Raw genomic sequence first — 72,089 nt, 5'->3', positions numbered from 1 at the left:
AAATCTCCGAAGCCTTCTAAGGGTCAGGCATGCAATACTGGTTGAAGTAAGCAGGACATGGAAGCATATGTACACATCGGGGAGGGGAGAGTTGGGTGAAGGAATCAGGAAGCATTCAACCTCAGCCACCATTGTTGTACCTCAGTCCTGGCTTGTGTACTCTCATCTTGGGAGGAAGAATTAATTTTGGGATCGTAGCCCATCTGGAAGAAAACATTTCCATGTACCTTAAAGTTTAGACCAGTATGCTGGGGTTGCAGGAAAAGGTGTTGGTGAAGTTAGCCTGGAAAACATGTGATCTACCCTTAGTGAGGACGAGTGGGTGGGGGTTTTCTGCAAAGGATAAGGACTAAATTGTGAGCTCTTGACTCCCTCAGCTTGCCAGTCTTGATGGAGATGCTACAGTGAGTGTTAAAGCCTGGGACTTAAGGATGGTGCTGAAACCAGTGATCAGTATGGCTTGTTTCAGCATCATTAATATATGATCTTGTGACTTCTCACGCCCCATTTACTGATTCATCGATTCAACAAAAACTTTAGGCATCTTTCTATGCTAAGTTCTGTATTCCATGTTGGGGACACAAAAACTCAAAGGAAAAGTGGTTGTTTCTGTTTGAGAACTTGGGGGAACAAAAAGAAAAAGATGAACAGACAGCTTAAATGAAAGAGGCAAGATTTGAAGCTCCAAAATGTGCCTAGCATTATCAAGTTGGCCAGAGACAAGAGAAGGAAAGCCCTGGTTTAGTCACAGAGAACATTGGAAGCAAAAGCAAGGAGGCAGGAAACAGGGATGCATGATGGTGGCAGATACAAGCAGTGAAGGAAGCTGGAGAGAAGGGAGCATTGTGAGCGGAAGGGGTAGAAGAGACGTGAGAAGACTAGGAGGTATGGAGAGGACCAGGCTGTTCCCAAGACTCAGTGTGGGATGTTCGACCTTGTCCTGCTGGCAGGATGATACCTTGAGGTCTTGAAGTGTTTCTGATCAAAAAGAAAATATAAGTAGCAGGGTTTGTGTGTTTTGTAAAATATAATACTATTTTATTTTACACATGTGGAATCTGAGGCTCAGAACTATGGCAATGTGCCAATAGTAATATGTTTAGCAAGCAGAAATGGCACTTGAACGCAAGATGTAAACCCTGGCAGTCTGAATGCAAACTCAGGGCTTTCTCGATGATGAGACAAAACCTTTACAAAATGCCCAGCAGCACCCTGCTTTGAAGGGCCCACAGAAGCATCTGAAAACCATATAAATCAAAAAGGGAAACAAAATCCATATGGAGAGTTTTTAAATGTTGAGTTTGGATGACATGAATGCAATTATGCCCAATTTTCCACCTTCATCGTGCTAACATGAGCAGATCCAGGAGCCTCTCGCTTTGGCCCATCTGAGCACTTTCAGTGAAGAGCATCTGTGCCCTCCAGACCTAGCCAGGGCCTAAGCTTGAAGTACCACGATACCACACCAAAGGTCACGCATGAGCTATTGCCACCACCGTTAGAGCCAGGAACAAGTCTGTTGTCAGAGATTTTCCCACCCAACTGAGCAAATCCAACTCTTTTAGGTCAGCCTATGAAAGTATATGGTCATCCGAAACAGGTGAGGAAGAATATGATCTTCCTACTACATATCACCTACATATGTCAAGTGTTGTTTATGTTCTCCTATTAGTGATAAAAAGGGCAAGACATCTTCACTGGGGAGCTGTTCATCAATGTTCTCTTGGGCTTATCAAAAAGAAACTTACTCCCAAGTTTCTACTTCTCTCTATTCTCCAGTCTATTTAAATGTCAGTCTCATAGTGATCTACTCTGAGATGTCACCTGCTTTCTTGAAATCAGTCAATTATATTATTATATTAGTTTTCTCCCTTGCTGGGCTCAGGTTTTCTACTTATGGCCTAGTCTTTTAAGAGAAAAAGAACGGATGACCAGTGTTCCCAGAGTTTTGTCTGTGTCCTCTGGTTATGGAGATAGAACCAAGTGTTCCCCAGTTTTCCAGCCTTCAGATCATCCTCCCTTTAACACCCAGTTACTATCGTTGAGTCCCTGGCAGTTCTAGCCCCAGGTAGTGACACTATCGTTGAGTCCCTGGCAGTTCTAGCCCCAGGTAGTGACACTATCGTTGAGTCCCTGGCAGTTCTATCCCCAGGTAGTGACTAGTGGGAGTTCTACCAGGTAAATTCAACATTCATGGAGGTGATCTGGCTCTGACTCTCTAATTCTCCTTTCTTATTGGTCCACGCTTGTCCTCTTACCCCACATCCCTTTGGCTCTCCCTTTTCCATCTCATTCCCAGCATGATTACACACTCCTCCTTTTAGTCCGCCCAGAACAGCAAACCTCAGGCTGAAATTCTGACAAAGCCTTTTTAAAATTTAGGGATGGGATAAGAAAAAGTGGGTATCCATGGATATTGTTCCCACTGGGCATAGTTCTGTCTGCCAAGGCTTTCTCCTGGACTTCTCTCCCCTTAGCCTCATGCCTGTCATCACATTGTCTGATATTTTATGCATGTATTTTGGTGGTGGTGCTCGGGCAATCTTATATTCAATAGATGGAAATATGTTTGACCATCACCCCCTCTCCTCAGAATACAGGCCTCCAAACCTCTTCTGTACCCAACAAGGAAGATATCCCACGTCCCCTGGTCTATGTTCTTCAGCCTGTCTCAAGATCATCTTATAGTTGGTGCCACTGAGATATCACTCTGCTCTAGTGATGACAGCTGTGTATATATTATTAAGTGCACATTGTGTCTCATTTTCTAGACCATCTCTATTCCACAGAATTTCTAGAAAACCAAAAGACTCATTAGAATGAATACTTCCAAACAGACCCGGAGATGAATACAGAAACACACCCAAAGGAGTCTCTCCGTTACATCTCGTTCCTGAGGCATTACTTCATTTACAACTTGTTTCTGGGAATAACCGTTCTACATTCTTTGGGGTTTACCTCTTCAACCCATCTCTTAGCCTGATTCATCAAATTATCCGTGGTGTAGATGAGAAAAATTACATTCAGTTGATAGGTTTATAATAATATAATTATCTTGCACATAGCAATATTTAGTGTGTTCGTCTGCCAAGGATATTCCATTAATTATAGTATAAGTATTTTCAGGATTTTCACACAAAGGACCTGCTTAACAATTTTAGTGGATTCTTTCATAAGTTACCCAGAAATATAAAGTAGTTCAAAAGATATCGGGACATTGTTAATCACCGGCACTGTAACAGGTCAGACACAAAGATAAATAAGGCGTTACCTCAGCCTTCTGCACTAGTAAGGAGGTAAATGTGGAGAACACGATATGCATGAAGTAAACAAAGTTCAGTGGAAGTTCATAGGAAGAAAATATGAACATACTTAGGGAATGAATAAAGCGTAACACTAGAGGTAATGTGTTGACCGGGTGTGAAGAGTGGACAGGATTTGGATGGGTAGAGCTGAAAGACAAAAGTCAACAGTGGAAGTAAGCGAGGTTGAGAAAAAGGCATTTGGCAGGTGAGGAAAACAAAGGAAGCAACATTTATTAATGTCTAAGGACTGGGATTTTGGTCCAGGCGTTGATGGACATATCACCAAATTGACTGTTACAAATTTGAGAGACATTCCATCTATTCTTTAAGTAAATATATACCAATTCTCAGGACAGCCTTTTCCAGAAGGAAGAGAGCCAATTTCTTTCATTGTCAAAAACATACCCTTTCAAGCGGCAGTAGCCTCATTCGAAACTAAACTGAGAAAGTAAATGCTGTGTTCACTCCAAATAAATAATGTGTTCTGTGTCATAGTGCCTGGAATTGCCACTCTGAAAATAATGAGATATTTTACAAACATGTGCCTACAATGTAATAAAAACAGACCAACAGTCATCCGAGTGTTAGCTCAAACTCTCCAGATCTGGCTGAAATGAGTATCGAATGACCTCATTAGTTTCCTCGAGGTGGAAAGTAGCACAGACAGATGTCCTGGCCATGTGACTGGGGCAAAGACGAATAGCAGGATGCAGCTGTGTAGACAGCTGTCTCACCGATTAAAAAATAGATCTATCCATTCCCCGAGGTACCTTTAAAGACTCTGGGATTATCACAATTTATACACCAGCCCAAATATGTCTTCCACATAATAATATAACTTAGTCCCTCCCTGGCACTATAATATTTAAAGCTCGCTGCAAATATAGTTTCAATTTTACAGACTTTAACGGCGATAAGTAGGAATTTCCAGCTATGTAGAGATACAAATGTAGCATTACCCCCAATTAATTAATTAAATCTCTGAACATTTAGGACGTGTGATCCATGATTTCATGACTTCAGTCGAGGATATACAGCCACAGAGACCAAGAAATCACTCATCCTAGGCCATGCATTCTGTGTCATGGAGAGGATTAGACAGGTTCAAATTCTGGATATATCTACTGTGACCCCACAGTCCCAGTCCTAAATATTAACCCAAGAGGAAAAAAAAAAGCAGCAATAAACAAAAACAAAACAGCTCAGTTATCCATCATAGGAAAAGAGATAAACTATTAGACATTCATGCAATAGAATTCTAGTCATCAGTGAAAATGAACAACTTACTGTTTCCACCAGCTTTCCGATGAGATCGCCGACGCTGAGGTATGAAACACTTACCTGGTTCACTAAGGTAGATTTGCATTGCCAGCCCAGGACACATCCTTTGATCTGTTCATCACATTCCAGGTGGGAACTCGGAGCCCAAGAATGACCATGGAAACTGTGCTCTGTGGTGTCCTCTGAAAACATTTTGTTGATGTTTTGTTTTGGTAAATGTAATCTTTTCCCCATACGTTTACTGACCTGTAAATAGGCAATTTTAAAAATCATGTATTGAATAATTTAACTATTTTACTAATCTGAATAAATTGTAAATGGTTTAGGATTCTCTATGTATATAATCAATCATCTGGAAGTAATAACAATTTGGTTGATCCTTTCTTAAAATCAAAAAACAAACAAACAAACAAAATCCGAACACTTATAGAGTCTATGCTTGAAAGATTTTCATACAAAATAATTGAAATAAAAGAAAACAGACAAGAATTGACATTTCTAAAACAAAACAAAAACATCTGGTTATGAAGCAGACACTCATAAATGGCAACTCAAAAGGTGAATCAACAAGTTGTTTGGCCTTGAAATAAAGTAATGATAACACCTTAATAACCAAATAATATTTAAGTATAACAAGAAATAGAAAAAAATATTTTCAATGAATAAACTCAGCAAGCATAAAGAAATATTAATGTGAATGGAAGAATGAGAAATAAAAAAGCCAGCCATGCTATGTAACTATGTAAGTATCGTGCAGTGGTAAATAACCACTGCTTTAAACTGGAAAAATCTGGACTCTCTTGAAGTTTTGGCACTAACTAGTCTACGACGTTATGGAGGTTATTTCCCAAGGATACTGACCATATCATACCTTGATCTTTCCCTACTCAAAATTTCAATTTATTGATAAATATTCAGAGGTTATTTTAGTTGAACTTAAAGGAGTTTCTTATATGATTCCTATAGCTAAATTGACTATAATTCCTGTGACTAGAAAAACACCAAAAAAAACCAAAATATGCCCGATGCTAATACTGTCTTTTCAAAATCCCTTTTCCATCATGACCTTACTTTACCCTGATCATGACTCTGTACATGAGTATGATGGGAATTAGCAGATAATGTAAGTGAAACTCAAAGTTGAGGAGTGATTTTTCAAAGGCTCTTGCAATGTATTAAAAAGGAGCATAAATAGTACTTAAGTCTTATTAAATAAAGCCTAAGGGTTTTAGTTCACATTTCTTCCACAATGGTGCTCATTTGAAGAGCAATTAATGGTGAACTTGGTATTATGAGATGGTGTCAATGGCTGAAAAGATAGATAATATGATGGGAAAAACAAAATACAAAACAAAGGTTTGCATTTGAAGAGCTTCCAATTTGTGAGCGTTCTGGGAATGGGAGAGCAGTAACAAGCAGAAAATCGCAGGGATGGTATGTGGAAGTTTCGTTGTCCTCGGCTCTTGTGACGTGTGAAGAACAAAAGTAGGTCACGGGCTCTGGATAAGAACAAATGCACGTGGGTACAGTGCTTACAAATATTGAGCTGGTGACGTGCTGTGGCTTCAAGGAGGAATCTGGCTTGCAGCATGGTAAGAGAGAACTGGCATACACTATACAATATCTGTACATATGGCCAGGAGGCAGTGAAAGGCTATTGAATAGAAAACTCCAGATGTTAAGGTTATCCCAGCTCCTGGATGCAGAGACAAGGAAGGTGTGCTGCCAGATCAGGACCAAGATGCCAGGTGCTGAGGATGGCCCAGTGTGAAGTTGGTGGAGTCATCTGACTGCAAAGGAGGTAGCTCCTGCTGACACATCAGAGGCGATATGTGGGTCCTGGAATAAACCTTCTTGCATAGCCTGAGTTCATGCTTCACAGTACTCCCAGTGACCCTCAAATGTGGGCCTAACATTGGGGAATCTCAGCGGTATCAACAAACAGTGTCTATATGACAAACATGAGGCCAAATACATAGAATCCATTCTGTATTATTCACTTCTCTACTTCCAGTGCTAGATATATTTCCTCATTCATGTCCATATTTCCAGCAGAGGACAGTCAATTTTCTTCCTCACTTAATATTTTCTCCTAGAATATCAACTCATTTAATGAAGCCTGTGATAAACTGAGTAATGGCCCTCAAAGATATCCGACAAAGGTACCGTAATCCCCTGAACCTATGATGTTACATATGCAGCAGAAGTGACTGTGTAGATGTGAGTAAATTAAGAATCCTGAGATGGGTAGATTATCCTGGATTATCCAGGTGGGCATGAATGCAAATACAAATATTCTTATGAGGAAGACGGAGATTTGGCACTGAAGAAGAGCAATGGAACAACTGAAGCAAAATACCATGCTTCTGACTTTAAAGATGGGGAAAGAAGTTATGAGCAAAGTAGAAACAGGAATGCGACTCTGGGAGCTGGAAAAGGCAAAGGAACCCATCTCCTTAGGGCCTTCAGAGGGAGCACTGCTCTGCTGACGCACTGATTTTGGACTAGTCTGCCTAATTGGGGACTTCTGACCTCCATACTATAATAAATACATGTGTGCTGTTGTAAGCACCAAGTTTACGGTCATTTGTTCCAACAGCAAATACAAAAATAATACAAAGTCAAAACAATTAGGAAAGTAGTTCTGGTAGGGATAAAAAATCTACAACTAACATCACAGAAACTAAACAGATTATACTCTCGATGCTTGACTCTCTGTGGGTCACCCACAAACTTTCACCTCCTTTAGGCTCGGTTCACCTCTTATTCATGTCAGTCACTTCATTTGTAATGGTCCCTCCATTCTGCATATCTACATTCTACATGTGTTTCAAGATTCACTGCCTCAGCTCTCCTCCTCCAATAAGAATACTGCAAGTCTTGCACCCTCCATCCTTGAGGGCAGACATTGCACTGTGCTTTTAGTTGTTTCCCTCAGAACTCTCCTTCAGATGCTGCATGTGGGGGTGTTAAATAATATTTGTTGAGTCACTCAATAATTGCTTTATTAACTGTTATGATAAGCATTGAACCAAACTAACCATGACATGACTAAAATAAATAATTGTTCCTTTATTTGCAGTAAGGGATAAGCCTTGTTTAACCAGCTTAGGAGCAGACAAATATAATAATTAGTGCAAAAAGGAAGGCAGGCATACAGACTCACATAGCCTCTAAATTCTAAGATGTGGAATTAGAGAACATTTTGAGGAATGGTGCTCAGTGGGTAATTTTTAAGGGGTGCTGATTCCAAAGACTAGATGCTAGAATCACAGTGAAATAACAGTGATGATTGGTGACAGACGGCCATTCTGCGTAGCTCCCCTAGTCAAACCAGTTATGTTTGGAGAGTAAATTATGCGTGAACAGTAATCTAAATCAACACAAGATTAGAAAAAAAAATTTAACATGAAGAATATAAGAACAATCTCAGTTTTAAAGAGAGCAATTCTCTTAGAATCAGAAGAAATCATTAGTATGAAATGTGACAAAATACAACTTACACAATAAGCAAACCAAGTTATATTTCTATTCAATTTCAATTTGTCATGACTATGTATGACCACTGTCAGCAGACAAAAATCCAATCTTTAGTTTGATTCCAAGCATATGCTTTTCCATTTTTGTTCAGTGTAGTAGTTTTGAACAAGCCCTACTTTGGCAAACTTTCTCTAATATGTAAATTACTAAAATTTTATACAATTATGCAAAACCTAAATAAAGGAACCCTTTCAATGTTATTTAGCCTAAACAGAAATTAGTCAGCCTTGATGATTTAAGAATTGTTCTCACTGAGGAATCTTTGAAATATGGAAGTTCTATTTCCATTGAGGGAAATTTCTTTTAGAAAGAACCCACATCTGGAGAGATGAGAAAAGACAAATAGACAGTTTCATGTGAGGGAATCCTTTTCCAGCAAGTGTGACACTGCTGCTTTGAAGAACTTCCTTATCCGCTGGATGTCAATTCAAGTCTGGAGAATAAAGGTGAGAAAACTCAAAACTTCATGAGATTTTTGCTAATCAATCACTGACCTCCTCTTACCTCCCTTTAATGCTGCTTTCTTTGCATTGCCTTCTGATTTCTTCCATTCTGACCTCTTACCTTGCCTAGTGTTTTGAATATGTAGTTTCTAGTTGATGGCAAGCTCAAAATCTCTCCCTTTGTTTTGTTTCTCCTCTCCTTGTCATAGCATGTATTTTCTCCCATCTCATTTAATATCTCCTTTTGACAATTCATTTTAACTCTAAACTATAAACATGTTAAGGGATCACATTTTACAAACTATTAATCAGATTGCAAACCATGTAATTTCTAATTTAATTTCTGTGTTGAAGCTCATCATCTCTTTCATGTCCAAGCCCATCTTAACTAAAGTTACCTCAGGCCCTTACAATTTACATCTTGTTTTACTTGGGTAATTATTTGACCTTTGAGATTTTTCTCATACACTTAAGACTTTTCTACCTCCTCTTTCTTCGAAGGGTAGGGTGATCCCTTGACAAGGGGATAAGGGGATATAGTTCAGGGTTAAGGGAGAGTTGTACTATCCCAGCCTTTCCTTCAGGTTCTTGCAGTGCTCACTGTTGGTGCCATTTGGGTGACTTTATCCATATTACCCTAAACTGATATCAGTGAGCTATGACTGTCCACTTGGTCTTTTGGGTGGATATTGGCTATTGCTGAAGTCAATGGCCATTTCTTACTTCCCAAATTAGTGCCTCAACTATAATCAGCTACATTAGCCATGTACAGACTAATTATTAAATATGGAAGTATGCATCCTTCTCTGGTTATGCCTGAAAGTTAAAAATCAAACAGGTAATGTGGTATCTTAAAATGTTTATAGTTAAGAGTTAAAATGATTTGTCAAAAGGAGATATTACACGATTCTTAAATCTTTCCAAACTGTCCACATTTTCTACTGCTCACACACCCTCACACTTACCTCTGACTTCCTGCATACCACTTTTCTCTCTCCTGGTACCACCTTCCACTGGACAAGAAAGATCTTCCTTACCCTGTGTGAAACAAACTCCACTTATTTATAATATATTGTTGTCCTTCATACATTGGCTACAATAAGGTCCAATTCTCCAAATTTTATTTATTTTTTTCCCTCTGTGTATTTGTTACTGCTCTGATCTCTTTATCATTTCCTTCATCTGTTAACTTTGGGCTCAGTGTATCCTTCTTTATCTACTTCCTTGAGGCAGAGTCAGGTTGTTTATTTGAGACCTTTCTTGTTTCTTAATGTACTCATTTATTGCTATGAACTTTCCATCTTAGAACTGCACTGCTGCAGCATATAAGTTTTCACATGTTAGGTTTCCATTTTTGTTTGTCTCAAGATACATTTTTATTTCATCTTTAATTTCTTCTTTGATCTATTTGTTGGTTCAGGAGAATGTTAATTTCCATGTATTTATGAGTTTGTGGTTCTCCTCCTGTTTTTAATTTCTAGTTTCATATCATTGTGGTCAGAGCAGATATTTGGTATGATTTCAATCTTCTTGAATTTGTTAAGACTTGTTTGCAGCCTAACATATGACCTATTCTAGAAAATGTTCAATGTGCACTTGAGAAGAATGTGTATTGTGCTGTTATTGGATAGAATGTTCTGTATATGTCTGTCAGGATAATTTGTTCTATATTGCTGTTCATGTCTTCTGCTTCCTTATTGATTCTCTCTCTAGGTGATGTATCCATTGTCAAGAGTGGGGTATTAAAGTCTCCAACAATTATTGTATTACTGTTCATTTCTAATTTTTAGCTCTGTTTGCTTTTGCTCTATATATGTAGGTGTGCTGATATTGAGTGTAAAAAATGCTTACAATTGTTTTATGTTCTTTATGGACTGACAAATTAATCATTATACAGAGGGTTCCAAAAAATGTATACACATTTTAAGAAATTAAAAATGTATTAAAATTGCAATACTTAATATATACTGATAACAAAAGATGAACATGAGTCATGTGTATACATGTTTTTGGCACCCCCGGTATAATGACTTTCTCTCTTTTCACCATTTTTAATTTAAAGTCCATTTTATATGAAATAAGTATAGCTATCCCTGTTCTTTTCTTCTGGTTATGATTTGCTTAAAATATTTTTTTTCTATTCCTTCACTCTCAGTCTGTGTAATTCTAATGCTAAAATGAGTCTTTTATAGGCAACATAACATTAGATCTTTTTTTTTTTTTTACTTTTTTTAAGTTTTTTTAAATACATTTAGTCATTCTATATCTTTTGACTGGAGAATAGAATCCCTTTATATTTAAAGTAATTATAAATAGGTAAGGACTTACTATTCCCATTTTGTTAATTATTTTCTGGTTGTTTTGTAGCCCAAATAGTTATTCTTGATCTTTACAGGCCAAGTCTTGGATTTCCAAGTAAAAACAGCCTGCCTTCAAGACTATTATTTTATTAGGAAGGAAATCTAAGATGTCCTGTTTGACATTCAAATGTGATCAATGATATCTTTTACCTAGTGAGATCTGTTTTCCCTTTCTCCATGGTACAAAGGCTAATGGAAGTGCTAACAGGAAAAATTCCAATTCAATAATAGAGTTGAAAATGTTCTCCATCTACATAAGCTTACACTGATGTTTAGCCCTTACATGAACACTACCTCTGTATGTAAGAGAACGCATGCTGTGGTATCTATTTTATTCTTAAAATTTTCATTATCTTTCCTAAGGAGAATGGTCACTAGAGGTTTCTTTGTTTTCTGAGTGAGTGTTCTGCATTAAAAAAAAAAATGTTGAGGTGAACTTATTGGTGATTAAGTGTTGTAAAGGGAGGAGAAAAAAAATAGGCAAATAAAGGTTTGTACCTTGAGAGAGGGGTTAACTGGTAAGAAGAGATAAGCTAATGGGGATTCATCAGGGACTGTGCTGAGCGGCATAATATACAAAATGTTCTTCCATGTCACCAACCAACTGATCAATATAATGTATTTATTTCACTAATGCTTCTGATGAAAGTAAATTCTAGCAATTGAATGTGAAGAGTCTATTAAATTGCTGAGTGCCATTGATGCTTGGGCCAAGACACAATCTACTAATACCTCAGTTACAAATATATATACATATATTACAAATATATATATATATATATATATATGTATATATATTTGTATATGTACAAATATATATACATATATATGTATATATATTTGAGAATCTATGAATACCACATTATACTTCTTTTATATCTAATTACATTTATACATTTATACCAGGAATGTGGATATATTAGACATTTTTTTAAGTGCTTAGTGAAATAAATCAATCATACTAGTTTATTTTAAAGGGTTTTTAAACTATGAATACTTTGATATGCATACTTTTACAACGTTCATCCATATAAGAGAAGAGCTGTGTGAATGTAAAAATAAGTGTAATATCTCTATACAGTTTGATTGTTCATAGTAGGGAAGGATCAGTGTGAAAAGAAAAAATGTATCCTTAAAACGACAATGCTTTCATTTCTATTACAGAAATTGAGGAAATTTAGTTATAGAAGACACCACACACCTAGTAAGAAGATCCTTGACCTATACCTGATTTATCTTTTCTCCTAGTACCTTCAGAAGCCATTTCTTCTAAATCCCTATGGTCAATGACAGATTCTCTCTGAATTCCTAGCAAATGGTTGGCCTAACAGAGTATAAAATATCTCTTTTTGGTTGAAAAAGTCTTTAACCACCTAAAAGCACAATTTTCCAATTACCTGTTCAGAAATGACATGCAGGAATAGTCCAACTAAAAGTGAAACCTTGACTCTTTCACTGATATGAAATTGATTGCTTCCTTTGTCCTAGTGATATTTTTCTTTAAAAGAAAAAGAAAGAAGAATAAGGCAAACCAATTTAAGTTCTGAATTGACAGCCTAAAGACTAGAGTGCCAACAGACATTTATTTTCAAAAAGATAATATAAAGTAGATATAAAGATAACGCTAACTTTCCTATAATAAAAATTAAAATGCCTGAAGCATTAATTAAATGGGTAAGCTATAGCTGGGTATTCCTAATTCCCAATGCTGGACCAAATAACCTTGTCCAGAAAGGTATGAACCCTGAATGTCAACTAAAGTGATGTTCTCAAGACACAAGGAGTCACCTTGTGAAAGAAAAATGGCATTTTTCTTTGTGGCTAAAAAGGACAGAACTAAGAGTACTGGGTAGAAGTCACAGGCAATAGAACAAGGGAAGTAGCTGGCTGGGATCTGGGTGGATTGGTCCTTCTCTGTCATCTGATCTCCCATGGTCTGGTGTTCAGAAGAGCACAGTGGATAGGCCCACCCATGGCCTCATTTGTCTTTTACATGAATTAGGTAACGAGTGTGACAAGACAATGATGTGAGGTGACCACAGAACAAACAGAATGAATGAGAAAGTGAAGAAGGCCCTTCCTATCTACATCCTTAGTTCTTCCTCTTCCTCCAAGAGCTCAGAGTATGTGTGGCATTAAAGGTGCAAATGGGACGATTATAAAATAATTCAGTAAGTACAATGTTAGTGAAAACTGGGAATTATAGAAGGAATAACTGTACTTTATCCTGATTAGGTCAGAAACTCAGGAAAGGGCCCCTGGAAACTTTCACAAGCATTACATCTTTTTTTATTTTTTATTTATGTTTATTATTTCATTGCAAATAAGTTGCAAGTCCATGGAAAACAAATTCAAAAGGTCCAAATGAGAAGAGAGTGAAGATTAAGTATCCTTCCTTCAATTTACAACCACCCAGTTTCCTTCCCAGGACATAACTGGATCCTGTGCATGTCCTTCCAGACATACTCTGTGCCTTTAAAAACATGTATATAACCTTTTTTTTCTGCTATGAATGAAAATGTACTGGATAGCAGAACTGTCTAATAGAAATACAATTTCTAGACACATATCTAACTCTAAATTTTCTAGAATCCAGAGGAAAAAAGAAACAAGTAAAAGAATTTTAATAGTATGTTTTATTTAACTCAGCATACACAAAATAGAATTTCAATGTACATTTTTTTAAATTATAAAGTGTTGTACATCTGTTCCAAATCACCAAAATCTAGTGTATATTTTATACTCACAGTAAATCTTAATTCAGACAAGATTCTCATCTGAAATACTTGCTTTGAATTTAAACTTCATAAAATGAACAGTTTAAAAAGGAGATGCACACAGGCGAATAATTTCAAACACACTTAAAATTTTTCCAATAACTGAATCAAGTATCATATTAAAATTTTAATAAACTAAAATTAAAAATTCATTTCTTCAGTCACACTACCTGCATTTCAAGTGCTCTACAGCCATATGTGGCTAATAACTACCATATTTAACAATTCTGATCTTTACATTGTTTTATATCTTCTTTTTTCTTTTAATATTGTATCTTAGAACTTTGTCTCGTGTTAGAACATAGAATCAGTTTTAAATGGGTACATAACATTAGCTTGTATGAATGTGCTATAATATATTCAGGTAGTCCCTATTGATGGACCTTTAGATTATTTTCCAATCCTTTGCTGAAATGATGCCAGTGAATACCCTGTAGATATAGGTCATTTCATACATTTGAGTCAGTGTATCTTTAAAACAAATTCTTACAAGAGAAATCACTAGGTCAAAGCACTTTTGAATTTTTTATTTTTGAAATATATTTCCAAATTAGCAAGTAATAACATAAACACTGCCTATTTGCTTACAATATTCCATACCTCATTATCAAAGTTTTTATCTGTGCCATTCAGAAAAGTGAAAAAAATGGTGCCACAGTATACTTTTGGGTGCACTTCTCTTATTATGAGTGAAGGTGGATAATTTATCCCAATCTTGTAAATTATTAGTATTTAGTTTTCTGTGAACTGTCTGTTCATTGCCATTGTTTACCCTGTCAAGTAACTGATTCACAGAACTCTGAAAAATTTAAACAATTAGCAATATATTATATTAACAATTAAAAATATATATATACACACATACATACATACATTGTATATAAAATATATAAATGTATGCCACAATGTCATACTTGAATCACTGGACTCCAAAAAAGAAGATGTAACAGTCTCTAATCTGAGAATCACATCTTGTGTAACATGTTACCTTCTTCCCGTTCTTAGTGAGTGGGCAGAGTGTTCTACAGTCTATAAACAAATGAGTGGTAAACCAAGCTCTGATATATATCGCTAGGGTTGAAAATCAGCTTCAGGGCACCTCATGACATTGATTTTATTGAGGTAGTGCCTCACATTCAATTGCGGTTTCAGAGACCAACTTTTTCCAACTATTCCTAAGAAACGGTGTCTTTAGATCAGCCCTGAAATGGAAATGAAAGCAATTTAGTGGATTACATGAGATTTGGGCTTTGAGCACATCACTTAGGTTTGCATTTTTGTCTCACTGATGTTATGCTCATGATATCAGCACTTCGCTTTGCTGCTATCCCCTCGGTAACCCAGGGATAAACATAAAAACTGAAGTTATCCCTATCTCTGAAGGCGAGTGCTTCTTTCCAAGTCAGAGCTATTTACCAAAGTCTTTATCTGACTTCTTCAGCAGTCTTGCAAAAAAGGGGCTACATATCTCAGTGAGGATGAGGTGAGCTTGTTCAGATCTTCTTCATGAGGATGCTATTGCTAGTTCTCAAGTAATTTTTTAATGCAATCTAAAGAACCCCTCACAAACTCTACATTTGTCAAGGATGAATTTCTATTGAAATAAGTAGTATTTAGTGTCTTAATTTGGACTCTCCAGGAAATAGGCACAGATTCAAAAATTCAAGTGTAAGTGTTTTATGTGGACAGTGAGGAAAATGATGGCATAATAGCAGGGAACTGAAACAGGGAAGAGAAGCACAATAATAGGAAGAAAAATAATAAAGGGTACAATGTCAAGCCAACCTTCACAACAGAAGACTGGAAATTAAGCCAACAGGGTAATTCTAGGAGCTAGTGTAGCACTCACACCTGAGTATCATCCCAGCCCAAGGGTGTAGAGCTGGGGTTCCCCGTGGTGCTGGCAGGTAGAAGTTGATTGGTGTGCACTGAAGAGATGAGGTCAAAGGATATGGGTAGTAACAGATAGCATCTGCCCTCCAAAGACCAAATGGTTTTAATAAGAGCATATGTGCCATAAACTATCAGAAATAGAATTATCAGAATTATTTTCCAAGTCAAAACTTCCTAGAATCCAAACCTGTTTACATGTTTCTTTTTCTTTCTTTCTTCTCTCTTTTTCTTTCTCTTTTCTTTTCTTTTTCTTTCTTTCTTTCTTTTTTTTTTTGACAATATTCCTTCCCTTTTTGTAAACTGACCATATGCAGTCAGGTTAGGTGTTAAACTGGTTTTACACTGGCACAAGGAATCTCATCATACAAATTATATGTTGTGTTATAGTCAGTAAAAATCTATTTAATTTTTCTAGAAAGAAGAATTTACTTCAACAACTTCATGGTCATGATGCAATTTCCCCTCTCTTTGTTGTACAGCACCCTTTATTAATACCTACTATATGTAGAATAATCTGGTAGTCAGCATAGACACAAAAGAACCTGAAAACATAATTGCTGGCTGTGTAATTTCCACCAAAGAAGAAAAATCATAACAAGCACACAAAAAACATATAAAAGATAAAACATAGATAGAAACAAATCAATTAATCAAAATATATTTATTGAGTGTTCCTTCTGTACTAAATCACATATTAAATGCTATGAGACTAAGCCAAAGCCTTAACCTCCCCAAAATTTACAATATACTTGGAGGAAATCAAAACAGTAAGATAATAAGAGCATTCTATAAGAGAGCACATACTTAGTTCATACACTGGGTAGCACACACAGTTAAGTGATTTTGGAACAGTGAGATATGAAATGGACTATTCAGAAAATGGGTCATGGAGGAAGAACAGAGAGAACATTCCAGATTAGTGTTATCAAAAGAACAGAGGAACTCATTGTGAAGAATAAGTCATTGTGTGGATCTACTCTTTCTTTTTTTTTTCTTTCTTGGATTAACTGGTGTGTTTCTGAATTAATTGAGCCAGTATTCCTTTGGTAACAAAGACATATGTGCAGGCATTAGTTACAATTTCTCAACATTATAGATAAAATGAAGAAAAAAAATAATTTGATGCAAATACCAAAAATAAATTTCTCTGTCTAAATATAATAATTGAACTTCATTACACATTTTGAAAACATGACATCAAATGTGTCTCCAGAGAACCAGACCAAAAGGATTCTCTCAACAGAACCCAAGGATTGTCTTTTGTTCCCATGACAAAAGAGCCAGAGCTACAAAAATAAACAAAATATGCTAGAGATCTGAATGTTTAGTGCACACTAACTCATAATTATTGAACACCTGCTATGAATGTGGCACTGTTGTAACGTTCTCCTTGTCCAGACAGTAGTTTAAGAAAGTAAAATGTAGAGAAACAGGAAAGAATAAAATCTAGCCAGTGACCAAATAAAACCCTTCAGCCATGGGAAAGCTACTAGAATTATTAATAAGAAGGAAAGCTTAGGAACATTTAGAAATGCATTATTTATTAAGAAACTGTCAGCGGGACTCATAAAAAGCAGGCTGTGAGTGAAAAATACGTTTGTTTAGGTTGAGTATATTACTGCAGACAGGCTGGAGATAAGCTGGGAAACAAAGGGGGAGTATTATTTTGATTCTCAGGAAAGCATTTGTTATGGCACCAACAATTGCAGTGGTTTTCAGCAAATGAATTCCGATATGTGGTGAAAGAAGTAGGTGTAATTAAAGAACAAAGGTTGCACATTGTCCCAGCAATGGAGGTGAATTTAGTCATCTCCTCTTGGGCCTAGTTAGAGTCAGCCTACCAGGCTGCCTGACCTGCCTCCTGGGAAATGAGAAAATGAGCAAGAGACAACCAGATACATGAGGAGGAAGCGGAAGAACACTTGACTGAGCAATTGAATGATGGGCTTATTTGCTAACAAGCAGGAGCCGTTTCCTGCCCTTCCCCACCCCCACATATGACTAGACTGTGAACCTGCAGGCCAGGACTCATGAGGAGGGTTGGGGGCAGGAATTTTATCTCCTCGGCCTATAAATATTCGCTTATCCCGCACATGAGCAGAAAAGTAAATTTAATGCTACATGTAATAATGCGACAAGCTCAGACCTGAGAAAACAAGCAGATGTAGGTTTGAACCTGAGTTCTGCCACTTATTAGCTACACAAGTTGAACTGGTACTGTTGGCGTCCCTGTGTGTAGAGAAATAGTAACACCAATCGCACATAATTGTATGAAGCTTAAAAATTTAAAAGAGATAATGAACATAAAATATCCAAGACAGTTGCTGGCACATAGCAGGGGCTGGGTAAATATTAGCTGCTTTGTCTTTCCTGGGCCTAATATATAATGCATTCTTTAAACACAGGAGAATAATCTATATGACCCAAAATTTGATATGGATCTATTCACTTAAACTTTGGATATTATTACTATTTAAGTTAAAATTCATTGGGGTGAGAATGGTTAGTAAAATGACGTAGGTTTCAAGTGTACAATTCTGTAGTACATCATCTATATATCACATTGTATGTTCACCACCCAGAGTCAGTTCTCCTGCTGTCACCATATATTTGACCCCGTTTGCCCTCATCTACTACCCCCCTTTTCTGCCTGTCCTTCTGATAACCACTGAACTATTGTCTGGTGTCTATGAGTTTTCGTTTCTTTATTTGTTAGTCTTGTTCCTTTGTTGCTTTCATATTACTGATATACTCTAAAGTTTCTTTATTTCTCTATTTGGTTCAACATAGGATGAAAGGGTAAGTGGATACCTCACATAGTAATTTTGTGTTGATTTCTGAAAAATTTGTTTTAGACGGATACCGGCATTTATATTTGGTATCTGATGTTCTGGGATTTTATATCTTCAGTATGGATTCTATTTTTTATCTTTATAAAATAATATTTTATCTATTTTGCCTTGAATTCTAGAATATTCTTAAAGTTAATAGTGTCAACATTTTCTTTTTGCTTAAATGTTTTCCATTTCACTTCTATTTGTAACTATTAGATGCCATTTTATTCTTAATGAATATTTTTATAAGCAGAATAAAGTTTTAAAAACAACTCCTAAGAGTCTTCATGTTTTAATCTGCTTAAATTAAGTGATAACTGATATATCTACATGTTCAATCACCTATTATCATGGTTTTTATTTTCTTTTTTTAAAAATATTAACTAAAATGTTTTTGTTCTTTGCTTAATTTTATTTTTTTTAAATATATGAATTATATTTTCTTTGCTTTCTTCTTCTCCAGGAACTTATAAGGTACAAAGTATGTTTTAATTCTACTAAAATTTTCCTCTAAGTTTTTCAAAATACTCTTATACCTATTTTTTTTTCTAATTAGTAAAATTAAAAGTGCAGTGGTAACTTCAGACACCTTTACTCACCCATTCAAAGTATTGAGCATTTTACCACCCTTCCTACTACTGCCTAGACTTAGTCACTCTTACTTTTTATTCTCTAGCATCTATCTGGATATACATGGTTTATGAACCCAAGGTCTTGATGGAGAAGAAACCGCTCCTCAACTTCAGACTCATCTATTCAGCTAGCCCCTCAAAACCTCACATGGACATCTGTCAAACATATCAAACCTAATATGCTCCAAATTCATCTTCTTACCTTTACCTAAAAATCGGCTCCACCCAGAGTCTTCTCTGTGTCAGTTGATGGACATTCTGTCCTAGTTACTTACGCTAGAAACCTTGGAGTCAAGCTTGACTCTTCACTCTCTCCTTCCAAATCTTGTTTGTTGGCCTTTAAATATTTCTCTAATATCCTGTCTCTTCTCACCTGCACCTCTAACTCCTGTCTCCAACTATCATCACTTCTCATCCACCTGGACTGTCACAATGGTTTCCTAACTAGTGTCCTACCTCCCCTACCTTGTGTCCTATAACCTATTTTCTATGCAGTAGCCCGAAGGAAACTGGTCATAAACTAGCTCTTGTGATTTTCCACATATGCATTTTGCTCATCAGCATACATGAGATAATAGAGCCACACTAGAAAAGAATCCACGGTCCAATGTCTTTGATTGGAAAAGTGTCAGCTAAGAGATTCTAATCACCCCCTATATCACATGAAGAAGTGAGATAAAGATATCCTTCCACTGGGTTAAAACACGAGATTTGGGGGACGGGGAAAGAGGGTTGATGCTGCAGAATAGCCTCAACTAATCCAAAAATTGATACTCAAGTTGAGGAACCACTGAAACAAAATCTTAAAACATATAGTATTTGCTTAGAAATTAGACATCAACTGCTGAAGAAAGAGATACAGAAGACTGGTTTGCTGTTATACCGTGGCAAAATATTTGCTAAACCTACCACCTACTATAACTTAGAAGGCGGATCATAAGCTTACTGAGCTTATAGCTCCAAGGGAAAAGGCTGGAAAACACAAGATTCATAGCTACATATTCACCAATCCCATTTGATCTTGCTCTTTACATAGGGACACTACATTTCCAGATTCTCCTTGAATTAAGACTACATGACTAAGTACTTGACAATGGAACATGAACAGAAAGGATGACGGAGACTTTCAGGCCTACAAGATTTTCAATATGCTCTCACACACCTTTCCATGTGGTAGATAACAGAAGGTGCTGAGATGGCAGGGCCACATGTGAAAAACTATATGATCACCATTTTTTCTGAACCTTGCCTTACCTGATAAATTATTTTTTTCTTCTTCTTCTAATAAACAATTCTTAGTCATCAATATGTTTGCTGAAAACTCTATGCTCGTGTAGAGTTTCATTTTCTCCTAACATTTGGTATCACTAAGAAAAATACTGATGCCAGCATAATGTTTGGTCATTTGACATTACATTATTTTCTTATTGACACTTGCATGAGATCATTCTCATGTTGTTTATTAACTGTTGGTCTAGTTAATCTGTCTCTTTGGGACACACTGAATCTTTCAAATACCTACACCTCTCTTCAACTTTGGAAATATTTTCCTTTATATCTTAGATAATTGCTTCCATTCTGACTTCTCCTGTTTCTTTTTTGAGAATAGCCATAAATCTCAGTTTGAATTATTATTATTTTTTATATCTTTTCTTTCACTGTTTCATGTAGTGGTTCTATTCCTTTGCATTTAGGTGTGTCTCAATTTTACACCCTACCTTACTGATTTAACTTCCTGTGGACTGAATTTTAAACATTTGTATTTCCAATTATTACCCTTGCAGTTTTAAACGGCATAATCATTCCTTTTCTCAGCCAGATACATTTTGTAAGTTTGTTTTCTTCACACCTTCTACTATTATTTTCCATTTTAGTTTTTCCTTCCCTTATGAATTTGTTATTCTTTCATAGACATGGACTATTAAAACTTGTATTCTTTTGAATATAGCATTCTTCTAAATTTTTAGCAGAACATTTCCAGATGTGTGTTCCTTCTCACAAATTTTCATTATGCTATTTATTTCCTTTCCCATATTCTACAGTATAATCTTATGTTCATATGTCACTGACTCATGAATAAAGCAAATCTACTCACCCTCAGTACTTGTCAGCATAAAGAATGTATATAGATGTTCCTTCTTTTCTTTCACCATTTACTTGAGTGATGGAAGAATCTACTTTGCAGATGCACAGCCAGAGGGCAGCTAGAATTACTAAACTTCTTCCCAAATCCCATTGTCTAGTAATCATGTACTAGTGAGCTTTGCTAGTCTGAGGTAATATTCTTTTCTCTCCCTACTGTTTAATTATCTGATTCTCTAAATAGTTAAAATACATAAAAAAACTATAATTCCAAGGATACCCTTTTATTAGGGCTCATGCTGCATCATATCTGTTCATTTGTTAATTATTCGCTTGCTTAATATTTGAATGTTACTCTATGAAAATATGTGATCTGCCCTTAAGATGTGAGGTCAGGGAGATGAAGTTACAATTCAATGGAAATATCTAGATGGAAACCTCTACCTCCTGCTTCAGCCCTACAACACTGCACTTTCTGCCCTTATGTTATCAAAAATTGCAGTGTCTGAACAGAAGGAAAATCAAAAAGGGATGGGCGGGCATTTCTCTGAGCAAATAAAAAAGCAGAAAATATAACAAAACAGTCCAGTTTTCTTCAGGTTACATACCTTGGTCTCTGTGCTATGGGCAGCTAGTTGGAGAGGCCAAAATGTCTTTACCTCTTTCAGATAAATGGAGTTGTTCTGATTCTTGAGCTAAAATATGAGCAAGAAGTCAATTATTTTCCCCCAGAAAGCTCAATTTGTTTTACAGTCAACAGGTTATAGGCAATAGATTGAACGTTTGTTCTTTGTCTTTTGTGTTGATAAACTTCTTTATTTCTATACTTAATGCAGATGCTATGAAGCTTCTGTTCACATTACTTTCCTTTCTACACATTAAATTCTCATTCTGATCTATTTCACTGATCACTATTCCACCAGCTTTAGCCAAAGGTGCATACAGAAATCTCAGAGATTAGCTCTGCAGACCTCACGACATTCCTGATCAACATCCCCATATGTACAACTCCATATTAAACATCCCACCTCGACAGTCTAGTGAAAACTCAGTAGAACTCCACATGCCAACAACAAAGCCCATCTTCTTTGACTCCCCCAAAATCACTACTCTTATTATTTCCCTCTCATATAATGAGATCGTAATCCCCTCCAACAGCCACACCTGAAATCTTAGCAGCACCTTTGATCTCGTCCTCTTCCTTAGTACATTTCCAATAAAGTGTTCTTTCTAAAACACCACATCACTTCCTGTATTTTTTTCTGCTTAGTTTAATCTATAGTAATCATTATCTTCATTATATCCATCATTAGCGTATAACATGGATGAAAGCTTCTACATACCAGAAAATGTAGTAAGAACTTTAATCTTTATGGAAACCCTATGGAAGAGTTATTCTTATGCCCAATTTACACATGAGGAAAACTATAGCTTAGGAAAAGAAAAAAAAATCTCTCAAGGTAACATAACTAGTAAAGTGATAGGAAATTTTCTTCCTTGTAAGGCAGGCAAATATAGAAATTAAATAGGCTGTGAAGTCAAATTAATGTATCCATGCCTTGGTTACTTTATTTAATTTCTCTGTGCTTTGGTCTCCACATCTCTGTCTTTCTCTGAGGTGTAGTCATCAAATCTATACAATAAGGGTAAAAATGGAGTTATAGTGAGAATTAAACATAGATAAAGTGTCTGAAACAATGAAAATGACTTTTTAATGTTAATCTTTTTCTCTAGTGAAAAAACAAAATGGCCTATTGAGCCTCTTTTGGTCAACTAACTTATGATTTAAGAGTTTTTACGATCTCTGAATCTTATCTAAGAAGCCAATGTACGTGAATACAGCTTTTGGTGTCCTGTTTTAATATTCAACTTTAAACCTTGGCATTTAAAAATGTTAAATTAATGGCTGATCAATTCCAAATAAATGACCATCTTTAGAGGTGATGGTAATCAATGGAAGACATGGTAGGGTTGGTTTCAGAAAGGCTCATTTGACATTGAAGACGATGAGATAATAACGGCTTTGTATTTGTGATCTCTCCTAACATGTTATTACCACACCAAACTTAATAGCTCTAATTAAGCCTTTGATGCTATGACTTCTATCAAGCTGCTGATGGTAATCATGTTATTATGAAGATTGTGTTAATAATATCACTTGCTCTTCTAGAGGTAAAGGATTGATAACAATAATAATTTAATTGTGTCCATATTCTCCACGTATTAGCAGAAAAGCACAATATTAGACATGGGCTGTATGAGAGGACAGCCTATGCACACTGGTTGTAGAAGGAGACTTAAATATAATGTAACCAGCTGGAAAGAGAGGAAAGAAAAAGATGTGCGTGTGGGGGAGGAACAATCTAGAGACAGGTAGTCTTTGATCGTTAGGATTAAGGAATGGGTCCATATCAGGGAAGACACACTATGGTATCTCAGGAACATGCAGATAGATTTACTCAGACCCAGATAAAGTATTTGCACAATAAGATCATAATACTAGAAAAGAGTAGAATTGTGGCCTTTATGCTCTAAGACTGAGAAATATGATTAAGGATATAAATAAGATTCTAAGTAACAAAGGACAGAGTCTAGCCAAAGAATTTGACTGAAAGGTTAATGGACAGGAGAGAGAAGGAGGCAGGGAGGGAGGGAGGGAGGGAGCGGGGCAAGGAGGGAGGGAGAGAGAAAGGAAGGAAGGGAGAAAGGGAGAAAGGAAAGAAGGAAGGAAGGGAGGAAGGATGGAAGGGACAAAGAATTTAATTTGAACAACCAGACATTAGTCTGCAATATTCCAGGAAGTAATGCTAAGTTTAGCAATGGTCTATATCTGAGAAAGAATGAGATAAGTCTAAGATAAGTCTCCCAGCAGCCATGAAATTCTCTCCTTAGCCTTGTCTTCACAATATATTTATCAAGGACAAAAGACATTCTAGTAGGTTTTAAGAATGCCAAGCTAACACATTAGAGGCCAGTCTGGTTCTTAAGTACTTTCTCTGGTTCAAAGTTAAGATGTTCTTGTAATGTTCCAGTTAGGAGCGTAAGGTTTTTCAGATAAAGCAGTTACAAAGTTTATGTGTAATTAATCTGCAGCTACATAATTATACCTCTATTCTTTCAGGGAGGAGAAATAACAAACATCAGTACAGAGATAATTTTTCTTTTTGAACATTAGGTAAGAAAGGGACCAATGAGGTTATTGATTCTAATTCCATCATTTTAAAGCTAAAGAAACTCAAATCAATGTTACATAACTTGTCTATACTGGTAACATTAGCCAGTGGAAGAGCTAGGTGGAAAGGGCCTGTCTGCTAACTCCTAGTCCCATTGTTCTTTCCTCACTAATAACAGTGTCCTAGTGTTACATTGTATAATTTCCAAAACACATTTTACATGTTACTTCACATACCCTGTTCCCCGAAAATAAGACCTAGCCAGACCATCAGCTTTAATGCATCTTTTGGAGCAAAAATTAATATAAGACCCGGTATTCTATTCCATTCCACTCTATTCTATTCTATTCTATTTACTCTACTCTATTCTACTCTAGTATATAAGACCCGGTCTTATATTATAGTAAAATAAGACCGGGTCTTATTTTAATTTTTGCTCCAAAAGACACATTAGAGCTGATTGCCCAGCTAGGTCTTATTTTCAGGGAAACGGTAATTCTGAAAATGTCCCTGAAAATTAGCTAATGAGAAAACTGGGACTTAAATTAAAAGATCTTAAATATACCCCAAGTCACTTGACTCTTTGATTTTATCTTTAGTCCTTAACTGTCACTGGATACTGAGACTCATGTATCTACCTGCCCTCATGACACATCTAACTGAATGTCTAATTTGCATTTCACATTTAACATGACAGAATAGGAATCTTGATTTCCTCATCCATCCTCTGCTCTTACCTGCCAGTCCCCTACACTGTTACATTTTATTAGATGGCACTACTACACATCCAACTGCTCAGGCCAAAAATTGAAGCATTGTTCTTACGTCCTCTGTTTCCTTTCTTGCAAATATCACAATCATTCAGCACATTCTACCTCTAACACATAGCCCACATCTCTCAACTTCTTTCCAACTCTCCTACTACCATACTGGTTCATGCCACTGTCATCTCTTGCCTAGATTATCATGATAGTGTTCTGCCTGGTCTCACTACTTCCGGCATTTCCCGTCTACAATTCATTCTCCATGGGGTGGCAAATAAACATTGTAAAATGTAAATCATATTTTGATAAATATCTGCTTAATTTAAAACTGTTTAGTGCATTTAAACCACACTTAAAACACAATCGTGCATTATGTGATACAATCCATTTCTTGTTCTCCAAATTGACCCCACACGATGCCTTCATACCCTACTCCCAGTCACTCACTGACCTTTCTTTTTTTGAACAAGTTCAACTCAGTCCCTCCTTGGATGCTTTCCCTGTCTATAATGCATTTTTCTTATTCTTTGATGATCCAACCGAAAAAAAGGCACCTAGTGACCATCCATCACAAAGATCATTAGCAGCAACCAAATGCCGGAATACCAAGCAGGAAAGTTTCAGTCAATAGATACTAACTGAAAGTTCGGTCAATCGAAAATTCTATGGAATGGCTACCCCTACCAAGAGAATATGCTAGACCCTGAAGGACCCAATCTGTTATATTAGACATGTGGGAATTTTGATTTAGAGATAACTCAGAAACCACATATAAAGAAGAATATTTTAAAAGTTTTAACTACTAAATCTCAATTAAGATGTACATATATATGCAAAAGAAGGTATCAGGAAAGACATATCTCTATGCGCTGTGCTTATTTCATGCCAAGCTCCAAGCTAAGCACTTCATGTGTATAACTCATTGAATCTTTACACTAGCCCTGTGAGCTAGGAAATACTGCAGGGGAGAAAATACGCTATAGGAGAGGTTAAATAATTTGCCCAAGGTCACCTAGCTAATAAACAGTGGAGCCAACATTTGGATCTAGGAAGCCTGGCTTTCAAGTCCATGAACTTTCTTTCACCAGTCAGTAGTACCCTGTACTATACTACCAAGACCCGAACCAATAGGTAAATTTAAAGTAGATTTATTTTTAGGACACGTAAGAGAAAGTTCAAAAGAAAGTGGTCTTCCAACTGGTTAACTAACCCATTGATTCATCAAGCCTGTACGTACTGTTTCTTTCTCTACTTTTTCTGTCCATATTGTTAGTTTCATCCTAAAGCAGGTTGTGCTCATAATTGTAGGACAGCAGGGACCAGGGCCATGTGCTTTTCTCATTCATGCCTGGTTTTCATTTGCTTTTTTGTTTATGGCTTTATTGATATATAATTGACATAAAACACTGTGTAACTTTCAGATGTGAAACACATATATAATGCAAAATGATTACCATGATAAGGTTAGTTAATACAACCATCACCTTTTACAATTTTTGGTGTGGTAAAAATGTTTAGATCTGCTCTTTTAGTAACTTTCAAGTATACTCATATAGTACAGGAGTGTTATATATAATAACACTACTTTATACTGTACTTATACTGTAATATAATATATACTTACACTGTAATATAATAATAGTAGTGCTAAGTATGGACACAATGCTGTATATTACTACATTATATCCTCTGAACTCATTCAGCTTATAACTGGAAGTTTGTACCCTTTAACCAACATCCCTCCTTTTTTCCACCCACATCCCCTAGAAACCACCATTCTACTCTTTCTATGAGGTTCTTCTGTTTTTTATTTTTTTTTCAGATTCCACTTATAAGTGAGATAACACATGTATTGTCTTTCTTTGTTTGACTTATTTAACATAATGCCCTCAAGGTCCATTGTTCCAAAATCAGTATTTCCTTCTGTTTAATGGCTAAATAATATTCCATTGGGGTTGTGTGTGTGTGTGTGTGTGTGTGTGTGTGTGTGCGTGTGTGTATCACATTTTCTTTTATCTATTCATCCATTAATGAACACTTAGGTTGTTTTTATTTCTTACCTTTCATGAATAATACTGCAATGAACATGGGGGTTCAGAAATCACTTCAAGATAGTGATTTCATTTCCTTCATACATATAACCAGAAGTGGGATTGCTGGATCATGCAGTAGTTCTATTTTTAATCTTCTGAGGAACCTTCATACTATTTCCAAAGTGGCTGTACCAGTTTATATTTCCGTCAACCGTGAACTAGGATTCTCTTTTCTCCACATCCTTGCCATCACTTATTATCCCTTGTCTTTTTCATAATAGCAATTCTAACAGGTGTGAGGTGATATTTCATTATGATTTGCACTTCACTGATCATAAACGATTATGAGCATTTTTAGATGTACTGTTGACCATTTGGATGTCTTCTTTGCAAAAGTGTCTATTCAGATCATCTGGTCATTTTTTAATTATATTGTGATTTTTTGCTATTGAGTTGTATGAATTCCTTACATATTTTGGATATTAACTCCTTAACTGACATATGGTTTGCAAATCTTCTCTTCCATTCCATAGGTCACCTCTTCATACTGCTGACTGTTTATTTTGCTGTGCAGAAGCTTCTTAATTTAGTGTAGTCTCATTTATTTTTACTTTTGTTGCTTATTCTTTCAGTGTCATATCTAAAAAATCATTGCCAAGATTAATGTCAGGGACTTTTTTCTCTGTGCTTTCTTGTAGAAGTTTTATGATTTTCAGTAACATGTTTAAGTCTTTAATTCATTTCAATTTATTTTTTGTGAGTGGTGTAAGATAGGGATTCGATTTCATTCTTTTGCTTGTGAATATCCAGTTTTTCAAAAACCATTTATTGAAAAGATTGCTTTGTCCCAATTGAGTACTCTTGGTTCCTTAGTCAAGTATTAGTTGACCATATATCCATGAGTTTATTTTTTTGGCTCTCTGTTCTATTCCTTTAGTCTATGTGTTTATTTTTATTCCAGTACAGTAGTGTTTTGATTACTATGGCTTTGTAGTATAGTCCAAAATCAGCAACTGTGATGCCTCCAGCTTTATTATTCTTTCTCAAGATTGCTTTAGCTACTGTTTTGTGTTTCCATTTTACGATTGTTTTTTCTATTTCTGTAAAAAGTGCCAATTGAAATTTTGATAGGGATTACATGTAATCTATAGATGGTTTGGGGTAATATGAAAATTTTAACAATATTAATTGTTCTAATCCACAAACGTGGGATATCTTTCCAGTTATTTGTGTCATCTTCAATTTCTTTCATCAATGTATAGTTTTCAGTGTATAAAATTTTCACCTCTTTAATTAAATTTATTTTTAATAGTTTATTGCTTTGATGCTATTATAAATGGGATTGTTTTCAAATGTTTGAGAGAGTTTGGGAAAGACTGCCATTAATTATTGATATGTTTGGTAGAATTCACCTGTAAAACCAACTGACCCTGGGCTTTTCATTCTGGGAGGTTTTTGATTATTGAATCAATCTCATTAGTCATTATTGGTCTGTTCATATTTCCTATTTCTTTATGATTCAATCTTGTTAGGTTTTCTAGGAATTTATCCATTTCTTCGAGGTTATCCAATTTGTTGGCATATAATTGTTCATAGTAGCCTCTTGTGATCCTCTCGTATTTCTGCGATATAAGTTGTGCTGCCTTTATTTTCTTTTATAATTTTGTTTATTTTAGTTCTCCTTTTTTTCTTAGTCTAACTAAAGTTTTGTCAGTTTTGTTTATCTTTTCAAAAAACTGACTCTTAGTTTCACTGATTTATTTCTATTGTTTTTCTAGTCTCTTTTTTTCATTTGTTTCTGCTCTAAACTTTATTATTTCCTTCCTTCTCCTAACGTTGTGCTTAGCTGGTCTATTAGCCTTCTTGTAAGACAGAAGTAATTTTCTCAGAAAACCAGTGACAAGATTTTCATAACTTTTAGGCCACCATCATTCTGAACATATTTGTATTTATTGGTGCCTGTGTCTATCTTCCAAACTGAAGAGAGAGAACATCTTAAAGGCAGGATTAATATTGCATACTTTCATTATATGTGCCTAAATATAAATATGGATAGTACATATTTATGCTATAAAGTATAATAAATACCCACGTGCCCACCAATAAGGAAATCAGGAAGCCCTTAATGTTGCTGGCCCCTTCGTATCTGAATCCGCTGTCCTTCCCACCCCTGCCTCCCCGCAAAAAGAAGTCATGATCCTGAATTTTGTGTGTACCATCCCTATACTTCATTATAGCTTTATAATAAATTATTATAATCCAGAGCATATGTTTATAGTTTTTCTTATATTTAAGCTTTAAATAATTGGAATCATAGTAGTTATATTCTTATGTGGTTTGCTTTTTCATTTACTCAACATTTATTCAATATTTTAAAGTTTGTAAAGTCATATACATTAATGAGTAGCTGTGGTTCATTCCTTTTTACAGCTGTATCATCCATTCTACTACTGTATCGCTGCTTATCAATTTTACAATTTTTATTTCGGTTGTTTTTAGTTTCCTGGTTATAAAAAAACTACTGCTAAATATTCTTGTATGTCCCCTGGTGCACATGTGCAAGATTTATTCAGAATCTATATCTAAGAGTAGAATTTCTAGGTGTAGGATTTAGGTATCTTCAAATTTATTAAGTAGTGACAATTTGTTTTGTAGAGTGGTTGTACAAATATACCCTTCTACCCTCTATAGGCAGTCTATAAGATTTCTCCCATCTGACTTCCTTTCCAATCTTTACATGGTCAGAAATTTTGACTTTTGTCAAAATGATGAATGTGAAATGAAAGCTTTTATGGCTTTAGTTTGAATCTCCCTGATTAATAAAGAGCTTGAGAATCATTTCATATTTACTGGCCATTAATGTTTATTTTTCTATAGAATTTTTTTGTACCTTTGTCTCAATTTTTAATTACTTATTCATAAACTTATCTGAGTCATAGGTATTTTTATATATTCTACATGTAAGTCTTTTATTTATTTTATATATAGTATATATCTTCATATAACGTAACGTATTTTCACTTGAAATTATATATCTTGATGAATTAAAATGTTAAATTATAATTTAATTAAATTTACTTAATCATTCCTATAGTTTATGCTTTGAAAAAAAAATTATCTTCTCCTAAGGCAATAAATATTTTTTTTTATTAGTTTCAGGAGTACAGAACAACATAGTGATCAGACATTTACATAACTCACAGAGTGATAACCCCAAGAAGTCTATTACCCACCCAACACTGTACTTAGTTATTAGAATTGACTATATTCCCCATGCTGTTCTACAAATCCAGAAAGCTAACTGATGGTTACTAGATGGGAGGGGGCTTGAGAAGCTGGTTGAGAAAGGTGAAGGGATTAAGAAGTACAAATTGATAGTTACAAGAGAGTCATATGGGTGTAAAGTACAGTATGGGGAATATAGTCAATACTAGTTTTGTAAAAACTGTGTAGTGTCAGATAGGTACTAGAGTTATTGGGAGAATCACTTCATAAATTATATAAATGTCTAATATATATACCTGAATATATATACTATATTCATAATATATACTATATTCTAACATATATACTACGCTGTATACCTGAAACTAATATAACATTGAATGTCTACTATAATAAATATATTTTTCTAATAGTTGCAAAGTTTTGCATTTTAAGCTTGTCTTCAGTCTATTCTTATCGGATTATTGTATACAGTGCAGGGAATGCACCCAAACTTATAGTTTACCTAATGGAAAACCAATTGCCTTAGCACCATTTGTTAAATAGGCCAGGCTTTAAAATTGATCTACTTTCCACCTCTGTCATATAGCAAGATGCTGGATAAGGCAGAGTCTACTACTAATTTATGTCTTATGTTTTATGGGGTTATTTGTCTACCCCTGGGTGAATTTTACCTCTCTTAATTATTATGACAGAAGAGAGACACAGTACAGCATTGTGTTTAGAACAGTGAATTCTGGAACCAGGTTATCTTGGTTTGCTCTCTAGTTAAGTTTCGTCATTGTTAGTTGTATGACCCAAAGCATGTTGCCTAAACTTGCTATTCTCTTTTTGTAAAATGAAGACAATAGCTCTACCCATTCCAAAGGCTGGCTGTAAAGAAAAAAAAAAAAAAAAAAAAAAATATATATATATATATATATATATATATATATATATATATATATATATAACATTTGAGGTGTAGTAATGCTTAATATATGTTAGCATTGCTTCAAAAATTAATTTTCACTATATTCATTTCTTTTAGACTCTCAAGAAAGCTGAGGGGAGAAGGTAAAATCTGTTAGATAGGCAAATAAAAACCACTTTCTTTTTGTCTTCTTCCCATTTTCAAAATGTAATTAATATCATTATCTCTTCAGGTCGTACCTGCTGTCCTCAAACCTGCTGTCATTTCTCCATGAGGAATTGGCCTTGATAAGTATTTTGGCCCCTTGCCCTGGCCTGCTGCCAGCCTTCTGCATATTTCCTGGGACCTGCCGTGTGATGTATTGTTTCCAGCATGGGCATTGTTTAATGTTCATGCACCAAACTCTAATTAAGGTTTCCAGGAGCTTATTTCTCTAAGCCAAGTTTGTGCCAATGCTGGATCCAATCTGTCCAAGGTCCCATGGGAAACCATCCATCCAAATGCAGGGTTGAATGGGTTTGGTCATCTGGCTGAAAACCAGAGGTCCCCCATGGTCCATTAGGCCTTGAAGTATTTGGCCTTGAAAGTCCACATTTTAGGAGAATGTCTGTTTGTTAATGGAGAGATTCAGGCATCTCTGAAAGCCATCCAAAATGGCTGCTGTGTCTGAGGAAAGACTAGTACAGATGTTCAGAAAAAGTGACTACATTTCCCAGGTTGCAATATGCTACTTGTGCTTTGCCTCAGACAGGGTGGAAATTTTAACATTTGTTGGATGAATTAATGATAACGGCGATACATTTTATTTTTATAAATTCCCTTCTCTTAAAGGTTTTTGCACACACCCCATTTTAATACTGTAAACTTGGAAGATAATACTCATAATTCACTCTTTACATCAACCTCATTTTTATCATTTGAAACTGAAGAAATGACAAATATGGATTTGCTTAAAGTTAAACAACTACATAACTCGTCTCATTTTTTTTTTCATTTATCAATTACTGAATGCTCATCTGTCAGGAATTGCTAGCTACTAGAAAAGCAAAGAGGGTTCAAATAAGGTTCTTGACTCCCTTCTGTCTTGCCCAGTCACCTTCAGCTTCATATTATAGAAGGTGAAATAAACATTAAAATATGTAAATATAAAACAAACTTACAAATGTTATCACAGAGATTTGTACAAAGCACTAATAGTAACAATATCATAGAGGTCTAAATTTTACTTTGAATAGCCAAGGTCTTAAAGAATCTACATAAGCTTCCAAGGTAAAGAAGGAAGTAAGGCCGTTACAGACAGAGAAAAGCATAAAGGAGTTTAAGGTGGTTCTGTCTTCAAGAACGGAACATAGAGTTCTATTAGAATTGAAAAACAGATGCTGTGTAGATTAAAAGGAGGTGAAAAATAAGGTTAGGAAAATGAATAAATCGAGTACTTCAGATACCACCAATGGTGGTTGTGAATATTATCTAAAATAAAACATATGAAAATATATAGTAAATTTTGTGTTATGATATAAATATTAGATTTGGCATTTTCTTATTTTATTATATGTAGTAGATACTATTTGCTCTCTTCCCAGCATGTAATTTGTTTAAAGATAATTCCTCCCTCTTCCCAGTGACAGATCCAAAATGTGCACGTAACCTAATTTAGACCAACACTAACAGGAGAAATATTTGCTGGGAAAGAATCTTCCTCACTTATAAAATAAACCCCCATTTTCCTCTGGATGCCATCGCATGGCAATATAGAGTAATAACCTCATGTCTTTCATATAACCAAGATATTGTCACAGTCAGTATAAATCTGTGTATTGACAACCAGCCCTCTGTTGCCTATACAAACAACTGATCTTTGTGGAAATCACCCAATCAATTTATTTCTAAAATAGCAAAACAGGCATAAATACTATTGCAATTTGTGAAATATGATTCGGGAGTTGTCCTCACCAAAAACATTTTCCCACACTCATATCTGAATAATGCTAGACAGAGTTTAAAAATACAAATTTTCTAAGAAGGGTAATACATCAAGTCACTACAATTTACATTTAAATTAGCTAATGAGATTAATTTCTCCTGTTTTAGGAGGGGTCAGGACCTCATAAAAGCAAAAGTATTTTATGAGAGAGGAGGGGGTGTTTATACATTGCTTCATGAGGAGAAAAAGCAATAAAGTACGTATCTTTGAGGCAATTCTACATAGCAGGTAATCCCCAACAGGGGTCAGTATATCAAGTATGCAGGCCAGGCGACACTTTCCACCATTGGTGACATGTGGGAGTCAGGCAAATTTAAAATCTACTTGAGTGACGTTAGCTATAACTCTTCTGCCCTGTGTGAAAATCAGCATGCTGGAATTCCAATAAAATAAAGATTCTCCAAGTTTATCTCACTTTAAAATATACTTCTGTGAGAGTTTATTGACAAATAAGGCACCTTATGAACTATGGAGAAAGACAGGTCGTTAGATTCAAGTTAATTTTCACAGAGAAGCTTTTGTACTCTGCTCTGCACAACCAACTTCAACCAGGGAAAATGATGGGAAAATTATTTGGATTATGCACATATACATGTATGTAAAAAATATGATGGAGAGAGTTACGTGATAGAGGGAAAGAACTAAACAATCATATCAGTTGTTTATATGATTAGCCTGAATTTACTCTTTTGTCTCCAAAGATTCTGTGATAATAAACTGAAATTGTTTAAGGTTTGAATTAATCTTAATGTGTCTTTCATACTAATCTTTTAGACAGTGAAATTATTAAGAGTTTTGAACAGCACAATAGCGCAATGATGGGGTCAGAGCAACATTTTAGAGTATGGCAGCAATGTATAGCACAGACTGAGAAGGCAGACTGGTTTGGAAGCAACTATCATAGTTGGGAAAAGAGAAAATTGGACACACCTCTAAAGAAATGGCTAAGAAAACAAGACAGACTAGATTTTTTAAAGTGTGGTGTTTAGACAAACCTCAAGCAAAACAGAATGGGAAACAATCTAGTATTAAATCAGGATTTTAAAAGGCAGAAAAAGGAGGGTGGCTGGAATTATCTAGACAATTGCTTCAAATATCTTTTTTATAAGAGTTGCCATAAATTTGAGTGCATGTACACTCAAATTAATATCTGAATTCTCTTGACTTACGTATATTGTTGACTCATCACAAGCTGACTTGGAATAGAAAAAAATAATCATAATAATAACCTGAGCTGCTTTTTAAAATGTTTCATCCCACCTCTGCTACAATAAAAGTGTATATGTTTGGAAAAGTCTTTGGAGCTTAGTGTCTCTTAAAATTAAGGGAGATTAGACTAACCTAATCTCTAAAATCAATTTTCTCTACAAAATTATTATGCAGATTGCCACATGAATGGTCTGGTTATTTACAACCCACAAAGATATAATTACTTCATATGTTCAGTGTAAATAAGGCCCAGGTACTTCTGGTAGCAGCTGCCTACCAAAGTGATTTTTCAGAATATCCGTGATAATTTAGCAATATCCCTCAACTCTGCTCTCTGCCAACATGAAAGGGTTTCTCATCTTTCTTGCTCCTGAATTGTACTCTCACTTCTAGTGAATCGGAAAGAGGAAGCTGAGATTTCTGGACTTCTTAATAAACCCATTCCCAAAAGAACTGCTCTGTCTTTCACTGAGATTGCTGGTTGCAGATCAGGGTGAAGGAACTGTCACATTAGAGGACTAGCCAATACTGCATGTGACCGGGATGCGGGTAAGGAACAATGGCACGTGTATCTTCAGGGCTGCAAACATGTTGCCCTTCAACTCCCTGGAGATTTTTCCTGTAGAGGAAGTGGCATTTAACAATATCCACTGACTGTTCCCGAAGGCCTCAGCTGGCACCACACACACCAAAGAAAAAGAGGCTGCCTTCAGTTGTTTCATTACGAGACCTAGCTGCCCCCCATGCATTCCAAATCCTTGAGATGAGACTGACTACAACCCTAATACACACTGTGGATGCACAAAGCATTGCTTCAGTCTTCTGCTACTTCTGAGAGGCTCGAATTCTCATGCTCTTTTCTGCCCTGAAGATCGCCTTCCAAGCTTGGTTCCTCTGTTCCCCACAGCACTAACCCAGGTGTGAACCACTAACTCGCTTTTTGTTACACACACACACACACGTGCGTGAAACCAAAACACAAAATAAAAAACATAAAAAAGTTCTTAATAGAAACATTTAAGAATACGATGATGATTATTGAATAAATTGAGAAAGTAACTACAAGGCGGGGGACATTTACCATTTCAACTGCACAGTCACCTTAAGGGGTTACTAACTGTATGCCTCAGAGAGCACCCCGTACCCCAGATATTCTGGGTCAGTTCATTGGGGTAGGGCTCAGGGATGTGAATTTCATCAATCATATGGGAATGATACCGGAGACTTGTGGGCCACACACAGAGAAACTGGATTATAGTCTCCCATTCGCCCTCAGAAGCTCATCAGTGAATTTCATTGTGAGCTTCTTAAAAGGAATTCCAGTCCCAGCCGATAAGAAAACAAAATCTCTCTCCTTTTTACTTTGAATTTGGTTAGTGACCAAAATGTATATTTATAATTAAGGCCTTAAGTCACTATATACAGTCAAACTACTAGGTAACACAACCGAGAATAACTTTTTAAAAGCAGATTCAGAAAATTGCTTGACAAAAGATTTTGTACATATTGTGTTCATTTGTTTGTAGCTACCATATTAATTTTCTGGTGAGTCTGAAGAGTGTGTGTGTGTGTAGGTGTGTGTGTGCGCGCACGTGTGTGTGCGCGCGCACGATACATTTAGAGCTCTGGAAGAGGGATAGATTATACATCACACAAAAAGGATTAGAAGATTGTGTCCCCTCCTGTCACTAAACCAAATCTGTCGATTGCATGAGTAGGTGGGGAAGGAAAAGACATCCTAATCACACAAGTTCCTCAGTTGATGTTAAAGGGAAAAGTGAAAAATCAGTTTTCAGTACTTTCGATTGTGATACCTTGAATCTCCAAGTAATTGAGGTATTTTTTTTGTTTCCTCTACCTCTTTAATTAGGGACCATTCAAACTTAGGTTTGCCTTTTAACTTCTTTAAAAACTTTGTTTTCCAGAATGTAATGACACTGGATCATTTTATTATGATGATAAAATACTCATTATAAAACACAATACCATATGGCATGACTTAAAAAGCAGAAATCCTCTCATCTCCATTCTTCCAGGTGTTGCTTTATGCGAATACAAACATAGACAAACTCTCTCTCTCTCTCTCTCTCTCTCTCTCTCTCTCACACACACACACACACACAAGCATATATTTTTAAACACACATTGGATTATGCTCTGCATCTTTTCTTGTAATTTATTTTTTTTCTTAAATCAATATTCTCTTTCAAAGACAGAACACTGACCTCTTATTCTTCCCAAGGGAGGTATTGGATTCTATGATAGTTATATGCAATGATTTATTCAATCAATCTCCTATTGCGGAGCTCAACCATTTATTTCATTTTAATATAGTTTTGATTTTTCAATAAAAGTGTTTATGCCTGATTTTAAAAAAATTAAAACACACAAAGGAGTAAAATTTCAAAAGTCTTCCTCCTAGTCCATCCCCACAAGTAATCACTATTAGTTGTATGGAATTTTTGTTTGTTTTGTTTTGTAGTATGTTGGTTATTTTTCAGTTTTTTCTGGAGGTTTCTATTAAAATTTTGAAGAATTTTGAAAAATGTAGCACGCTAACAATAATTTGTCTTCTGATTTCTCTGACAGTATTATTTTTGGTCTTTCAGTGATCAATGCCATAACTTTACACACTGGTTTTTATGGTGTCAATCTCAGAGAGTACTTATGGAATCCTCAATGTGAAAAATGATACACACATGTTTCTCTGCCCTTTTCTCTACTGTCTTGCTTTCAAATTCTGTTAATATTTAACATGTACAGCTTATTGCCAAATTGAAATCATCTTCTATGTTTTCTCTGAAAATTGATTCTAAAATTCCCACCCAATAAAAGTATTAACAATATGAGTATTGCGGAAATTCTCTAGAGAAGCAAGTAGTGAAAGGAGGGGTAATCTCAGCAAAGGGAATATAATCTTGTGTCCCTAAATCCATGATTCTTGAAGGAGGATGTCTCAGGCATCCAGTCACAGAACTCTCCTTTGATATCTTTGTTCACCTTTTTACGTTGATTGTGCTAACTCATACTTACAGTTATTGTTGTGACTTAGTCATTGCCATGGTTTACTAGCATACATTCTACAGCAATATTTTCAAGTTGAGTGTAATACAAACAGTTCAATATTTAATACCACGCATAGTTGAAAAATATGTTTCTTTCTTTGTTTTTTACTACCACACTTGATTTGTATTTGTACGATGCATGGAGGAGTTTTGCAATGGATAAAGCTGTAAGTAGATATAATTTGCTCCCTCTGAATTTTGAAGAAATTTCTTCATCATCTTTAGTATTTACGTATATGAAACTTGGAGGTAGATGGCATAGGATTAAAGGTGGCTCTCATTCTTATTTCCTTGGCACTTCAAGTAAGTGCTTTTCTATACCTCACCGTCCTCGTTTATAAGATGAGAAGAATACTAGAATTGTAGTAAGGATGAGTTACTACACATAAAGTATTTAGCTTAGTGCCTACTACTTACTAATATTCAATAAAGGTTGATTATGCTTGGTGGTTGCTAAATTTCCTAATAAGAAGTCATCATTTTCATTTTATACCTTTATATATAACCTCTGTTTATATTTATTTTGCATCTATTTCTAGAAATTTTCGTGACTTCTACTTTTCCTTGGAGAAGTTAAATTTCACAGAATGTGTCTAGGTAAGATCTTTAATCATTCATCTTCCTTACGTATAGATAGATCTTTAAGTTTGAATTCTGTCTTTGCCTCAGAGAAATTTGGTTTTATATTTCTTTCTTTATTTCCTCTACTATCTAGTTTTTCTATTTCTCGAAGTGATTTCAGAGAGAGAAATCTGTCCTGAATCTATTCTGCATTTCTCTTTATGTTTCTTATCTATATCCTATCTCTTCATACTGTTGCTATAAATTGCACATCCCTAATTTTTATTCCCTATTGACAAATTGCCCATTCACTCAATTTTTTATTTCAGTAGTAAAATATATTTTGATTTTCAGGAAATCTTTCTTGTTGTGTGATCATTGCTTTGTCATAGCAGCCTACTATTTTTCTTGGATGTAATATCCTGCTAAGTCTCCTTCAAAATGAAAATTAGAATTTAATTCTCAATCCTCTTTTCCCTGAATTATTTCACCTTCCTCTGGGATTAGATCCTTCATTGCTCATTCATCTCAGTTCTTCTGTATTTTTTTCTTTTGTTTCTCTATGTCTGCTGAACTTTGGCTATGTGTTTATATATGTAGACATTTTTATGTAATTTCAATCAAGTGAATGCATGCATATATACATATTTATATATATATGATTTTTCTAAATCATATGCTCATATTTTTGTATGAACATTTACAGTTCTAAACATTTTTATGAATCAACATATATATATGTTAAAATTTCAAATATGGCCTAAAAGACTATTGTTCAACAGCAGGCACCGCACCTCTCTATCCCAAAACCTTTTCCTATGTCTCAGACTTGTAGTAGGAAGTTTCTACTGTTCCATTTCCTCTTGCATGTAACTCAGTTTTTCTAAATCATGTGCTTATATGTCTGTATGAACATTTACAGTGCTAAACATTTTGTGTGAAGTTTCAACTGTGAAAGATGAAAACCTTAGCACTCATACCATGATTCCAGTATATACTTTCCTCTCCATATTTTCATATCACAAAAATTTTTAAATCAATATACAGTATTTACACTATAATTTTACAGATGTGCTTTTACTTTACATCTATCCTGTTTGACATTTGCTGTGCTTCTTGAGCCTGCAAGTTAGCGTTGTTCTCAGTGAAAGAATTGCTCAGTCTTACTAGTGCAAAAGAAGAAGACCTCTTTTGACCTGAGTCAAGGGGTCAAGGTCTTTGGCTTTCTCTTTACTGCAATAAACACGTAGGAAATGTGCCTGCCATATCAACATCTTTGCCTGTCCTACCTGGATAACTAAAAGAAAAGCAGATTTCTATGAGAAAAAGAATCAGAGTATTTTCCCATTTCCCATTAACATTATTTTTAAACATGCAAAATAATGTCTAGGAAGTGCTAAATTTTCACTGCTTATCATACAATCCAATAAAAATTCCATTAAATAACTTAAAACCAATCTTATTAAAATCAGGTTTATATGTGCTTTTGACTGGTTTCCCATTCTGTGTCTCTACAACACCATTTATCTTTTAATGTAATAAGGAAAGTATCCCAACTTAGATTTCTGTTTGGTTAAATATGAATCCATAGAGAATGCAATCAGTTTCCTCGGGGCCTAGAAAAGAAGCTATTTGACTCTTTTTTCAGTTAATCAATTTTAAAATTAGAGTGACATACGATATTAGTTTCCAATGTACAACACAGTAACTGAACATATGTATACTTTACAATGTGATCACCGTGATAAGGCTAGTAACCATTTGTCACCGTACAAAGTTATTTCGACATTATTGATTATTATCTCTACGCTATACATTGCATCCCTGTGACTTATTTTATAACTGGAAGTTTTCACCTCTTTTTAAATCTGCTCTGATTTTTCAAGACATATTCCATTAGTAAATGTTTCTAATAAAAAGCCAATTTACATACTAAAAGGGTCCAAAAGTACTGATATATTAGAAAATTCTGTGAACTTATGTCAGTTTTTATCCTACTTGACCTCATAGGAGCTTTGCGCATAAATGAACACTCACTCTTCTTTCTCTTTATGCCCATACTCAACTCGCTCCTGGTTTCTACCTTCTTCTCTCATCATACATGATCATTTTTTTCTCCCTGTTTCTAAAAAAAATATATATTGGTATTCCTTAAAACTTGACCCTAGTCAATTTCTGTTCTTACACTGTACTTCCTCCCTGGGCCATCAACTTAAGCCTTTGACTTTAATTATTAAAATATGTTTACCACTCCCATTCACTCATTCAGCAAACATTCTAAGTGCTAAAATACAGCACTGACCATAATAAATATATCCTTTAAAAAAATCTTAAAATTTAGGAGAGGGGTCAAATAATAAAACATAAATAAATAAGGTGTGATAACATAAAATAGGATAATATGACAGGAAGTGAATCAGGACTAATCTAGTCTGGGGAACCAAGAAAGGACTCACAGAGGTTGTGACATTTCATCTGAGACATGAGTGATAAGAAAAAGCAGCACAGGCAAAGAGCTATCCAAACAGAAGAAATAACTAGTGCAAAGGACTTAAGGAGGAAGCAAACTTGGTGTATTTGAAGAACAGGGTTTGGAGAAAGCAACTGTGGCTGAATTATGGAAAGAAAAGATGTTAAAAGCAGCAGGTAAGTTTGGAGAGATGGACTGAGGACTGGTCATTTGGATTTATAAGCTAAGGAATTAGGACTTGATACTTAGTGTGATAGGGACTCAAAGGAGTGTGTTGAGCAAGGTAATGACATCTGATTGCCTTTGAAAAAGATCAGTCTGGCTCCTGTGTGGAAAATGGAATGAAATAGGGTGAGCCATGCAGCAGGGAAACGTTTTAAGAGGCCATTGCAATAGTCCAAGTGAAATCTTATAATGGCTTGACTAAAAATAGAAGTAGCCAGATTTTAGTTTACTTAGAGGTGGAGTCAAAAGGATTCCATTATGATGAATTAAATGTTTGGCATCAACTCTGTTATTGACCTGAGCACCTGGGTAGTAATGATTCTATTTACTAAGAAGGAGAATGTTAGGGAAGAAGCTGGTTTCAGTGGGAGAGTGGGTATATACATAAAAAATCTGAAAATATTTATCCTAAAGGTTGCAGCATTATTCACAGTGGCCAAGACATGGAAAAAAACAAAATGTCCTTTGAAATATGATTACATCAAGAAGATGTGATACATATAGACAATGAAATACCACTCAGCCGTAAGAAACGATGAAATAGTGCCGTTTATGACAACATGGATGGATCTTGAGGTGATCATGCTAAGCAACGTAAGTCAGACAGAAAAAGTCAAGAACCATGTGATTTCACTGATGTGTAGGATACAAAACTGAAAGCAACAAGTGAACAAGACAAACAAACAAGCAAAATCTCATAGACACAGACAACCGGTTAGTGGTTACCAGAGGGAAAGGGGGGAGGGGAGAGGTAGAAGAGGGTAAAGGGAGTCAAATATATGGTGATGGAAGAAGAACTGATTCTGGATGGTGAATATACAATGCTATATATAAATGATATATTATAGAGTTGTACACTTGAAACCTATATAATTTTATTGATCAATGCCACCCCAATAAATTTAATTTAAAACAAAATTAAAAACAAAGAATTGCTTTAAATATGTTCATTTTGAGATCCCAGTGGAGAAGTTGACTAGAATTGTATATGTCAATCTGGATTTTGAGGGAGAGAATCTGACCAAAGGTGTAAATCAATATAAAAGCCATTGGTAGATACAAGGTATTTAATGGAATGATACTTGAGATTACTTGTGAAGAGAGTTTTGATGGAGAAGAAAAATTAGTCCAATATCAAATTCAACATTTAAAGGCTGGAAAGAGGAGCGGGTAGCAGCAAAAGAAATAGAGAAGGAATCACCAGTGATATAGTAAGATAACCAGAGATTGAAATATGATAAGAGCCTATAAGGAACTACGTCAAGAAACAGAATGATCTGTTCTGTTTAAAGCTGCTGAGAAGTTGAGTAAGATAGGATAAGAACTGGGGCTACTGGTTCTTATATTAACATCATCAGGGCAGACCTTTCTTCTGAGTTTTCGATCTGCAAAACCCACCTACTATTTGACATCCTCTGGACAACACTCAAGCATTTTTGGTCCAATTGAACGAATCCTCTTCCCAGATTAACTTGTTTTTCCTTCCAGACCGTAGCCTGATGAACAATAACACCATTCCTTCAATCATGCAAGTCAGAAACCCTGCTGTCATCTGTGACTCTTCCTTCTTTACCATTTCCCTCATCTCATTGTGTCCATTCAATTGTATTTACTAAATATTTTTCTGAAGTTGTGCTCCTCCGCTGAGACTACCAGTCTCAAAAACCAAGCTGCCAACAATCTCTTGTTTTCATATTGGAAGAGTTACTTAACATTCAGTCTCTCTTCCTTCCAATTCAGCCTAAGTGATCTTCTAAAAAGCCCAAATTTGAATTCACCTCCCTTCAACATTCCCTTCCCATCTGCTTTAAAACACCTCATGGATCTCTTTTTCTCATTGCCCTTAGGACGAAAACTTCAGTGTAACCAAAGATTAACTAGTGGAATGACAGGTTGAGAAAGTAACTTGTGTTTTGCTTTTCGCTGTTGTAGTAACAGGGACCCCTATTTGTCCGTGTGGGTGAGTGAGGAATTGTTGACTCATAAGAGATACATAACTGATCATTTTTATGCCTTATCAGATAGCCCATCAGTGTCATTACAGGAAACAGAAGTGGCAGAAGAACCTTTGTCTTTAACAGTGGAGGTAAAACCCTGAAGGAAGAACAGAGGTAGAGGGTGAGCAGAGACCAGAGAAAAATAAGAGAAAGGGTTTGGGGTTCACATGATTAAACACCTTATCTTAACACCTGCCCCAGATATGGCCTGAGTAGGAGGAAGAGTAGCATTATGTGAGTACTCAGGAGTAGTCAGGAGTAGTGTGTCAGACTAGAGCACATATGGGCATAAGCCTGAGACTGATTCAGTAGAACATTCTGGACCATGGTTTAAGTGAGATCATGGCAAAGCCCATTGAAGACATTGTCCAAGGTCATTGTGCATCAGGTTAGGATGCATCCCAGCAACTCAGCACTTACGTAAGTTCTGGGAACCTCCCAACACTCAAATAGTTGGAGAAGGATCTCAGATACCATTTCCTTGATCTGGACAAGGGCTTTTCAGGGAACCTCAAGCAGAAAACGAAGTGGGATGGACACAGTTATTAAACTGAAATTCTTATCAAAGCCTTGCAAGGCTCCTGTCTAATTTTAATACCACTGGCTTCTTTGCTGTCTTCTTACAAGCTATTCCAGTTTCTTTCAATTCTTTAACCTTATATTATTTCCCATCTTGGGCCTTTCATTATACTGTTCCCTCTATGTAGAAAACTCCCCTTCTCCCAAGATCACTCTTCATATTCAACCAATAAATATTTAAGTGTTTGTTATGTGCCAGTCTCTATGCTTTGTGCTGAATATACTGTAGTGACTAAAGAGGCTTTTTCCCTGTCCTCCTGGAGCCTACAATCTAGTGAGGGAGACAGAAGATAAGTGAATATGCAAATGAAAGTATGTCATTACCAATTATGCAAGTGTTCAGAATAAAACCACTGGAGTGATGAAAATGTCCTAGAATTGACTGTAGTAATGGTTTTATAACTCCATTGAATTGTCTACTTTCTATGGGAGAATTATATAGCATGTGAATTATATCTCAATAAAGCTTTTCTCAAATAATGAATAAAACCAGTGTGTGTGTAATGATAACTACTAGTGGGAATGGAGAAGCCAGTCTAACTCTGAGTTCTGAGATGAGACATATTGGTTAAGGAGGAGGAAGCCACAAGAAATAATGGGAGGCGATAGGGGAGGAGTACTTAATCAAGTGAAGGGCTGAGCATTCTAGAAAATAACATGCACAATGTCCTTGATATAACAAAGAAATCAGTGCGTTTGAGGAAATAAAAAGTGGCTGGGGGAATCAAGGACCGAAAGATCATTTTGGTCCCCAGTGACGCTGCTGAGCAGGACAGAGGTGGATCCTATATAACACTATAAGGTATTGTTTTGTTTTGTTTTTTCAGTATGCAATGAAGAGCCAGTATCAGGATATTATTGACATTATAAAAAGTTAATTCTACCAACTACAGAGAGCAGAGGTGAATCAATCAACAAAGGAAGCAATAAACCAGCCATGAGATGAAGGTAAGTTAGAACAATGTGAGTGCTGAGAGATAATTATCCCCAGATTCGGTGTTTTTTCACATCTTCCCAGCAAAAGGTGTTGACAACTTTGTTCAAGGATGTCAGCATAACACATAGCCCTGGACACTAGGATAGTGTCTCCTCCAGGTCAGAGGTAATAATTGTTTCCTGACAAGAACAATAAAGATAATGTGTTTCCTGGAGGGCAAAGACTGGGCAAGCTTGTAGCAGCTCCTATAAAAGATCGGGAGTTTCCTAAGCTCAGTTTTCCTCAGCTGTGACACACTATGCAACCTCAGCTGTGACACAGCATGTACAGTATCCACCAGGATCTGCCTCTATTACATCCCATGGGATCTGGCAGCAAGGGGAACTGAAATGAACATAAAGTGTATACTGCCTACTGTCTAAATTGATTTGAGCTCATTGTCTCCTCACAAACTATGTAAACGTAGACGGCCAGCCTAGCTGCAGTATAACAGCTGCTTGGAAACTGCTTGATTAAGGATTAGACAGCTAATGAATTCATGATGAGAGGTAGCGGGCGTAGCCCTGTGTGCACCACACACACATGCAAACCACCCTCCATAACCAGGAACAAGACAGAAATTCATCACAGAAGGACATTCCACTCTAATTATTAGTGAGATAACTCCAGCACATACATGGTGGGGACAATGATACCTTCTTCATACCAAAGGAAGCACACTAATCATCTAATAGGAAGATCACATGGATGAGAGCCGGGAGAACCTGGTCCTACTTCCAGGCTATCACTAACGAGCTGTGGGACATCAAATAGGGTATTTTCACATCTCTGAAACACACGTTCCTTGTGTGGAATGTCAAGGGGTGGGGTGTTTTGTCACCATTACATTCTAGAACTTAGGATGGCTACAAAGAACAAAGTCAAATATTTTAGGAACATTCTTACACAGCAGCGTATCAGCCAGTTTTTGTTATGTAACAAAAAAGTCCAAAATGTAGAACAGCTTATTTTGCCCACATATTTGCAGGTCAGCAATTCCTCTGTCCTGGACTAGACTTGGCTGATCTTATCTAGGAGTCACTCATGAGCCTGCTGACAGCTGCTGGGTCAGTTTAGGGTCTGCCGACTGTTGGCCAGTCACCTCCATTCTCCACCATATGGCCTCTCATCCTCCATCCTTCCCTTGGTATCAGCATCCCCCAAAAAAGCGAGAGGGAAAACCCAATGAAAAAGTATTTGGTGAGTTTCTGCAACTGTCACAACTGCTTGCATCCCATTGGCCAAAGCAAGTCACGTGGTCAAACCCAGCGTCAGTGAGGAAAGACACAGGGAGGCCTAAACAAATTGAAGGCTTTATTGTACTCACCATATCAGAAGAAGGGATATTAAAAATGAAAATTTGGACGATAATTGTTCACTGCGTCCTTCATAAAGCTACCATGTCTGGATTTTTCAAAGTGTTCTAGTTTCATAAATGTCATTTTGAATGAGTATAATTTATTAAATATATTTATATTACTAATATTCATTAATCTCACATATTTATTTGTAGATAAATTTGAAACTAAGAATTAGCATTTTTTTCAGAATTTGATTCTTTATATTCAGTCTGGGAAATATGGCTACTGTAGTTATTCACTCTTCAAAGATTTATTTCTGACCAACTACTAAGAGGTATTAACATGGCACTTCATTATGGAGGGCTATGTCATTACAAAGGTATTTTTCAATCCAAAACTGATAAGGAGAGCTAATCCAGTTTGCAACTAATACCTTTAAGAGACAAAAGCTATAATCCTTTCCAGCAGCTTTTTGGTTCTCCTTGTTCAGGATTATAATAACTACTAGAGAAAAAATTGACTCTTCTTGATCTTTTCTCTTACAAAGAGCCCTTCTAAGCTAGAATTTATTTTTAATCTTTTTTCTGCTATAAATCCTATTTATTTAACTATGTACAGTCAAAATTCATTTTTTCCGGAAATTTAATACCCTGTTTCAAGGAATTCAGAAGAATTGGACTGCCAATGAACTGCAGAAAGCTTTTGCATGCCCTTAACCTAGAAAAACAGACATCCATAGTGGAGCACTCCTTAGCAGAGATTACTCTATCAGGTAATCTTCTACAAATTAGGAAATCATTTAGAAAGAGAGAAATAAGCGGAGCCTTTGTTCATGCCACTTTCTTGTCCCCAGATAAGATGAGATGATCTTCTTGTCTAATCAAAATGCTGTTAGGTAGATTAACTACTCTCACATAAACCCAGGAGAGGGATTTGGTATACCTCGGAACAGAGCCTATGTGCCATGTGGAACAGTGACTGTAAAATCCCAAAATTACAGAAGAAATGTCTCAAGAGAAAGTGGGAGGACTGTCCTTCATTTTGAGGAATGATCCATTTGGAGTCCTCATTTTCCCTGGAATTGTTTACTTTTCTCCCAGAATGTAAGAGGGGTCTGACAACGGCACTGCTAATACCTGCTTACAGAATCAGGATAGGCTTTGTCCTAAGCACGGGAATACTTTCCTCAGAATTAAAAATAGTTAGATCTATTTATAAGTATTAGTCTAAGGTTTCTATGTCTTAATGACCCACCTTAACTTGTTACTAAAATACGTTATTAGGCATTGAAATTTTACCTAATGATTTTGAAAGAGAAATTGATCACAATCAATTCATCATTCTGAAATTGAGTCCTTTTCCTAACACCTTTTCTCTTGTAGAAAGGGAACTTTCCCTTTAACATCATGTATAATGCTGGGAATGAATGTCTATGGATGAATTGATTTTTAGAACTAATAAGAATGCTAATAAGATGTAGGCATTTTGTTGCCACAGATTTGTATTTTATTGGGCAATGCATCAGCAAACTTGTTCCTTTCTTTGTGAGTTGGATAAAACAAAAGGAGTGAAAAGAAAAGAAATATGGTATATAAAAATTTAACGAATGCAAAGACCTTCAAAGTGTCACTGGGACTGAAAGTACAAAGCTTATCCCACTGATGGAATATGCAGAAATAAAGCTATTAGAGCATTAAATTCTCTGGCCGGATGATAGGCTTGTACCTGCCCAGCTCTTTTCCGTGTCCTGATCACTCTGCCATTTTTATCACTGAATCATATTCCATCTCCTTCATTTGTCGTCTGCCATAGGAAAGGGACTCCTGTTAATCCCCTACGATGCCCAGTGCCCTGGAGAAGAATTTTAATGGTCTACACTGTTTGGCTCTTTGCTATTACTTTGTTAAATAACCACTTGTTCCTTGGACCTAACTTTAGGTACAGTCAATGTTGGGATCCAAGAGCATTTCCCCAAATTATGTCAAAGTGACATTTTCCATTTTATCCCAATGTTTTAAAGGAATATTTCTACTTTAAATTGACGACCCTAAAAATAACACACCTTGAGATGGAAAAACAAGCAATTAAAATGCAGAGCATCCCTGCTTGAGTGTTTCTCCTCCCCACCCCCCAGAGGGTTGGTAGGGGAATCAGCCATCTGAATACAATCATTTAAAACATCTACTTGTGAAAAATCTACACACAAAAGCCCTTCCTCCATAAACTGATACCAATTATTCCTATCTAGGCAAAAAAAGAGAAAGAGAACATTACTCTGTATCCTTCAACCCATATACGCAGTTATACACAGATGCACATACTCATATTTACCCTACACACACACACACACACACACACACACACACACACACACACACACTTCTAAATGAGAACTGTGCCTAGAAGTGAAAGGAAATGGTGAGAAAAATGTTTCTGGAATCTAGGTAGACATTAGCATAAAGTGGACCCATTAGCAGACGAGAGAAACATTGAGAAATTCATATTTTTAATATGTTCTTCCGAAACAAAAGTTGAAAGGAAACATTGCCCCCACGCTCCCTTTCCTTAGTCAGAATAAACAGGCAGAAAGAAGAAAGGGACTCCAATCTGTGGGGCAGATGGGGTTTCGCACCTCTTAGCTGTTAATATAAATGGAATTCCCAGCAGCAGGAACCTGCCTGTCAGTAAATTGGACTTCACTGAGCCCCTCCCATCACCCTGTGTCTTTGAGGCGTACTACCCACACACGAGGGATGCATACGGCAAACCCTGAGAGAGTGGGGAAGGGAAACAGCTTCCAGGGTGGAAGCCTGCGGAACTCTTACTGAGATACAGAAATCCCATTGTTATAGTGTGGTCCCATTAACCATGGACAAACCCCAGCAGACCTGGCCTTTCAGACTCTTAAGAGCACTCAGATGCCTAAAAGCTCCTCCCCATTTTATCTGAACCACTCCGACTGATGCTGAGAAGGGAGGATGTTGAGTGCAAGAGTCTCATTTATCCTGAGATTTCCAGCTCAAGTGGAAAGTGATGCAAAGGGACTACTACCATAAGCATTCAATATGTTTGCGTACAGTTTGGAGTTCCAGTGAGTTTCCTTCTGTAACTGATTCCAGGATTTCTGCAAAGACTGTAAGAGACATGAAAGCTTTTAGTACACCCAAAAATTAAATTAAAAAAAAAAAAAAAAAAAAGTCTTGTTGCAGAGTCTAAAGCTATGGTTTTTCTTTCTACAACTACCCTATTAATAAGTTACGTGACTTTGAGAAACTTGTTTCTACTGCTCATTAGTAAACCAGGGAAAATATCCTATCTATTTATTAACAAATGACATCAAGAAAAACCCCTCTGAAAAGTACACACGTAAAATAGAACCATCCAGGAAAGACAAGGTATGGTCTGAACATTAAAGATGGTCAGAAGTGTAAGATCTCACATCAACCCCTCTCGTCAAAGGAAACAGATAAAGAATGGATTGGTAGAAGGGATACCAGGAACACAATGAGAAATGATGAAATGGGGATAGAATCTTAACCTTCTAAATCTAGGAGGGATCTAAACAGGTCACTAAATCTTAGACTTGTTTTTAGAACCCAAATAACACATTTGTTATGAGCGGAACTGTAACCCCTCAAAATTCATATGATGCTCTTTCCAATCAGCACCAAGCCATAGACATCTCTTGGGACAACTGGCACAAGACTGAGGGCAAGAGAATGCCCTACCACAAGAAGAGAAAATATGAGATGGGACATCCTGCTGCCAACAATAAGATTGGCCCCCACCGATTCACACAGTCCTTCTGTGTGGAGACAGCAAGAAGGACGGTGCACTGAGGCTGGATGTGGGGAACTTCTCCTGGGGCTCCGAGTGTTGTGTGCACAAAACAAGGATTACTGATGTTGTTTACAATGCACCCAACAACAAACTGCTCTGCACCAAGACCCTAGTAAAGAACTGCATAGTTTTCATTGACAGTGATGCGGGCGAGTCCCCTCACTATAGAAATCTTAAGCCTCCTTTTCCCTAGTTTCTTAGCTCCTTAGCTCCTGGCTTTGATTACTCTTCTAATAATAAACTGTTTTTTCACTCTTTACCTCAGTATCTCATTCAATCCTTTGCTCAAGATGCCAAGAAACTGGACACCATGCCAAGGAGGGCCCCACCCCCAGGAACGTAACAGCTAAGTTTCCCAGTTATCCTCGCTGAGGCCCTGGCTCGACCCCCAATGTGGGAAGCTAGCCTAGACTCCACCCAGACGCCTCCGGGTTCAACCCCCGGTGTGAGGGCAAAGCCTGGACTTTCTCACCGAGAAGGGCCCACTCTCCGGTAACAACAGCACAGCACACCCTACCAACAATGGTACGAGTCCCACTGTGCACTGCCCCTGGGCCGCAAGAAGGGGGCCAAGCTGATTACTGAGGAGGAAGATTTTAAACAAAAAACCATCAAAGAAAATTCAGAAGAAATATGATGAGAGGAAAAAGAATGCCCAAACCAGCAGTCTGCTAAGCAGCAGTTGCAGGAGGCCGTGCTTCTTGCATGCATCACTTCAAGACCAGGCCAGTGTGGCTGATTAGATAGCTATGTGCTGGAGGGCAAGGAGCTGGGGTTCTATCTGACGAAAACCAAGGCCTGGAAAGGCTTGTAAATCCCCCTCCCTCCTAGCTTAGTCCGTGTAATAAAGGTGTTTTGTGTTCTGAAACAAACAAAAAAAATTCATATATTGTGGTCTTAACCCCCATACTTCAAACTGGGACTGTATTTGGAAATAGGGGCCTATAAAGAGATAATAAAGTTAACATGAGCCTGTTAGGTGCGCCCTAATCCAACACGACTGGAGTCTTTATAAGAGAAGATTAGGACACAGACACACATAGAGGCAAGACCACGTGAAGACACAGGAGAACATGGCCAGTTGCTAGTCCAAGAGAGACGACTGTGCAGAGACCAACTCTGCTGACACCTCGATCTCAGACTTCTAACCTCCAAAATTGTGAAGAAATAGATTTCTGCTATTTAAGCCACCCACTCTGGTACTTTGTATGGCAGCCTAGCAAACTGATACGGCATTGAAAATATTTTTTTTACCTATTCATTTAACAAACATTTGTTGAGCATCAGGCATTGGGTTAATGTTAAGAGGGGAAAAAAAGCAAAAATAAGCAAAAACAAATCCAGTTTCTGCCCTTTTCCAACTTACAGTTTAATGGAGGAGACAAACCTTATCAAATCATACACAGAAATGTGCAATTGCAATTGTGGTGTCTGGTGCTCTGAGGGTATAGAACAGAAGGATGTACCCAGGGAGGTCAGGGAAACCCTCGAGAGGAAAGAACACTAAGTCATAGATGTGAACTATGAGACTGTCAGACAATGAGAGGAGATCGATAAATAGGCTCCCGTCAGATAAATAGGCTCCCGTCCTCCTTCCTGGCCCTCAGTTCAATCTTTTCTTAGCAGTTTCCATAAGAATCCATCGAAAGCATGTGGCACAGACAAATAGAAGTTCAGACTGTGTTTTTTTTTCGCCTTTTGGCAAGACATCTAATTTCTTGTTGAAAGCCAGACATTGTGTATTAGATAATATGAACAGACACAAATAGGCCTTTTCCTGTTAGTTGTTATGTGACATTGGCTAAAAGTTGGGCATTGTTTAATGTTTCTGTAGCCATAAGTCACAGAAGCTTCACATTTTCATGTGTCATTGCTTATGTTTTTCCTGACTGGGGCTTCTCTAAGCACGCCTCCTCGGCGAGAGTCTGTATCCTGCACCTTTTTCAGCTCTAATCTGCTTATATTTTACTGGAGCCTTATTGGTGTGATGGTAAGTAAGGGTGGAAGTGGGGGAGGGAAAGCATTCAGTAATCTTATGATGACATCTCAGTCTAAGTATCTCTCCAGTTGTATAGATTTTATTTCTTCACTTTGGTGAGACAGGAAGAGGAGGAGGGGCTAGATTGTAATGAAAGACATTCTCCAAGCTGGCCTAAGCCTCAGGCAAAGTGTTTTCTCGTGGGACGTAGGCCTTTGTGACAGAGAACACTCTGGGTTTATTTCACAGTGTTTACTCACACCTTCACTACCATATCCCCACCCACCCAGAGCCATGAAGGGATATTTCCAGCAGGTAAGTAGGTCTCAGCCATAACTCTCTAGATTCACCTGTCTATCCAGCTTTTTGAATTGTCGGTTTGCCCTACAACCTCAATTCTTTGATAGGCCCAAGAAAGGTTGTTCATTTTCAGATTGTTCAAACTTTTTCTTTTGTTGAAGATGGAAGGGATGAATTCCAAGCTTTGTACATGTCAGAGTTGAAACTGGAAATACTGACTTTTCATAACACAAATTTCTTAAGGAAGAAAGTGGTGATACAAGCTCTTTTTTATGGTCAAATCACTGATATATACTACTTCCAAGCCTGCCCTGTAAAATTTGATGTATAAATTATATGAGGTATAAATTAATATGATGTGTAAATATAATATAAATAATAATGAAAATAAATAAATAAAGACGTTCATGATCGAGTTCACTGTACGATTAGCTAGTATCTCCCAGAAGGGACTTGGGAATTAGATACCTGTCAGAAATATTTAATTTGGGAGAAAGCTTACTGGGGAGGAGGAAAAATAATGGCAAGTAATATAAAGGTCTGAAACAATGGACACTCCTAAGAACAGGCAGTGGCCTGATGTAGAAAAAGAAATAAAAGAACATCACATATAACATTGTCTGTTTCTAAAATATAACACGGTCCCTGTTTAATGGCTGACACCGAGGCTATGTGTGCTAGCAGAACAGTCCATGTGGAGAGCATCCCATGGACTGTTGGTTTCATTCACTCACTCGTTCATTCATTCATTCATAATGTTGTCCAGGTCATGTGTGGATTAAAATATCAATTCCTAGAATTCAAAATTTCAAAATTTAAAATAATCACCTGAATCTTTTCTTTCAAGTAACTATATTATTGAGTCTACAATTACATAAGAGGCCATACAGCCAGCCTTATCTTTGTAAATGAATGTGCTTGAATCTGATGAGAACTAAGAAGTTAGCAACATCCTATTGTCAAGTAGAAGCTTTTAAACCAGTAATACAGATTTTGGAATTTAAAAAAAAGAAGAAGAGAAGAAGCAGTGGGCAGAGCAAGGTTCCCTCTCCAGCCTTTGAGCATTTTGGTTAGTAACCTCACTTCCACGCCAGCCCAGCTCTTCATGAAACCATCTCTTCGCCCGTTCTTCCACACCTCCCTGCATATTCAGCACGATTTACACTTGACCTGCCTCCTTTGGTCCAGGTGACCTGCTTTTCCCACTAGTCCATAAGCTACTTCCATTCCCACTGAAGCCATTTATTTACACTGCTAACCTGACCCAGAACCCATTCTCTCTTCCATTCAAGTTATTTTATGGTATGCGATTTACTCTAAGTCCTGCCACCTGCATGAAACCTTTAGGATTGTCCCAGCACATAATAATAGCCAATAATTATTGGGCATGCAGAATGTTACTTGATTTAATGTATTTACTCTTCATAGGAGCTCTAATAATTGAAATCATTATCTCTATTTGACTGATGAGGAAACTGAGGTAAAGGGAGGCTAAAATGAGGCCACAGAGCTGGTGAATGGTAAACTTGGCTTTAAATCTGAACAGTCTGGCCCAAAGGCTCCAGTATTTAGCCTCTACCTGATAGTGGTTCTACTATACTGATTTTTCACTTCATCCTTACTGTCAGTGATGTATTTTAGAATTTCATTGGTTCTTGGTTTCATGTATGAATGTCTCACCTCATAGAAGATAGTCAGTACCAAAATTGGGACCATGTTCATATTTTTCTGTATCTTGCACAGTATGTAACCTAGAACCAAGCACACAGTAAGCACCAAATAAATACGTTTTGATGGATTAATTATTTTTAATCTGGTTTATTGAACTAATCCATCCAGACAAGTAATCAAAGGGCAAAAATAATATAATACATATAAATTGTAATATTATTATCTGTATGTACCTAAAATATATTTTTTGCATATTTAATAGGCTTCAAAGGAACATGACTTTAAAAACACAACAGTAACACTTTGCACCAGCATCCATAACCATAGCTGAGAAAAAAACATGACTGGAATGTTCTAGTATTTCCCCCCTTGCCTCTTAAAGGACCATGGCTGATTACAGAGTCAGAGAGACTTCCTCGACCCCAGTCCCACTCTTGTTCTTTCCTTTATATATGTCACATAAGAGCAAATGGAGTGAGTCACACTTAGGCATTTTGCTAAAATATCAGACACCAGGCCCCTGGAGACTCAGGGCTGTACCCACCTATTTCTGTTCTGTCTGTGTGACTTTGGCCACAGAGTCTTGAATGCTTAGGATCTTTGGAACTCAATATTTCCACTTAAAAAAGGAGTTCATAAACTATCCTATCTAACTTATGGGCCAGGGATGAGAAATTTAAAAACGTGTGTTTAAAAACATTGAAAATAGTTTAAAGCATTAAATAATGCCAAGAAATAATTGAACAAGTGGAAACACATGTCTTCTTAGGTGTAAAGCTCTGGCAAAGCACGGGGGGGGGGGGGGGGGGGGGCGGTTCACACTGGCCCAGTCTGTTCCTATGTTATAAAATAGTCTCTGACAAGCGGGGTCCCCATCTACAGCTTCTGGAGAACTTGCTGCCTTCCAATCAAGGAGAGAAGACCTCATTTTGAGTTTTTTTTTTTTTTTTTTTCCCCTCACTGGAGACTAAATGTGTACATTCAAGAGGGAGGATTTAAAAAATAACTTTTCCCAAACCATGCTGCCTCAAATCTCTGAAATGTGGAATAATTGCTTCGATATATATTATTCACAAAATCCATGAAGAAAGCCCATGATATCAGCACATTCCAGCTCCCTAACAAAAGTCCTCTAATCCCCAAATCCTCAAATCATTATTTTGCATGGGTAAACAAATTTAACAGAATTTTAATTAAGTATGCAAACTACTGACTTCATAGATGCAGCCTTCCACTAGATTCTAAATCATTAGCTAATAAAAATGATCTACATATGTACATATCCAGCGTTTTCAGGAGGAGAAGGCAGTATCAATTTTCCAATTTAGAGAGAAATGTAAATGTGGAAGCATACCTGATGTCATCATTAGTTTCACAAATGTCTCTTCTGATACAACACTAATCAGGCTCAGATCAAGGAATTCTTCATGAACTCTCATGAACTGTTGGTGGGATTTTAAATTGGTGCAGCCACAATGGAAGAAAACTATTATATGACCCATCAATTCCACTTCTGGGTATTTATCCAAAGAAAACAAAAACACTAATTTGAAAGGATATATGCATACTTATGTTTATTGCAGCATTATCTACAATAACCAGGATAAGGAAGCTACCTACCAATAGATGAACAGATAAAGAAACATGGTACATACACACACACACACACACACACACACACACACAATGGAATATTATTCGGCAATACAAAAAGAATGAAATCTTGCCATTCATGACAACATGGATGGACTTAGAGGATATTATGCTAAGTAAAATAAGTCAGACAGAAAAAGACAAATACCATATGATTTCACTTACATGTGCAATTTGAAAAAACAAGCAAACAAAACAAAAACAGACTCATAGGAACAGAAATCAAACTGATGGTTGCCAGAAGGGAGGCGGGTGCAGGAATGGGTGAAAAAGGTGAAGGGGAATATAGAAAACAATACTGTGATAATTTTGCACAATGAGAGATGGTTACCAGACTTAGTGCTGTGATCATATCGTAAGGTATATAAATGGCGAATAACGACCTATGTTGTACACCTGAAACTAATATAATATTGTATGTCAACTATACTTTAATTTAAAAAAAAATGTGTTTGATTCATTGTGGTCTAGAAAGGGTAAGGGCTTCAAGGAGAATTGTCATCTGTCTTCTCAGTTTTCCAAACCATATTTTTTGAAATGCAAAAATTGACGTGGTCATGAAAATAGAGCCGGGTTCTCATGGAAAAAAAGAAATTGAATACTCCAGGAGACTTTAAAATTTCATCTTCTGTTTGATAATTGCTGGAGGCTGCCTTTGCATGTGAATTTAAAGGCCAAATGGACACTTATTAAGGTTATTCAGACCAAGAACATCAATATTGTGAGAAATAATAAGATCAGTTACCAGTGTTGTATGATATACTTTGAAACTGAATTACCTGAATAATTGCCTCAATTCTCCATAGTAGGTAATAGAGTTGTCTTAGACTGGTGAGATACCAAAAGGAGGGAGGAAGTTAGAGAGGAAGGAGGTACTGCCAGGAAAAGAAAATGGACAAAATCAAGTGTTTTAATATGATTTTTACATTCTGGTAATTTAAAAAAAAAAAAACCTCATGATTAGCTTTTTACAGAACACTCTCTATCATGAACTCTCTTGTCCTGCTGATAGCTTCTTTTTTCAGTAAGTATCATCATCATGGTAAGATTCCTTTGTGGCCCAAACCCTAGATTCTCAGGAAGGTAGGCAATGGCTTATCTGCGCCAACCACTGTAAAAAGCAAATTTGGAAGCCAAGTTGTTCTACAAAAAAATAGAAAAGCCATAATTTAAGAATTTGATTGAACAGTCATGTATATACTTCAGATAATTTATACTTATTTTTAGGTGTAAATACTTTAGCATATGCAGCTTGAGTTTATGGTCAGTGGAAACTGGTTTGGGTGGACAGTTAAAAGTGGTCCACCACAGCCTTCCGCATTAGTTTAGCAGCTGAGTTTCCTACCCAAGGATATTAGATCTCTTTCCATTATATGTTAACAATGCAATATTTGCCACAGATCAGTTCTCTTCATACACCTCTTCCTTGTGCTCCTTTTCTTGCCTTGCAATGATACTTTGAGTTTTGGTTTTAGGGAACGGAACAACTGTTTCACTAGAGTTCCTCACTCACCCCGTTTTCCTTGCCATGACAATAAAAGAGGTTCTCTTGCAGGACACACATTCTCCATGCTGTAGCTCCTCTTCCCTTAGGGAGTTGTCAGAAAATCTTTCACAGTCTCATCGCTTACTTTTTCTATCTTCAGTAGAAAAATAAATTCAACCCAATGTACTTCTCATACTAGACTCCGGGCATCTACCCAACTGGAAAAGGGAAGTGTTATAGAATGTTCCTTTCTTATAGAAAGTAAGAAAGTAAGTGACATTCTTACTTTCTCCTAGGACAAATATTAGTGGGGAAATGTTTAGAATGTACTGACTGAAATAATTTTTGTGGGCTTTTTTTTCTACTTTAAAGAGATAGCATACATATAATAAAAAACACTCAAATCATATTCCTCTTCGAAGAAAAGTACAAAAATCATACTCACGTAGTTTTCAAAACAGTGAACACACTCATGTAATTAGGACCCAGATCAAGAAAGAGAACATTATCGGACTGTAGAATGCATCTCACTTGTCACGTCCCCTTACGCTCACGAAGGAAAACCACTACCCTAACTTCTAATCCTATAATTTTACCTTTCTTTTACTCAGTTATATGTCTGTGAGGTTTATCTACACTGTTGCATGCATTTAGAGATTTTTTATTTTAGTTGCTATACAGTATTCCACTGTGTGAAAATATGAGAATATATTTATCCTGTCTACTTCTCGTGGTCTTTTGGGTAGCTTCCATTCTGAGGTGATTACCAATAGTGTTGTTGTGAACAATTCTCGTTCATGTCTTTTGGGGGATATAAGCACTCATTTCTTTTGGGTAGACAGGTGGACTTGCTGGGTCATAGAGTATGCATGTGTTCAGCTTTAGCACATACTATAAACTGTTTTCCAAAGTACTTTACCTCTTTACCTTTCTATCAGAATTGTATAAGAGATTCAGTCACTCCATATTCATGCAGTGGTCTGATTTTTGTCTCTTTCATTTTAGTGATTGTGTTGAACTTGGGAATTTTGCATTACGGTTTTAATGTTCATTTCCCTATGATTAATTTTTGTATGATTATTGGATATTTGGATACCCTTTTTTATCAGGCGCCTGTTCAAGTGTCCATTTCTACATTGGGTTGATATTTTAAAGTGAGCGTTAGAAATTCTTTGTATGTTCTGCCTATGAATCCTTTGTTGAACATATGTTTTGCAATGATCTTCTTCCCTTCATATATATATCCTTCATATAGATATAGATATAGATATAGATGTATACATATATATATTTCTCTATATATACACATATATATACACATGTATACGTGCACACACACATATTGTTTTCTGGAAGAACATTCTCACATGGAGTGGAACTTGCCTAGGGATGTATACAAAGATTCACTGATGAATTAATGAATTCATTTACAATGGCCAAAGTGAGAAATGTCCATGACTTCTTTTGATCTGGCTCTAACAGCTTCTAAATTAAAAAAAAAAAAAAAAGTGGCATTTCAGAGAAAACTGAGGGAGCCTAAAGAACGTGGTACATAAAGGAATAGAAAGAGTGAGAGCAAAATTGGCCAAAAGCCAATTCAGTTTCCAAATTTCTTTCTTAATTTCCTTCAAAATGACAGGGGCTTTTTGTCTAGCATTCCTTGACTACCCCCTGTTTTTGTGGCTTCTTCATGGCAGCCTACGACACAACAGTCTACACTTAATTATATGTCAATTGGTTTGACAGTTATTTCACATCATCAGTCATAACTCTAGATTGTATGTTCCTTGAAGACAACTGGGATGTCACAAGAGTAATATAATAGTGTAGCTACATTCTTTGAGTGGCTTTAGGGGACTTTGAAAAGTATTATTTTTACCCCATATATATGTTCCTTTTTTTATTTGAATGCCTGAGATTTCATTTCCATAAATTAAAGCTTTTCATTATACTTAGAAATATACTTTAAAATGGAAGTGACAAACACACACTGAAGTATAAGTAAGTAATCATTTGAAAACTTATTTGAACAGTAATTTGAACAGGGGACATGGATAAGGGATCTCAAGATGGGTTCTCTCCAGAAAAGAATCTGAGAAATGGGAGGGATACCTCATAGACTGGCCCGAAGACACACACAAAGGAGTTTGAATGAGAATCTGGGTGGTCAAGGATAACTTTACTTAAATGAGGTTGTGTTGGGAACCTAGTCCTGAGGATGCAATTATACCTTATTTTTATTTTGTACCACCAATGTATCTCAGATTTTAATTTTTGAAAGACAAAATGAATGCAGCTAATTTTGTCTTATATCATTGAAATAGCAATAATTATACCATGTGAATTCATAGTTAAATTACTTATTGGACAAAAAACATTTTGTCAGATAAAAAAATCTTCATATTATAGGTGTTAGAACTGGGTTAATACATTCTGATTGTACAACATGCCGAAATGAGTTTGTTAAAAAAACAAAAAACAAAAAACAGTATTATAGCCTTTTCTTCCTAACAGAACAGTTAGACGCTGCTTCTAATTCTGAGCATTGCCTCTGCTCCCAAATAATGAATATAAAAGGAAGTGGTTACCTAGATTTATGATGTGATTTCATGGCATTATGGTGAACACTCATAACTATGGGACTGTGTAGAAAGTGATACCAGATATTTAACTCGAGCAGTCTGGACCTTATCCTCTGTGGGAAAACATATATTTTCTTATAGCTTAAGGCCATCTTAGAAGAATAATATTACTGGCATGAAAGTTGTAACATTTTGTGTGTGTGGAGAATTTATGCTTCGCAGTCATTTGTGGCATCACTTTTCACAATTGAAAAGCTCTATCCTCATTATGAGATACTCTGTTTCTAGTTATAAAAATGAGAAGATTGTTTTTCTTTTTTTTTCCCCCCGAAATATTTGATTTAAAAAAAGATACAAACAACTTGCTGTCAAGTTCTGGTTTTCAGATACAAATTGTGCATTTTACAACTTCACCCAAATAAATATTATTTGTCCCAAGAGGTCACTGTTCTGAAATGCACAAACGAGAGTTATTGAAACCATAAAATTACTTGGTACTTTTCAAAAAAGTAAACGGAGACAAAACCCTTTAACATACCCAAACAATTCTCTTATTATTTCTAATTTCTGCCTCAAAGCCTCAAAACTAATCCCTGTAGGTGGTGGAAATAACACACACAATACATGTAAGATGTATCTTCAATGGAACCCTTTTTTCTCAGGGTTTTCCTTTCTGCCCTTTTGTGTTACCATTGTAAATATATTACAAGTAGCATCATTCTACTTTGTCTCTCTACGTGGAGTTGCTAACCCTCCTCCCTTCCATATTCTTGAAAGATCTCTTCAAAAGACTGTTAAGAAGTCTGTCAATATAATCTGAATACTTTTGGGAGGAGGCACAAAGACAAACTGGTAGAGTTTAGAAAAGTTCCATGCAGCAGATGTCTTCTGTTTGCACCACAAGGATTTTAAAAACATAACTACGTAGTCAACATTTAAAATTGGAAGAGTACATACACACAGAGGCACAAGGAAGCTTTCTAAATTCTCTTGACTAAGAGAACAATCCCTCCAGACTGAACCAAATTCTGGTATATGGCAATCAGTCTAGCCCTCACTCTGCTGTTTAATCATTTATATGACCTGCCTGATCCCTACAGATCTGAGTTCTCCAGTCCCAAGGTGGAAAAGTATGGCTATACTGTTCACCCCACATGAGTGCCAGGATTTGTAATGTCGGTAGAACCCACAGAAATGAATTTTATTCTGCAGTGAAAACTCATGAAATCACACACAAAAAAAGAGGTGTTAGAGGGCATTTATCTCCTTCTTCTCCGTCAAGAGAGCACATGACCTGACGAGCCCCCATCCTCCCTGTAACAACCCCAAGACCAAGAACAAGTCCACTCATTATCCGCACCCACATTCTTTCACCCAAGGGTCTTTCTTCAACATTTCCATTAGAACATGGCATTTTCTTCATCTAGTAAGTATTTTTTTTGAAAACTCATCAATGGCTTGAGAACCACTTTCCCCGTGTCATCTATAGCAGGCCGTTGCTCCAACTCTTGGCTGAAGAATGAACTTCATGTTCCTTCCAATGCATATAGTCTCCCAGGCTCTGGTACTGTGAGGAGGGAGGGCTGACACTGGCAAACAGCTTGGGGTTGTTATAGCCACTGAGTGTGAAAGAGAAGGCAGCCTGAGGCTGCCACAGGGAGACTGGACTGATTCCAAACCTGACTTTCTGGCCACTTTGTTTCTCTGGCACCTGCTTCTAACCTTCATTCATCATGGACTGTTATGTTAAAAAAAAAAAAAAAAAAAAAAATCTCCGTTTCTGATGCACTCACCTTACCAGGGAAATCAAGCCTGGAGGAGAATGTATAAGCATATTTGGGGGAAAACATGTTAGTGACAAGGAAAAAAAAAATACATGGAGCATTATAAATCTATTTAAAAACAAAGTCTAAATGTCACACTACATATCATCTTATCACGGATCTCCTGCTGTGTACTTTGCTGTCTCCTCCCAGATTTGGCTCAATGCTAGCCAGAATCAGCTATGAAGGAAGACCTGTAAATATTTTTCCACCAGCAGCACTGAACAAACGGTTCTGGGAGCGATTTCCGCATTTGAATTTTAGAATAAAGGAAGAGTGGATCTTTGGCCAAATTGTGAATTAAGCAAGCATCCTTATTGGCACTGACAGTCTCACAGATCTCTCTCTCTCTCTCTCTCTCTCTCTCTCTCTCTCTCTCTCTCTCTCTTTCTCTCTGTCCCCCCCCCCCATATCTCTGATGTTTTCCTTGGATCTTCCTGTGGTGGTCCGCATCCACAAACCCTATTATTTCTGTTCATTTTAATACCTGCTTTTTTTCAAAGCATGAGGAAGTCGTTTACACTAAGGCATGGACATATAAGCATAGGTTTCCGTGGATAACCTGTACAAACAAAACAGTGCAGTTTTGACTAATGAAATTACAAATATCAATTATCAAGTGACGTGTACACAGGACTAATGCTGGGCCAAGTTTGGGCAAGGGTCTGAGGAGTGTGTCCCTTCCCTGGGAAAGTGCCTGACAAAGCTTGGACCGAGCAGACAGTGTATTTTAAAGGGAATGGAAGAGGGAGGGAGGGAGAGAGCATGAGATACATGACTGCCATTCCAGACCATTAAAAAGTTCCATCATCAACTCTATTATCTCTTAGGTGTGGTTCCATCAAGGCAATAACTAAATTGAAGTACAAATAGAAAATTCAGAAGTTATCACATGATTGTCTCATTAAAATTTGAAAGCAGGGACGTGATCTATCTCCATGCTACTAAGGTATTACTTTCTTTGATTTAAAAAAGTGGTGTAATGAGTGTAAGGGCCCGTACTACGTATTCCTTTGGACACAGCCTATATTTAACTCTAGCCATTGTCTAATGACAAGAGAGAGGGTTGGGTTTGGGGGTGGCAAAAGGAGACACTTTCTGAGAAGGAAAGGAGTGAAAGCAGCCATCAATAACAGATAAGTAGGGTCTGCACAGGCGTGCCAATTGTCGTCCTAGACTTCTAATGAGGCCCCATCAGGCAGGCAACCGTTTAAGATGAGGTGGCTTGTCGTCACTCTGCCTCAAGACAGCGAGCAGAGGTAAAAGGTTCATGCATGCTGTTTCCTTAGCTCCACACTTCCCATGGGGCTATGGTTCCCTCCATCTAGCCTCTCAAATGTAATTCTGTGTTTGGGGGTTGGTGCAGGGGGAGGCAGGCAGCTCAGAGTCTTAATATTCTTTATTAAAAATCAAATAAAAACACAAAAGGAGAGGCAGCCCAGAAAGCTTCCTCATGCCAGGGGGCCCGTCTCTTAGAAAAATGACCTGCTATTTGCTTTGTCCGGTGTCTTCCCTATTAAAAGCTCCCCGAGAGCTCCTTGGCGTCATCTGTAATCACACATCCTCAGGAGAACCCTGTAAGAGTGATTTTTCTTTAATGAAAAGATCAGAGCCACTGGGGAGGGGTGGGGAAGGGAGGAGGGGAGAGGCTGTACTTGTGTGTGTGTGTGTGTGTGTGTGTGTGTGTGTGTGTGTGGTGCTGGATCGGAAGATAAAAAAAATATGGTATTCTTAAACTTCATGTCGCATATACATAAGTGGAATAAGCTAATCCATTAAAATTTTAATTCTGTGTTTTCAAAGATGTTTCACTGAAAATACTAGGTAAATATATGTCTATTTCTGGTGAACATTCTATATGACAGCAAAGAATTTCCAAGTAGCTTTATATCAGGGGGACAAAACTCCTCCCACTGATGACATTTTGAAAGAGACTTTGCAAACTTCTCTATCTTCTGTCCTCATTATATATCTAGAATGTCTTGTACCAGAGACAGAACTTAGGGAGCTCATCAATACTAAATAATGGTAATATGGTAATTCAACATAAGTGATCTGTTTTCTCCCCAACGTCTCCTGCTCAGCTCCAGGTTTATTATATTAAATGGGCTAATCTCTTTTATCCCTGTGCCTAAGCTCTGTTTATTCATTTATTCATTCAATGCATATTTATGAATAGGCCCTGAGTATTCAATTGTGAACAACATAGGGATGCTAACGTCACAAAGTTTATATTTGAGTTGAGAAGACAGACATCAATGAGTATATATATAGAAGAATAGACATCAATGAGTATATACAAATTGTGATAGGATAAAAAAGGGAAAAGCACCAGGTGTTGCGGGATAAACAAGGACAGAGATAAGACTATGAATTGGGGTCAGACAAGACCTCTTTGGAGGATGGGAAAAAGTCAGAAGGGAAAGTATTCTAGAGAGAAAGCAGATGTGTGTAGATCCTAACCGTGGTTTCTGACTTGTTCCGATATCTTACCCCTCCCTACTGAGTTTTCCTTGTCCCCATCTGATGGCCAAAAAGGGAAGAAATTAGCTCTGGAAACCAGCAGTATGTATCGGGTATGCTTCTTACCTGCAGTTTTCTGCTGGTCACTCTGTCTGCTTATATGCTGCATCCCTGAGGAGACTTCATTGCATTTCTAACAATTCTGCTCCCAATTTCAATGTGTGGATTTTTTCCTCACACCACCAGGCAATTCTCTGATACCAGCTAGGCATTCTACAATTCAACTCAATTCTGACACTATTGACCTGGAGATAGCATTGTCTCCACAGGGTCAGGGCTCCGTCCTGCAAGACCACTCCACTACAGGTGCCAATTGCAACTGCAGCTTGTTACCTGTGCTTCTGACCAACTGGCTGTAAATCAGAGCTTCCCACGACCTCCTCCCGAGGTTCTGATTCATTTGTAGAGCGGCTCACAGAACTCAGAGAAATATTTTATTTACTAGATTACTGGTTTAATGTAAAAGAATATAATTCAAGAACAGCCAATTGGAAGAGCTGCATAAGGCAAGCTACATAGCAAGGAGCACGGAGCTTCTACGCCCTCTCCAGGTAAGCCACTCTCCCGGAACTCTCCACGTGTTCACCAACCCGGAAGCTCTCCAAAGCCCATCCTTTTGGGTATTCTTTATGGAGAATTCATTGCATAGGCATGACACATTAAATCATTAGCCATGGTAACTGATCTCAATCTCCAGCCCCTCTCCCTCCCTTGGAGTTCTGGAGGTGGGACTGAAAGTCCCAACCCTCTAGTCACAGGGCTAGCTGGTCTGGCAACCAGCCCCCATTCTTAGGCACTTTCTGAAAGTCACCTCATTAACATAATAAAAGACCACATTATTGTTCTCATCACAGGAAATTCCAGAAGTTGTTGCAACTTGGAGCCAAGACAGAAACAAAGACCAAACATATACTTATTACTTATGTTTGGCCTGCCTCGCCCTTTGAGTCCCATTCCATCTACTCTCTTAGAACTTCCCTCATTCCTTGTCCATCATCACCGGTTTGAATCCCTTTCACAACACTGTTTTTATGAATTATACAAACTCCTTAGATCTAATTCAGGAAGCACTTCTTTTAACACTGGCCACTATCCTATGACTTCTGCTGTGATTCATGCTTGACCATCACACTTTGCTTTTTTTCATCTAAGAAAACCAATGGAGGACCAACGTCGGCACCTATCTTGGCCAAGTCCTTCGTGAATGACATTCTTGCCATTTGTACCCTCTCTTCGCCAATTAAAGCTACATAGAGTCTAAGCACTTCCACTGAGGTGACAACTAATACCGTTTCTTTCAGGCAAGTCAAAGTCACAGAAAATGTTTTTATGAGCCTGGGCTCTGGAGTCAGGCTGCTAGCTTTGAATTCTGGCTCAGCTATTTACTGGCTGTGTGAGCTTGAGAAAAATACAACATTTTTCTGCTTCATTTTTTTCAACTGTAAAATGGGTCATAGCAATTATTACCCCACAGAGCAATTGGGAGGATCAAAAAAGGAAACACACATAAAACACTTAAAATGGTACTTGGAATATAGTAAGTATCCTCTGAAAATATTATCTAGAGCTACAAAGGGAAATAAATTGGCAGTTGCTTTGAAATCTAGCCTACACATGAGGATGCTTGGCCTAAGAAGCATAGAAAATAAAACTGTAACTACTGAAAATGTAGATTTAAGATTAGAATGGGTCCAGATTAAGGCTGAATTGTTAATGAATTTTGTGCTATAATTTTCCTTAAATTTCTTCTAAAACAGGGATAATATCACTGTGGATGGCAGGGTAGGAGCCAGTTATCCTTGACTTCTGGAAAGGAAAAAATGTGGGGCTCCAACACACTGGGTAGACTATTTTTCTCTTTGGGCTCTACCTCTACCCGGTTGTCTTTCATTATCAACTCAGAGGTTTGGACTGGATGACCCCTTACACAGCTCAGTGATTATTTATTTCTAGACATTTAACAATGTCAAATGTCTGTGCTGAAAGCATTGAATAATTCAAATATGAAACAGTTGCTTCCCTAAAAGACCTCATTTATCCTTAAAGATGCATGGCATAAAGGTATGAGAATCTTAATAGCAGCCTATGACAGTAATGCACAACTGTGTATGAATTTGTTACATGGACAACAAATGGATCATATTGTGACATGGAAAGACTTCCTGTAGGACATGGAAATTAGATGGAGGTACCAACGCCATCAGTTTAGGCTATTTGTTTTCTCAAAAGCACACAGCCAGTTTGAAATGCTGATTGCATAGGAACATGACTGCCAACTCCAGCCAGCTACAGATTCCTGTCATTAGTAATAAATGACCATGGCAGTCTCGAAAATGAATAGCATCCAGAGTTAGAGGATGGCTCTATGCCAGACAATGTTTGTTTACGTGCAGCAATTAGAGCCCAGCTGCTGTAGGAGGACAGTCATATTCCCAGCTGCACCTTAGGAACTGTGGCCTTTCATTAAGAGTCTGCCCTCAAGAAATTGGATTTATATGAACTGAAAGAGATGGACCTTGCAAAGATGCATCCAAAATGCCACATAAAATTACAAACCCCCACTGGCTCAACCTGACGTCCCAATCATGGCAGCCTGAATAGTTGCAGAATTCATTCATTCTACAAATAAGGACTTGCATTGGGGCAGCCACAGGGTAACACAGAAAATGTCCTTGACTCAACGGAACCATCATGAACTTACATTTGGGGTGTAGACCCAAACTTCTTTTTACGAGGAGTTTTAATCGTAAGATCTTCAATTCAACTAGGAATTGAAATAGTATGAGATCATGGGAGGAAAGGGAGAGGAAAAGATGGTAAAATATGGGAAGAGGGAGCCACAGTTGGAAACTGGAAGACGGTCATCTGGGAAGTAAAATGAAACTCCAAAATTACAGTCCTGGATCAGAGGGAGTCGTTTTATCATGGAGAGTCTGGCAGGATGTATTTATACTATCAGTGTTGTTTTTATCCTATTTCTCCATATCCATTACTCTATATAACAGTTTCAGGTTCTGTCATCCTTTCACTTGGGGGGATGTGGAGTGGACTTGTAGTCCAGGGGATTTGCCATAGGGTAGGAGGCAGAGTCTGGTTAAGAAGACACTTCCCGCCTGATATTTCATTTCTAAAACAATATTAACAACAAGAACAACAACAAAACCCCACTTACCAAGAAGATTATCCTAAGTGCCCCGGACAGAGGCCATTTTAGAAACCTTCTGGACCTGTAAATTAATGGTATCATGAATTCACTTTTTTGGCCTCGTGAGCCATTTGATTTGATGATCGCTAAAACTGGATTGGAGAAGAGACGGGTGACTTCTGAGGAGAATTGAAGAGAAAAGACCCCGGATGACTGGTGAAGCACGTTTCTGCTCTCTAATCTTTGGCAGTATCCTAGGGAAGGAGGAGATGCTTGGAAGCATCTGGGTGCTTGGAGTAAAGCAAATTACAGACCTCACCAAAAAATGCCGAATCCATTTCCAGGCACAGAAAGCGTGGTGATTCGAGACTTAAAGGGACCATGCGAGTTGAGCCAACAGACTTTTCCACAATTAACAGAATGACAAAAGACCCACGGCCAGATGAGCCTCCCTGGAAAATTAGCTCTGCCTATCAACATGGAACCCTGGCAGAAACCTTGGCAAGTTGGTGGGGTGCAAAGCTCAAACGACCTAATGTAAAATCTCCCACCAACCTCAACGTGTCACATTTGGAAATTAAACTGATTAAATTAAGAAAATAAATACAAGCCGTATTTCTTGCAAACTAAAAGCATGGAATTGGAATTGTATCTGCCACTACCGAGACTGATGAAGAAACTGAGAAGAAAGGGTTCCATTGTTTCCTGAGTCAAGCTCCAAATACTAATCACATCCAAATGACATATTTTCCTGACGGCTGGAACTACATATAAATGCACTTCTTAAAAAAAAAAAAAAGTTAAATTCATTCCAACAAGTAGCTATTTTTAAAATAGCTAATTGGGAGGTTCATTTAACAGCATTTCTCAGTCTTTAGAAAAGAAGGAAACACATCATTCCATTGACAGTAGTGTTGGTACATTCTGGGTGATACCGAACTGGATGTCCTTGCCTTGTGGGCTTTATAATCACACAGAACCAGAAGCAAGTAAGCTCACTGGGGTTCCACAAGCTACCTGACAACCTCCTGAATCTCATGGACTCAACAGCATCAGGCTCAATGTACTGGATTACCCTTCGCAGGCCCCAAGGCAGCCTGGAAAATCCCATCTTTTTTTCTGATAGTTTGACCTGTTAAAGTGCCCCCAACAGCACATGCGCATCCGCTGCTTGTATGCTCCAAAGGAGATAACATTACAAATAAGTGGGCTGAGCTATCTGGCTTCATCACATTTAATGTGTCTTTTGAAGTTAAAAACAAGATTATCCTGCGAATGCTTGGCAAGCCAAGGTTAATCCTCAGCTTCCTGAGGAAACATAAAAGAAGATCCTTAACACTCAATATTCGCTCATGATTTTGTGTGTCATTATTTCCAGAGGTGAATTCGGTGCTTCAGTGTAGAAACCCATAGCATCACTATTCTACATGACGCCGTACTGATTATAACAACAAGGCATTGTTTTTTTTTTCTATGAAATGTTTGCATTAGTCTTTTTTAAATATCAGATCCACTGAAGATTTTGAATAGTGTTGCCTCAGCTTTGAGGGACTGGAAACTTCAAACTGTGGTTTATGGCAATCAATGTGAAACAGAGATAATAATATTAATAGTGTGATTTTCTGTTGTAGAGTATGTTTCCAAGTGGATATCTTCGTCTTGCACAAGAGTAAGCCAGCATGTTCTGCTTCCCAAAAACCTGTGGCTTCTTTGTGATTCAACATGTAGGAAAAACATGGGGCAACTTACATGATAGACAAAGAAGGCTGGTGCTGAATGAAGAACTCATTACTTATTTGTAGGCCATTCTGATCCTGATTATCATGTCAGAATCAGAAGAGACTGGGGCTAAGGAAGACCTCTTATATTATCTGTAGGCCTGATAGAACTTTAGAACTGATTTATTAAATCATAAAATATATTGGCCTAATTTTGATTAGATTATTTCTGGTTCATTGATACGAAGACTTTGCATTTCTCAAGTGGGCATGGGTTGAAGATTTTCTTGTAATTTTAAGCTAAACATCCAGAAATATCTGATAAAATGATTTAATCTATTCGTATGCCTATCTATCAGTATACATACATCTATATCTCAGAAAAAATGAAGCTTATAATGGAATCATTTAAAATTAAACTCTCAAAACAATGTTTCAAATGTATCTGGAATTCAATTTATAGATGTGACTGAGTGATGACACAAAAAGGTCAATACTTTTGAAAGAAGAGTTTATTGTTACAATTCCTAAGAGGAGAAGGCACACCATACCACACAGAGCCATGTGAAGAAGCACCAGAGTTGGCCAGAAGACACAAGGGGTGAGGGTAAAGGATGGGTGAGAGCCATTATTACTATCGTGGTGGGACATTGTTTGGTGGGGACATCCTCTATTAGACCTGAAGAAAAAGACAGATGTTAAGGTTTGTCTTGAGAGTTTTTGATATGATTTTTGTTCACCTACGAAAACACAGGAATGGTGTGGATGTGATCAAGTCTTTTCGATAGTTTGGCCCATGCTTCCAAGATGCCAAATCATCAATTATAGAGTATTAATAATGATTTTAAAATGAAGACTAACATTAATCAACTTACATGTCTTTTCTACATATTTACCAATGAATGGTCTTTCAACTATTTGAAATTCTGCTTCCTGTATATGCTTTAGAAAAACTTAGAAATCTTCACAACCTTGTTTTCTTCGACAGCAATAACTAAATCAATTACACTTCATTTATTTTTCTTCCCTTGCATGCATGAGGAAATAATTCATATTTTCCTCTCTCAGATTAATATTCTGTTTCATCATTGTTCCTAAACTGGTCCCTAACTGTCCTAGGTAGCATTTTTGAACCATGTAACCTCATTTTACAGCAGTAAATTATATACTTTGATAGAAAGCATTCATTTTTTTAAAGTATTTCATTCCATACTAACCACAAACTATTCAGCAACACTTAAAACACTGCTATTTTGCTTCTGTTAAGGTTGGGAATGAGCTCTGGTTAAATGCGTACTTAAATTGCTGTTTGTTGGTTATGTGTATGTGTGTGTGTGATTTAAAAGGTTCAATTAGTATTCCATAATAATCTGCTCATCACATAGAAACAGCACCTAAGCAGAGGGCTTGACATTCAGAATCAATACTGTGCTAAACATTGAAGTGTCACAGCAAATACCAATAGGCCCGACCTCGTTCACGTGCTGGGCAGAGTCTAATTGGCAATGCAACCAGAATGACCAATTTGTGTCCAATTTCCTCCCACCAGATCTTTCACCCTCACTCACATCCAGATGCTGAAATATCACAAGGTCAACAAATGCAGAGGCCCACATTGGCTCAGTTCACTTGAGCTCCCCAGGAGGGCAGTGGCTCACCCCAAATCACAAAGGACTTAAACTCAAGCTGTTCGCCTGTGTGTCTGATACTCCTTGTCCAAGTACACAGGCTTTTCCTCTTTTTTTTAATTTGATGCTTTTATTTTGATGTAATAAAATAAGACTTTGAAAAAAAAATGGTAAAACTAATTGAAGATGAAGAAAAAAAGTTGGTAGTTACTAAACAACATCCGTAGTACTACCAAGTTAAATGCAGATGTGAGCTATAACTTCTTTGGGCTTAGTAGACATTTCCAAAATAACCTTATAATTTAAGCATTCAGATGTTCCAGGTAATAAGAAGCAGAACAGTGTTCTGGAAAGAGCAGGGGATTAGGATATGAAGACATGAAGTCCTTACACTCTCCTTATTTTCTCTTTATCTTTAATACCTCTCTGGACCTCAGTTTCCCTCTTGATCGAGTGAAGAAAATTATCTATATCCTGCCTACCGGGTAGTGATCAAACAACATAATTAGAAAGTGTCATGCAAACATAACACATTATTAGTGCTGTTTCCCTCTGCAAGCTAATTTGTTTTAAAGTTTGGGTATATACTAGCTACAAACTTCTTTAAAACAATACACTTGAGTTTAGTCAAGCAGCAGGTAGTGTACTGATGAATAGCTATTTGTATTGGCCATGTCTTATTTTAAGTCGATTGCCTATACAAATATTATCTTAAAATAGTATATTTCGTATCTCATATCAGACCAGTCTTTCAGTAGCATTGTTGCACAGATAATCCCTGATAACACAGTCTTGATTTCTCAAAACACTGGCTCAGAATTCAAGTATCACAAGGGATCATGAGCATATTTGTATCAACCAAAAACAACATCTGGCAGTCCAGGAGACCAAGGCATCTGAATCCAGGCACTTCCCACCCTAGCCCTCGAGTCATTACAAAGCTCTATCAGTGGTATTAGAGGGCTATGGAAGCCCTGTAATGGAAGGCCAAGAAGGTCATTAGTGGTGTCTACTTATGTGACTTTGTATCCACTGTGTATAAATCCATTTGTAAGAATGGAAAATATGATGAAGACATACTCCCTTGAGAAAAACTATCTGTGAAAGAAAACTACTCACTGTGAAAAATTCTCAAGGCATTCATCAACAAGGTCCTAATCCCGGGCCTATCCTACAATAGCACATTCTTTCTCATTATAGGTACTGGGTTCAATAGTGTCTCCTTAAAATTCACATCCAACCAGAGCCTGTGAATATAACCTTAGTTGGATATAGAGTCCTTTCAGATATAGTAATATTATGATGAGGTCATACCTAAACTAGGGTGGGTAGTCATGTAAGAAGAAAGAAATCTGGAAACAGAGAAATATAAAAGAAAATGGCACGTGAAGACAGAAGCAGAGGCTGGAGTTACGCAACTACAAGCCAAGGAATGCCACGAATCACTAGCAAATAACAGGAGCTACGAAGAGGAGAGAAGAATTCTTTCCTAGACTTTTTGGAGGGAGCATGGCTTTGCCAACAACTTGACTTCAGACTTCTAGCCTCCAGTGCTGTGAGAGAATATATTTCCATTACTTCAACACACCCAGTTTATGAAATATTGTTATAACAGCCCTGGGAAACTAATATACTAAGGGAATTAAAACCTGCTATTTATTTATTTATTTATTTATTTATTTATTTATTTATTTATTTATTTTACAGCAAATGTCATTTAGATAGCCAGGGAGATTGATTCAACAGATATCAACCTAGTATAAAATAGGACTGAATACCAAAAAATCAGGAAAGAATAGCAAGATCAGGGAAATTACAGAACTGAAGACTTGATTAAAGCTAATTTCTCCGGATTAAGTATATAACACTTCATCTAACTTACTTCACTGATAACGTCCTAAAGAAGCGTCACTTGAGCACTGACAGTATTAATATTCTCTTTAGGGATTCTGCTCACTACAGCAGGCAGTACTGCTGACCCTCATTCCCACATCATCGTAGTCTTTCCAACTTCCACACAGCAGGACCCATCAGTCCTCCAAGAGCCCCTCCACGTGCCACAGTCACAGCTGACCTGTTTGAAGGCAGCATCACCTCCATCATTTGCTAAAATGTTTAAA

At 36.9% G+C, this 72,089-nt stretch overlaps 1 pseudogene; it reads left to right on the top strand.

The window, feature by feature from the left end:
• The first annotated feature begins 40,704 nt into the window (after positions 1–40,704).
• Positions 40,705–50,276, top strand: LOC117011680 (40S ribosomal protein S8-like; annotated as a pseudogene).
• The last annotated feature ends 21,813 nt before the right edge of the window (positions 50,277–72,089 follow it).

The sequence above is a fragment of the Rhinolophus ferrumequinum genome, chromosome 19, assembly GCF_004115265.2.
Source record: "Rhinolophus ferrumequinum isolate MPI-CBG mRhiFer1 chromosome 19, mRhiFer1_v1.p, whole genome shotgun sequence".
Classification (NCBI taxonomy): Eukaryota; Metazoa; Chordata; class Mammalia; order Chiroptera; family Rhinolophidae; genus Rhinolophus; species Rhinolophus ferrumequinum.
The sequence above is the reverse complement of the archived record's forward strand: the minus strand, read 5'-3'. Positions and strand labels throughout refer to the sequence as shown.